Source organism: Podarcis erhardii (assembly GCF_964252035.2).
Source record: "Podarcis erhardii genome assembly, chromosome: 15".
NCBI lineage: Eukaryota > Metazoa > Chordata > Lepidosauria > Squamata > Lacertidae > Podarcis > Podarcis erhardii.
The window spans coordinates 43,776,977-43,845,221 of NC_138505.1; the positions used below are offsets into that span (position 1 = coordinate 43,776,977).

A 68,245-nucleotide genomic window follows, 5' to 3' on the forward strand; every position below is an offset into this window, starting at 1 on the left:
TCAAATCACTGCCCTGCCTGCCTGCCTCTCTGTCCACCCCCCACCCCGTTTTCCATAGTGTGGATTCCCAAAGACAATATCCCTGTGTGAAGATAGCATAATAGAAGAAAAATGTGTGTGCAACCTAGAACCTGTCTAGATCTTCAGGAAGAGCAGGTGCTATTCCTGAGTACATAGTCAAGCTGGAAGGGGTGGACTCTCCCTCAAGGAACATTTTTAGGCAGAGGCTGGAGGGTCATCTGTCAGGGACTCTCTTAACTATGTAAGGGGATGGACGAAATGACCCTTGGGAACACTTCCAACTCTACAATTATATAATTCTATGAACACATTTGGCAGCAATTATTAGCTAGGAAACTTTCTGGTGTTTATTTCATAAAATTTATATACCTCCTGATTGTAAAAAGAAAAATCTACAAAGTGTTGTTGAAAGGAGGATTATAAACCTGGCCAAATAAACCAAAATCTACTGGCTCATTTATAAATTATTCTAAACCCACAAGCCGGGCAAGTAAGAAGCATCAAAAGCCCACAAGGGGCTCCGTGGAGGGGTCGGGGGCCGCTTGCCTGCTCCTCCAGCTGGAGCCGTGGCTGCTTTGGCAAAGACTTCCTTCCCGGACACGCCTCTGGAACCCGCGTGTTGCCGACGCCACGTGTGAATGCGGGCTGCAAAAGTCTCGCCGCCAAGAGCCAAACCAAAGCGGGCTCCGAATTGGGGAGCGGGCGGGGCACACACAGTCTGGAAGGAAGGGCACTCTGCCCATGGGCAGGGCATCCTCTCCCCCCACCTTCCTTCCTTCCTTCCTTCCGAGAGTGCTCGGTCTTCCGCCGGGACCACCGAGTCCGAGGGAAGGAGGGGCCTTTTCCCTCCCGGCGCCCTTCCTTCCGCCTCTATGGTTCCTGGTTCCGGCGGAAGCGGCCGGTTGCGCATGCGCGTCTCCTTTGCCGCGGGCGACGGGCGGGCGAGGCGGTGAGTGAGGCGGGGGCCCGGAGCGGGAGGGCCCAGCAGGCGCGGCGCCTCCCGAGGAGTCCCGGGCAGACTGCCGCTGGGCCTGGAGGCTCCGCGAGGAGCGCCGCCCCATCTCCATACACTTTGGGTTTGGGGAGTTCTGTCCCTATAATTCCCAAAAGGAAGGCTTCTGGGATTTTTTTACAAGTTTGTCATTTTAAACATCTTGTTCAGTTCATTATATATTGTATCCCAGTAAGCTTCAGCCTTACTACAAGACAGCACATATGGTAAAAAGAACCTGCCTGGTCGCCATCTCTAGCCTTGCCACCCTCTGTGAGTTTGCCCAGTCCCCTCCGGAGGCCCTGCGAGTTAAGAGGCACCGCTGCCTCCTGCGGGAGGGAGTTCCGTCACTTAACAAGGTGCTTCCTTGGGTCTGTCCTGAATCTTCCAACGCGCAGCTCACTTGTCATCATTATTATATTTCTTTGTTGCATTTAGGCCCCACCTTTTCTTTCAAGAGCTCAAGCTGATTCTCCCCCTCCTGGGTCCCCACAACAGCCCTGTGAGGTAAGCTGAGGCAGTGACTCCCCCAAGGTCACCCAGTGAGCTTTATGGCTAGTTGGGGAATTCAAACCCTGATCTCCCAGGCCCTCATTTGACACTCTTAACACCAATGTCATGTGCTATGAGAGGGAGAAGAGCCTCTATTCACTTACTCCTATCTTGTCATACCTCTTGCTCACCTTTTCTCTTAATTAAAAAGTCCCAAAATCGGGGAGGCACACATACCCTTAATCATTTTATATTGGGGTAATTGTAGGAATAACCAGGAGGGAGAGTGGGCAGCAGCAAAGGTTAAGATTGTAGAGGAACCTGGGGCCAGGTTTAGGAGTAGAGGCAAGGTGGCTTGTGTGTGTGTGCCAGAAGACAGTATTTTGGGAGATGAGGGGCAGGCAGGGTATCACATATAGACACGGAGTGGGGAAAGGAATGGTCAGAGGGAGAGAGCTAGGTCAGGGAGCAGGTTGAGGGGTTGGGGAGTGTGCACAGGGAGCTTCCTGGGTTATTTCTTCATCTTCTGCTTCCTCTCCCCATACCTATGCCAGTTTCTTACTCCAACAAGGCATCATGTCGCTGTCCCATTTGTACGGCAAAAATGACGCTGCTGCTGATGACGATGTGGAGATGGAGAAATTTGAGATCACCGACTGGGACCTTCAGAATGAGTTCAATCCCAACCGGCAGCGCCACTGGCAGACCAAGGAGGAGGCCACCTATGGCATGTGGGCTGAGCACGATTCTGATGATGAGAGGCCCAGCTTTGGGGGCAAACGGTACTGGCCCCCCGAGGAAGTGATCGGGAATGTTGTGATTTGTGAGGCTGTTCTTGAAGGTTCTGCACCCCTGTTTCCAAACCCTTGATTAACACCTCCCTTGATTGTATATGTCAGCTTCTGATTTTGCGATATTAACTTGACAAGTAGCATAGATGTCTCTCAACAGTGAATTTAATCAGGAAAAAGCTATCTCATGTCTAAATGCATATCTGTAGACTACAGAAACATCTCTGAATAAATGTACTTTTCTTAACCCAGGTCTAAAGATTACTCGGCGCCTGTTAACTTTATCAGTGCTGGGCTAAAGAAGCCAGCAGCTGATGAGATAACAGATGAAGATTCTGATGAGGATGAGAAGCCTCTGAAGCAGGAAGAAATCCCCAAAGAGTTTGTGCCAAAGAAGTTAAAGACAGTGAGTACTTAGTTAATTGGGCCATAAATCACTGCATTTTTATTGTGGTTCTGGAGTGTCTTAAAGAACCTCAGGAAGCACAAACCGCAACAGGAAGAACCACACAATCTGGATTTTGTTGGTGTGGAATGTGCACAGTCTCAACTATAAACACCCCAAATAAATGTCTGGACTGAGACACACCAGTGCTTTAGTAATAGAGCTGTCAGTAGAGCCAGGCACTGAATGAACTAGGACATGGGGTCAGCAAACTTTTTCAGCAGGGGGCCGGTCCACTGTCCCTCAGACCTTGTGGGGGGGGAGTTTTTTTTTTTGGGGGGGGAATATTAATGAATTCCTATGCCCCACAAATAACCCAGAGATGCATTTTAAATAAAAACACACATTCTACTCATGTAAAAACACAAGGCAGGCCCTACAAATAACCCAGAGATGAATTTTAAATAAAAGGACACATTCTACTCATGTAAAAACACGCTGATTCTTGGACCGTCCGCCGGCCGGATTTAGAAGGCGATTGGGCCTGTAGTTTGGGCCTTAGTTTGCCTACCCATGAACTATGATATTTAATTCATCTTTTTGTGTGTGTTTTAACAGGGTGGCAATTTCAAACCGAGCCAGAAGGGCTTCATAGGAGGAACCAAATCTTTTATGGACTTTGGTAGCTGGGAGAGGCATACAAAAGGAATTGGGCAGAAACTTCTTCAAAAAATGGGCTATGTGCCTGGAAGGGGCCTTGGAAAGAATGCTCAAGGTATGGCCCAGCACCCCACTTGATTTGTTGTACAAGCTTTTAAGAAGACCCCAGGAAAACAAAAACCAAGTTGGTATCTGCCTTTCTTTCTCCTTCAAGCAGAATCAGCCTATCAGTTAATTTTGATCTGTATGTAAAACTGGCACAGAAATTGTAAACCAGCCTTGGCCAACCTGACCGTCAGCTGTGCTGGCAGAGGCTGATGGGACTTGTAGTTAACACATCTGGAAGCCACCAGGTTGGGGAAGGCGTTAGTGGCTACTTGCAAAGATTCTGGTTAACATGAAATGTCCAGATAGGAAAATTGCACTTCATCCAGGATGAACAGTAGGGGAAGCAGCAGCACTCCTTTCCCAGAGTGCCACAGGGCTAATTAACTGCCTGGCCCTTTAAGACCAAGAGATGCAACCCCAACAGCTCTTTTTGATGTGGGTGGGGAAATATATGGGGGGCAGGCTTTCTGAAAATAGAAGAGCCAACCAGGGCTCAAGCGCAGGGAATAGCAGAGCTGCTGCTGGGCTATTTTGCCTCCCTTTCCAGGCAGCTCTGATCGTTCTGTTTTCTTATATTCACTTCACTAACAGCTGTGAATTTTCTTAGGTATCATCAACCCTATTGAAGCTAAGCAGAGGAAAGGCAAGGCAGCCATAGGGGCGTATGGATCTGAGCGAACCACACAGTCCTTGCAGGACTTCCCTGTTGTTGACTCAGACGAAGAGGCAGAGGAGGTATTCCCGCCCCCCGCCCCCTTTCCTTCTCCTCATTTCTCCCCCTCCCCCAACTCTCCTCATTGCCACATTTGGGGACCTGTGTGGAAGAAATGTAGTGATTTCTTACAATGGTGTTTACATCCTAACAAAAACTGCCTTCTGCATTTGACTGTTGTATCTGGCTCTGTGCGTGAGAGCAGCTGTGATCCCTGCACTGCAGAGGGTTGTACTAGCTGATGCTTGGGGTCCCTTCCAACTCTACAATTCTGTGATTCTTTCTTCCCTTGGCAAACGTTTAAACGGGGTACAAAGCAGTTCTTGGAACCTGGGTTGGCAGTTCATTTCTGTACACATAACAAGTTATGTTGGCAGCTGGTAGGACTGAGAGAGTTAAAGCCTTGCTTTTTGCTTTCAGGCATGTCCTGTAGAAGACCATATTGTGGACCAGAGCTAGGGTTGGTTGGTGCCTGTTGGCGCAGACCTTTAAAAGAGTGAACCCCCCCTCCCCTCCCCTCCCCTGGACATAGTCCACTGGGAATATTCCCTGCTCAGCCCCAGACCAAGGAAAGGGTTGGGTGCTCTGCAGTCCCCAGTGGAGTGTTTCCTCCTCCATCTTGCACTTCTCCCATCTCTTCTTTCATCCCAGGAGTTCCAGAAGGAGCTCAGCCAGTGGCGGAAGGACCCAGGTGGGGGCAAGAAGAAGCCAAAGTACACCTACAAGACTGTGGAGGAACTGAAAGCCAAAGGCCGGGCCGGGAAGCAACTGTCAGCACCTCAGAAGGAGCTGGCACAAGTGAAGGTGAGGCTGATTGTCCAAAGCAAGATGGGGCAGGTTTCAGAAAAACTTAGAAAGAGCCTGCTGGATAAGGCCAAGGGGGCCCCATGTAGTTCATCATCTTCTGACAGTGGCCAACCAGCTGCATGTGGGAAATCCACAAGCAAGGTCCAAGCATGAGAGCCCTCGCTTCTGCGGTTTCCAGAAACTGGTCTTTGGGAGCATTGCTGCCTTCAACAGTGGAGACACAGCAGAGCCGTCCTGGCTAGTAACTACTCAGAGCGCTCTCCTCCTGGCTCTTTCTCTGACCTTTGTCCTCAGCGAGGGGGAGCTTTGACTGGCTTGTAACAGGTCCCTCTGCTGAGGGAAATACAGAAGATGATGACTACCTCCAGGATGAGCCAAGGAAGCTTTTCTCCCAGGTTCAAGAGTTAGCTGTCTTTCTTTTTTCTTAATATTCCTCCATGATTGAGGTTGTAAGCAAATGACTGGCATGACCTATTCTGATCTGTTAGCTCTTGTGCCCTTTCATGCTGGCAAGTCCAAACCTGCCTCTGTATGTAATGCTTGAAAAGCAACAGAGAGCTCTGCTGCATTCTGGAACAATTGCCTGGCTTGATTTAAACTGGAAAGGGAAGTCAAGAGCCCACGTGCTCCCTAGAAGCCCAAATCCTTGACATACAGAAGTACAGCTCTTAAAAATGGCCGGTTGGCATTGGGTGTCTGTGGTTAATTTCATTATTGGCTCATGAGCCCTAGTCCTGCCCTGTCCTCCGAAATAAATGGTAGTCAGCACTTGGGTTTCCCAGGAGAAGAGGGCAGTGGTGGAGCCAAGGTCACACTGGGGTAAGTGGGAGTGGAGAGACATGCCCTGACCCTTGTGAACCATTCCCTTGGAGCCTGCAGATGGTTCCATCACTGCAAATGGCAAAAAGTGTTGGGCTGTGCTGGGCTCATTAGAAGATGCAATGTAATTCTGCAGTGTACCAAACTTAGGTTTGCATCTGGAATACGCAAGCTTTGGAATTTGAATTGACTGGACTTTGAAAGGTCGCCCACTACTCCAGCAGCCCAAATTGGCCCTCTGAAAAGTATTGTTTTACCCTCTTTGTATAGATTCTGCTCACCAGGACACCATGAAGCAGTACCTGCTGTTGGTTGAAAGTGGTCTTGTAACTTGCTGGGGGGTTTTCTGTTTGTTTGCTTGTTTGGAAGGTGATTGACATGACCGGCCGGGAGCAGAAAGTCTATTACAGCTACAGCCAGATCAGCCAGAAGCACAACATCCCTGACGACAACCCCCAGCTGCCTCCACCGCTGGGCAAGGACTCCAAGGTGCAGGCCTTCAGTCTGCCTGAACTGGAGCACAACCTGCAGCTCCTCATTGACCTGACGGAGCAGGAGATCATCCAGAATGACCGGCAGCTGCAGTACGAGAGGGACATGGTGGTCAACCTGACCCATGAGATCGACAAGATGGCGGAGGTCCTGGAGCGGGAGGAGGCAGACACGCGCAACCTCAGCGAGGTCCTGGAGCTGGTGGAGGAGTGTGAGAGGCGGATGCAGCCCAACTGCAAGGACCCCCTGACCCTGCCTGAGTGCGCCAGGATCTTTGAGACCCTCCAGGACAAATACTACGAAGAGTACCGGATGTCTGACCGCGTGGACCTTGCTGTGGTCATTGTCTTCCCTCTTGTCAAGGACTACTTCAAAAACTGGGACCCTCTGAAGGTGGGTGGGTTCGGAGACCAGGAACAGCAAAAGGGCCATGCCAATTGGGTGGCCAAACACCCACATTTGCTGGCAAAGCTCAGCTTCCCAAACCCCAATTTTCCTTCTGCCTATAAAGGGTTTCTTAATTACTTTTTTTCTTGCTCTCCCTCCAATGAGTTTAGCAGGGGAGTGCAAACATTTTCATAGAATCCTAGAATCATAGAGTTGGAAGAGATCACAAGGGCCATCGAGTCCAACCCCCTGCCAAGCAGGAAACACCATCAGAGCACTGAAGCATTTTATTCTTTTTATCCTCACAACCAGTGGCGGAGGAAGGGTGCTTGGTGGGTGCGGGCCACCCCGGGTGTCATCACTGGGGGGGGGGGGACCAAAATGACAAAAATACGAGTTTTTTTTTATATATATATATAAAATAAATAAATTAAAATAGGGCTCACTAAAGCTTTTACTTCAGTCAACAAATGTAAAGAAATGCGGCTGACACTGGGTGCCACACTGCAGGGGCCGGCATTACCACAGGGCCTGCAGCGTGCCTGAGCCACGTGTATTTCCTGGGAGTGAGGTGGTGGCTTGAGCACCTGTAGGCTTGGCGCTGCCTGAAATGGCAGCGTGAGGCTTGCGTCTGCCCACTGCCTCTCCCTCAGCCTCCCTACAGCTGAAGGGGAGGCTGCGGAGAGGCTCCACGCAGCATGCCCTGCTCCCATGGGTGGCTCACCCCGCCCCCAGCTGCAGGATGCACGTGCCACACCGGGCACCTATGCCGCTGCTCACAACAACCCTGTGAGGTAGGCCAGGCTGAGAGAGAGTGACTGGCGCATGGTCACCCTGTGAACTTTGTAGGTGCATCTCCCTAGCCAAGAGTCCTACACTCTGGCCATCGCACCCCAAAAGCATCCAGGGTGAGGAAGAACACCTTACCAAATAGAAAGCCTTCCAAATAAACCCAATACGCCATGCCAGCCTTGGGGAAAGAGCTGTTCCCTTTCTCCAAATAGGAGCTCCCTTTTTTTCGTTTGGCTCTCAGTTGCCTTGTACACCTAACACACTGCCTCCTCTCCTCTCCAGGATCACATGTATGGCACTGATATCCTAGCCAAGTGGAAGAGCTTGCTGGAAAACGACCAGTTGCTGTCGCACGGTGGGCAGGACCTTGCCTCGGATGCTTTTCACAGGTGAACATCTTAGCGTCTGTGCAGGTTTGGCAGGGAAGTTTCTCTCCAAGGGAGGAGGAGGAGCCCTGTGCTGGTCAAACAGGCCTGGCTAATCCAATTCCTTCCTTAATGCTGCGGGGAGGATTTTCTTAATAATAATTATATATTGCACTTATTAGTTGCTTTTTTATAGATACAAAAGTAACTGAAAGTGCTTTACAAAAAAAGGGAGCACATAAATTTAAGCCAACACGCATTCATAATTATAAAAAGGCATTGAAGCAGGCCACATATATCAAAACCCTCCAAATCAAAGGCTGAAGGCCTAATGGAAAAAAAGGGTTTTTGCCTGGCACTTAAAAATACTGTAGATACAGGCAACTCCCACTATGTTGTCCAGTGCCAAACCTGGAAGTGACCCAAAAATGTCATAAAAGATGTCACTAACAGGGCAGGGTGGAGGGCTGCGGCGGCGGAACAGGATGTTTCAATTACAGTTTCATGCAAGCACACAATCATAGAATCATAGAGTTGGAAGAGACCACAAGGGCCAGAACTGGACACAGTACTCCAGGTGAGGTCTGACCAGAGCAGAATACAGTGGCACTATTACTTCCCTTGATCTAGATGCTATACTCCTATTGATGCAGCCCAGAATTGCATTGGCTTTTTTAGCTGCCGCGTCACACTGTTGGCTCATGTCAAGTTTGTGGTCAACCAAGACTCCTAGATCCTTTTCACATGTACTGCTCTCAAGCCAGGTGTCAACCCCCATGCAACTGGGGAGACAGTTCCATAAATGGGGAGCTACCACTGAGAATGGTACCCTTCATGCCTCCCTCAGAGGGAACACATGGAGAAGGGCCTCGGATGACTAACCCAGGCTCCAGGTTGGTTCATGCGGGGGGGGGGGGAGGTGGTGCTTGAGTTATTGGGGTCCTGAGCCACGAAAGGTTTCATAGGTGAAAGCCAGCACCTTGAATTGAGCCCAGAAGTGAATTGCAAGCCAGTTGTGCCAGAAGTGGTATTATGTGGTTCAGACTACCCCTGCATTGGTCAATAAAATTTTATTTCTCAATTTTTCAAATTTTATAAGCATCAGTTAAAAAGAAAAGCAAAACAATAAACTTATCCCCTTGGACTTCCCTTCCCCCCCCTTTTGTGGACCCTTATATTATAGTTTCTCCCTCTGCATCTCCTTAATAATTCCAATTTTTACTAAATCTTTACTGCGCTGGTCAGTAAGCCGGCTGTTGACTTCTGCACCAGCTGCAGTTTCCAAATTGTCTTCAAAGGCAGCTCCACACATCATGCATTGCAGCAATCTAACCTGAAGGTGACCATAGCATAGGCTTCATCCCTGACGTCAGCCTTGCAGGCTGGGTCTGATGGGAGCTGGGAGTCCAGCAAAAGCTTTGGAGCAGCCCATGCACCTCCTTTCTCTGGCTATATTGTAGTAACACGTAGGCTTGAAATGCAAAAGCTGATGACGTGGAAAAGCATTTTGCTGCCTAATACCCTTGAGTCCATCAAACTTGCTCAGGCATGTGTACCTCACGAGAGAGAGATTTCAGACTTGCCCTAAGCCCAAGAGAGAAGCTGGGAAAGGAGGTTTTGAAGACACAGTAGCTGCATTTGCATTGTCCATCAGAAAGAAATCTCTTAAAGCACCCCTAGTTCCTACTGAAGAAGCAAAGCGTGGTTTGGATCTGCCCCTGGCCCCGCTCAATTGAGATTTTTAATCCTTCAGGTTGATGTGGGAGACTTGGATGCCGTACGTGCGGAACGTGGTAGCACAGTGGCAGCCCCGGAACTGCATCCCGATGGTGGACTTCCTTGACAGCTGGGGGCACATCATTCCTGTTTGGATACTAGACAACATTCTGGACCAGCTGATCTGCCCCAAGTTGCAGAAAGAGGTAGACGGGCTCTTGGGGCTCCTCTCAGGCACACTGGGCATTGAAGTTTCAGCAGGGCTTGTTGCGTGGGGCAGGAGGCTTAACCAGAAAGCCCTTGTTGCGAAGGCAGCGTGGTGTAGAGGTTAGAGCAGGGGTCAGCAACCTTTTTCAGCCATGGGCGGACTGTCCCTCAGACAATGTGGTGGGCCGGACTATATTTTGGAGGGAAAAATATGAACGAATTCCTATGCCCCACAAATAACCCAGAGATGCATTTTAAATAAAAGCACACACTCTACTCATGTAAAAACACGCTGATTCCCAGACCGTCCGTGGGCTGGATTGAGAAGGCGATTGGGCCGCATCCGGCCCCCGAGCCCTAGGTTGCCTACCCTTGGGTTAGAGGAACAGACTAGAGCCTGGGAGACCCGGGTTCCAATCCCTATATGGCTGCAAAGCTCACTGGGTGACCTTGTACCAGTCACTGCCTCTCAGTCTGCCTTCCTCACAGGACTGGTGTGAGGGATTAAATGAGGGAGGAAAGAACTACATATGCCACCTTGAGCTCCTTGGAGAAAAAGGTGGGATAGAAAAGCAGTAAGTTAATGCCTCTGGGTGTCCCATAAGGCTTACTGCTGCTCTTGCTTCAAGGTGGAAAGCTGGAATCCCCTGACGGACACGGTCCCCATCCACTCGTGGATCCACCCCTGGCTGCCCTTAATGCACACCCGGCTCGAACCACTCTACTCGCCCATCCGCAACAAGCTGTCCAACGCCCTCCAGAAATGGCACCCCAGCGACTCCTCGGCCAAGCTGATCCTGCAGCCCTGGAAGGAGGTCTTCACCCCGGGGTCCTGGGAGGCCTTCATGATCAAGAACATTGTGCCCAAGCTGGGTGAGTCGGTCCCCCCAGGGCTGCCTTTGCAGCAGACCAGGAGGCGGGCGACTGGGGTTGGAGGCCTTGGGGAAGCAGCCTTCTTCTAAAACAGACCACAGGTCCATTTAGTTCCGCATTGCCTACACACACAGTGACTGGCTCTCCGGGATTTCTGGCAAGGCATGTTCCCTGTCCTGCGTAGAGACAGCGACACAGGTTGAACCGGGACCTTCTTGCATGCAGAATGGGTGCCCTGCCTCTCAAGAAACCCTTCTGGGGTTAAGGAAGCAGGACTGTCCCACAGAAGCACATGCAAGAGGGGCAGAGACCAAAGCGTGGGCATGCAGAATTTGCACGTGCCTTAAACTCACTTTAATTCTTGCTGATCCAATGATTTGGGTTTGTTTGTTTGGTAGGTAGGTAGGTAGGGTGTCGGTTTGAGGCAGGGTGGATAGTGGGGTCAGGCAGGTAGCAGCCTCCGGAGCTGATTTTGGCTCTGGAACACTTTTCCTATTGGCTTGCTGTCTTGCTGAGTTACAAATTAAAAAAAATCCTTCCAGTAGCACCTTAGAGACCAACTAAGTTTGTTCTTGGTATGAGCTTTCGTGTGCATGCACACTTCTTCAGATACACTGAAACAGAAGTCACCAGACCCTTATATATAGTGAGAGGCTGGGGAGGGTTCACCCATTCCCACCACCCTTCTGAGTAATACCCCTCCCCACCCTCTCACTATATATAAGGGTCTGGTGACTTCTGTTTCAGTGTATCTGAAGAAGTGTGCATGCATACGAAAGCTCATACCAAGAACAAACTTAGTTAGTCTCTAAGGTGCTACTGGAAGGAATTTTTAAAATTTGTTTCTATTGCTGAGTTACGTGAAACTGATATGGGGTAGGAAGTACAGGGTTGATGCTTTGCAGCTGCCAGCTATACTCCATCCCATTCTCCCTATTTGGGCTGCTCTTGGGGGCAGAAAATGTTTGGGGTTGGAGTCAGCGCAATGTTTTCTCCAGTGTAGGAATCTAGGGCAGCCACCTCCAATCTGGCACTTCCCATTGTCCTCAGTCACTACGATTGTATAGTAGTGGGGCAGATTGAAAGTGCTTGGCTGGGGAAGGCTGGTCCAGCTGATGATCCGTGGCAGAGCTCAGGGGGAAGTGTATCCAAGTGAGGAAGGAACAGGGAGTTCAGCAGTTGCTCTCTTACAGCTTGAAAGAGCTTTTGGGATCCTCACTAGAGAAAGTTGTTTCTGAAGTGAAGGACATGAGGCAGGAGTTGATAATGCAGGTGAGCTGCGCACAGGTGAGCTGCATGCAAGCTGCCGGCCAGCTCTGTGGAGGCTCCTTTTATTGACACAAATATGCAAACCCAGGCAGATACATTTTGGGCTGTGACCTTTATACTTCTTCCAGTCCCAAGTTCGTGGTGTGGTACAAAGTTATTTTGGCACCTGTTTCCACTGCATCATTTTCCCCTTGCACAGTGTATGACGAAGGAGACAAAGGTCTCAGAGACAAAGGTCACAGACAGGACACCGCAGACTACTGAGATCACAAAAGGTTAGACAGAGGGCATGATGTTCAGACAGCTGTGGCTTTGTCTGTGAGGGGGAGTGTGCTCCGCACCCCAAGGTCACGCGTGCAGGCAGGCTGAGGCTGCCTGCGGGTGGGGAGTGTGCTCCGGACCGAGCGATCATCCCTACAAAGTTTATCTTGGTTGCAGCTTGGCTGGTTTCCCTGAGGGGAGAACATCAACAATTTGGGGGGGGGGTGCACATGCAAAGAAGTCCCTCTGCTCTCTAGGCTGAGCTGGTTTAAGCTTGCTGTCGTCTCCACATTCCTCCACAGGCTTGTGTCTGAACGAGCTGATGATCAACCCCCACCAGCAGCACATGGACTCCTTCTTCTGGGTGATGGACTGGGAAGGGATGATCTCTGTCTCTAGCCTTGTGGGGATCCTGGAGAAGCACTTCTTCCCCAAGTGGTTGCAGGTGTGTGACTCCAGCATTGTCCGGCTGGGTTCAGCCACACTTTTCCTTAGGGACATCTGAGGTTGCCACAAACAGCAGTGTTGGGTTTTGTGAACTCACATTCAGTTCAGCTTTTGCTTAAGGGTGGCTCCAGGGAAGAGGCAGTAAGGAATCCCCACCCTGCCCCCGGTACCCCTGCTGAAATGGACTGGAGCCCTGCAGCTTGACAGGCTCACCTGATTTATCTGTTTGCCACAAAATTTTTATTATGGCTGTTTTTAGAACAACAACAACAAAAGTGCAAAGTCCTCTCTCAAAGGCAGATCTTCACCCATGTCTCATACAGAAGGGGGTGCCCCCTCAGCTCTCACCTGGAAGCTTCCTTTTCCTCTCCCAGCCTCCCACCCTGGGAGCTCTTCCTTTCCTTGCCTCTCACACAGGGTCTTTCACCAGCCAGCCATCACCTTCATGTACATACAGTCCAGAGTAGAGGACCAGAGAGATGTGATAACCAAGATTTACAACTCAGTTATCATTAATCACCACATAATTATCTCTGTCGAGGGACAGTTGACAAGAAACGTCTTGTGTGCCATCTTTCCTCCCTTTCCCTTCCTGCTCATCTGATCTCTCTGGACCTGCTTGGTTTTCTGGCTTCTCTGCTAGCAGGGGTGGATTGGTGTTGCTGGAACTTGTTTTTTTCCTTTTGACCAGTGCCCCTCTTTACAGTTCCATGTGAGCTGCCAGACTTCAGCAGGGGCTTTGCTGGCCCTCTCCTTTGGAAGTTGGGTGGCTTCTGGTTTTCCCTTGACATACTTGTCCCTGGATCAGAAATGCACCAGACGCTGCTTCCTCATGAGCCTGTCCCATCTGCAGCCCAAGTAAAGCCTTGAGTCCCTGATCTGTGAGCTCTGCCTTGGGGGGTGGGGTGGGTTGCTTGTGGTCTCCCTGCTGCTGACCCTCCTCCTCCTGCAGGTGTTGTGCTCCTGGCTCAGCAACAACCCCAATTACGAAGAGATCACCAAGTGGTACCTGGGCTGGAAGTCGATGTTCTCCGACCAGGTGCTGGCCCATCCCTCCATCAAGGAAAAATTCAACGAGGCTCTGGACATCATGAACAGAGCGGTCTCTTCCAGTGTTGGTGCGTGAGTGATGGTTGCCAACACAAATGTTGCATTGGCTGGGCAGTGAAGTAATTCAAGGATCATCATTGGAAACAGTCGCTCAAAACAATAGTGTCCCTTTTCATAGAGGAGGAAAATGGAAGAGACTGAGGCTGCAGAGCCCTGTAGAAGGGCCACAATTTTCACCAGCCTCAAGCGGCCATTGGGGAGGGTGGTAGTCCACATTTGGAGATCACCATTTGGGCTACCCTTGCTTTGCACACTTACTTGTGAGTAAATCCCACTGAATCCAAGGGGTTGTCCTTCTGAAGAGACACACATAGAATTGCACTATGAGCTCCCATGTTTCTTATAGTCCTTTCCAGCTCTCCAGAGCAGTTGGTTCTCCTCTTCCTCTTTGCCCCAGTTTCAGAAGGTCTGCTATTCCTTACCTCGTCACAATCAGCACAGTGGGAGAAGAAACAGGGACTGCACTGACAGCGTATAGTTTATTAAACTATGGAACTTGTTCCCCCAGGAGGCCCCCAACTTGGATGGCTTTCAAGGAGGATTAGGCAGGTTCATGGAGGAGGAAAGGGCTATCAAAGGCTACCAGCCAGGATGTCTGTGCTCAGTTTCCCCTGTCAAAGTCAGTGATGCTTCTGAATACCAGTTGCTAGAAGCCACAGGAGGGAGAGGGCTCTTGTGCACGGGTTCTGCTTGCGGGTTTCCCGCTGGGGCACCTGGTTGGCCACCGAGAACACAGGATGCTGGACCAGATGGGCCCCCTTGGGCCTGATCCAGCTGAGGGCTCCTCTTCTGCTTTTTGTCCCCTCGCTCCACCTTTCCAGCTCATTGGGCAGCCTTGCAGGCTGTGTGACCCCCTGTGCCCTCTTCCCTTGGGCTCTGGCTGTGTGCTAGGAGGGCCTGTGCAGAGCACAGGCTGCAAAAATTTGCCAGCTGCCATCTCATCTCTCTCCCTTTGCTCCTCTGCCAGGTGGCTACATGCAGCCTGGGGCCCGCGAGAACATTGCCTACCTCACACACACAGAGCGCCGGAAGGACTTCCAGTATGAGGCGATGCAGGAGCGCCGGGAGGCTGAGAACATGGCGCAGCGCGGGATCGGCATGGCCGCAGGCTCTGTGCCCATGAATTTCAAGGACCTCATCCAGACCAAGGCGGAGGAGCACAACATCGTCTTCATGCCAGTCATTGGAAAACGGCATGAAGGGAAGCAGCTCTACACTTTTGGCCGCATCGTCATCTACATTGACCGGGGTGTGGTCTTTGTGCAGGGGGAGAAGACCTGGGTCCCCACCTCCCTGCAGAGCCTCATCGACATGGCAAAGTGAGGACAAGGTGCTGGGACTCAGGGGGCACAGCACTGCCATGCAGGCTGCCTTGCCTCATTCACTGGGGACCGGGAGGTGCAGGAAGGCAGTCCCTGAGCGGGAGCTGCCCCAGTGCGTGTGGGTTGAGGGCTATGCTGAAACTCTCCTGCCAGGCTGCAGAAAGACCAGTGCAAACCAAGTGCATCTAATGTTGCGAGGTGTCTAGCCCCCTGTATCTAGGGCTGGGGGCCAAGTACCATAACCACTAAATCTGATTGGAAGCACCTCCACCCTTTGCTCAGCCTTAGTCCACCTGAGCTTCCAATCAGTGCATCTAGAAAATGCTGACGCCCTGAATAAAAATGTCAACTTTTTTTTTTTGAGCTCTGTATTGAGATGCAGCAGCTAGAGTGAGACAGTACTGTAGTTCCAAGTGTGAGATCACAGCACTGTTGGTGCATTTTGACCTGGCAGGAGTCAGGGCTTGCTCACAATGTTGAACAGGGGAGGAGGTAACTGGCAATAAGAAATGACCACAAAAGTTCAATGTGTGTTGCTTTTAATTAAAAACATTATTAGAAATACAAGGTTTGTGGAGAAATTTGGTTTTCTGAGAAGTTGCTGCCTTAATTGTGAAGCAGCAGCTGGGAATGTGAATGGCTCTCCCCCTTAATGAGGGAGCCCAGTCCTACTGGGCAGCTTGCCTAGCACCACCAGATCTCTGCCCCTTTTTCCATCCCATGAGGGAACTCTCATAGGAGGTACCAGACCAGAGTTGAACAGAGATGGTGGTGATGCTTGGGTTTGCCCCATTGATCCTCCCAAGCTCTGCCGCTCAGTGAACAAGCGAGAGAGAGACAAGGAGAGCTTTGGCATCTTGTGCATGCTGTGCATGCCTCATTTGTCCCATGGAGATGCCATAGAGCAACACACAAATAGACAGTGTGGCTAGTCATCTGCTTTAGGGTGGGGTGTGTGTGTGACATGAACATGAACATGAACTCTTTGCAACACCAGAAGTAACTCAAGCCCCTCTCCAAAGAAGGAAACCCAAACCCAGCCCTGCACCTCCAGTCCATAGCCTCTGGAAATGAATTTCATTTCTTGTTTCTGATGATCTCTGGCTGATCCTCATCTGGGTAAACTGGCTCCTCCTGAAGCTTCCAGATCTCTGGGGGAAGGTCCCTCAGTTTCTCCAGAGGAAAGCAGTGGACAGAGGTGTCGTTAAATATGTCCAAGTATTGAGGGTGAGAAGGAAGGGCTTCTTCATCTGTTGCTATTAAAACCTAGAAATGGTCAAGCACAGCAAAGAGGCAGTTAATGGGGGTGACTTGGCTGCTGAACTGGCCCTTGAGAAAGGAGGAGAGCAACAGGCTCAGATCCACAGCTAGCCACGTGCCACATTTATGAAAGCCCCTGCAGCAGATATTTTGACTCAGAATTCATCCCCTATGGCTGGGGAACCTGTGGTCCTCTGTTGCCATCACCTGACATATCCCTCCAGGATGGAAATTGGAAATCCAGTCTGAGGGGTGACAGGTCCTTAGCTTTTCCATTACCTATCTTAACCACTGATCTCAGTATTTGTGTGGCATGCTTTCAAGTTTAACAGTGCCAAATAAGACTAAAATGGATGTGCAGATTCCAAAGCCAGCTCACATCAAAGGCTACCCAAGCAATCCAGCAGGTTCCGTGTCTGCTGGGTGCAGAGCAGCTCCACTCTTGTGTAAGAGCTCTGCTGCGCCCTGACTCACCAGATGCCGGTTTTCCACTGAGTGGGGCTTGATAGAAGGGCAGCCTCAGTCAGCTTGTTTTATGAGGGAGTTAGAGAGTTGCCTTTGAAGCTGGGTGCTCAGCTCTTGGAAGACTTTTATAAGCCCAGCAAAAGCAAAGCTGCTTAGAACACAGCCAAGCAGGAATAAGGGAGAAGAGTTGGTAAGCGTGGATCCCACCCCCCCGTTAGGAGCTGACGCATTAAGGGCTTCTGCTGGATGGTAAACAGTCGCTGTTATTCAAGCAACAAAGCCGTACCTTTGCAATGTAACTGTAGTCCTTTTGGAATATCCTGCTCAGCACCCTAGGAGCAAAGGGCATTAGAAATCATTGGCAGTTGCAACAAAGGCAACACCACGGCCTATTAAGCAGAGGGTGCTGCTAAGCTAAGAACATCCAAAGGGTTTGTGGGTCTGGCCAACAGCTCATCTAATCCAGCATCCTGTTCCCACAGGGACCAGCCACATGTCTGTGGGAAACTTGCAAGCCAGTTGAGCATAAGAGCGCTCTCTTGTGGGGAGAAGCAGCCCTCCCTCCAACTGCGGAGGCAGAGCAAAGCCTTCCCCATTCTGTGTGTGGCTAAATGCCTTCAGAGACTACCATACTTGCAAAAATTCTTAGGAAATCACTGCAAAAAGGAGTTGAATTTTCAAAACCCAGATTTTCCTGGGAAGAAAAGTGGAAAATGCCAATTCTGTTCTTGTATAGACACTGGGCAGCAGCAGCAGCCAAGAGGCCCAGCCCTGCCTGCTCTTGGGCTGGGTGATGCAGAAGGGCTCCCTACCTGTCTTCAATGCCCTTGAAGCTGTTCCCTATGATGACCATTTTGGAAAGTGCCTCTATAGACCAGTTGCTCCAGAGCAGGTTGTTATAGAGAGCTTTTCCGCAGTGGACCATGTAGAAGATGGTAGGATTGTGGATGCAGCGTTTTCCCTCCTGGATGCAAGGAAGAGGGGTGTTATCCTGCAAGAACTGCAACCAGCCCCCACCCCACAAGAGCTAAAGGAGTTAAACAGCTGTGAACTTTGGGTATCAATCATTTTGAGAAAGGTCACAGTCCTCAGCTGTGTGTTTTGATCCCTGGGCACGTTTCTCCCTGAGTTCGTGCTCCTCTCTTCCTGGAGCTCACCTCATTCTCCAGGAGCACCGTGAGCCCAAGATGGGCAAGGACTTTGATTTCCAGCGTGGAAAAGACAGGGTCAAATATGTAACACAGATCTTCAGGGATCTGCAAGGGGAGAGAGGGAATGTTGCCTGTGTGCTTCTGGCGAGCTTTGCTCCCAAGTCCGCCACAGCTGTGACCCTCACCTTCAGCTCCTCAAGCAGCAGCAGGAGGAAGGCCAGCTGGTATCGCGCTTGAACGCAAGAGGAGAAGTTCCCAATGCCATAACACACACACTGCAAGTCCTGGGCTCTGCTGCGGCTGGGCTCCTCCTGCAGCTGGGAGCTGGGCTCAAGAACTGACTCAGCTGGTGGTGTGAGCTGCAGCTTCTCAAAGGCAGAGAGGGCTTTCTCCACGGAAGGTCTGGTTACCCCCTTTCCTGCTGCTGGGTGTTTGGGGAGGGATTTTAAGATGGTTCCTGAGCAATGAAAGAGGGTGCAATATAGACTAATGCCACTTCAGCCATGACTGCATCTAGCCTCCCCACCACCTTCACCCCTGGATAGATTTGCTTACAAACAGGCACAAATCCAAGGCTGTAGCTACAAAATAAAAATCCAAGGTCTCTCTTGAGATGCAAGACTTACCGAGGCTTGAATCCCAGAATTCTGAGCTCTGCAGTTCTGAACTGTCACAGAAAGGCAGAGAGAAGAGGAAGAAGTTATGTTACAGAAGGTGGGATTTAGGGCGGGAAGGATCTTGTGGGATCAGCTGGAAGGATCTTGTGGGAACCTCAGGCCCGCCTTGAAGCTGCATGTGGCCCTCTTGGCAAGCCGGGGCCGCCCCCTCCCCCGCGGGCGAAAATGCCCCGATTACCCTCCTGCTGGGCTCTCCGACTCTGGCTGGAGTGCCGTCTCGGAAGCCCCAAGTCACGCCCACTGGCCCCGCCCGCTCCAGGCATGTGGCCCCCGAAAGCTCGCCCACGACGCAGCGCGTCCCCTGCTCCCCCGAGAAGGGTTTCCTCCCGGCGGCCCGCGCGTGATTTGCCTCCCGCAGCTGCCCCTCGGGGTAGACTGCCCCTGCCCAAGGAGGATCCACGGCCCCTCACCACGCCTCCCGCAGCCGCCGCCTCTGCCTTTCTCCCGCGTCCTCGGGGCTCTCGGCCTCTCCGCCGCGCTCCTCTCTCCGCCGCCGGCGCCGCCGCCGCCTCCTGCTCGCTCCCGGGGCGTCCCAGCCTTCGCCCGCTCGGCAGCGCTCCATGCAAAGCCAGGGGCGGGCGCGATTCCACCAGGAGAGTCCCTCCGCGGCACCCGTAGAGACCATAGAGGAAAGGCGCGTGGCAGACACACCACTTCCGTTACCCACTCGGCAGCCGCCATATGCGGGGCAGTAGCGACGCAACAAACGGTGCACAATATTGGGCTGGGAGGGCTCAGAGTTGGAGCCCGGGCAGAGGCAGCCCTTGGAGTGTCTCCGAGGGCGCTTCTCTTTGGCCCGTTCATTCCCTTTCTCCTCCGATCCGGTTCGATCGCAAACCGGATGTGTTTATTGCGCATTTCGCCCTAGGCCTCGGTCCGCCCCCTTCTCTGCGCGTCACGTGCGGGTCGGGCCGGTCATGTGGCGGTGGAACCCGGAAGAGGCCGGGGCCCCTTGGCGGCTTCTCTCTGTCTCTCAGGTTCGGGAAGTGGGCAGGCCTGGCCTCTGAGCATGGACAGAGCGCCTCTTTCCCCGCGGGGTGGGGGCGCTTCTGCGTTCTGCCGCCTCACGCGCCGCCCTCTCCTCGCCGGACTTTAGCCCGAGAGCAGAGGGGCCTCGCTCTCTCCCCCGCGGCCCGGGGAGCCTCGTTCCTGTCCTTCTTCCCACCTCGGGTCGGGCTGCAGAGGCGCCGCGGCGAGAGAGCCCGAGCCGCGGTGGAGAGTTGGGCTCCCTGGGCTCACCCGTGGAATTGGGGCGCGGCCACTACACGCAAGCAGTTTCTTGGCTGGGTTTCTTTTCGTTTCCTTTTCAAAATCTTGCCCTTCCTTCAAGACACAGTGCCGTGTTCAAGGGGCAGGACCTCACAACAAACCTGCGAGGTAGGCTATCCTCGTCGGATCTTTAAGCCACCCTTGCCTAAGTCCTACTCGGACCCCCTTTAGCACTGCACCATCCTGGCTCTCTTGTTAAAATTGCATGCTGGGCACTTATCAGCTGCTGTGGGTCACATGACTTGGGCAGCAGACTTCATACGTTAATCCAGTTCTTAATTTTAGAGTGAAGGAAGCCACGCCTGGAGCAGGAATCACAAGACATTCCACAGAGAGAGAGAGAGAGAGCTTCAAAGAATCTTGGTTTGGAAGCTTCAGCTAAAACGTTCTTCAGTCCCCAAACTGGCATCCAAATGGCTGCTGAGATGCTAAATAAGGTCTCTGTTGTTTCTCTTGTCCTGTCTGACTGAGCATCCATATTTGGTGAATGTGCTTGGCATGAAAATGAGGCTAAGGGGGACCTGTTGGCATCAGCATCTGTAAGAAAGCCACCCATTGGGGGGATTTGGCCATCCCTATTCAGAACCCACTCAGGACCTAAGTATGTGATGGGTTCTTGGAGCAATCAACCACTGTCTGGAATATGAATCTAGTCCTCTTCTACCTTTTTCTGATGAGAAGCTCTTTGTGAAGATAATGAGATGTGGTGAAGAGAATCTGAGTTAAATGGCGGACTGTGTGCAGTCTGATCCAACCTCCAGGGCCTGGTAAGTACCATTACAGCATCCTAGGGGCTGCTTCCTACAATCTTTCTCTTTAAAAAACAAACAAACAAACAATTGAAACTCCAACGTTGAGCAAATGAGAGTGAGAGTTTCAAGAAGGACACAATTCCTGTGTTTCTTTACACAGTGCATCCTTAAACTGTGGAGTGTGCTACCACAAGATGTGATGGCCTCCAATATCAAATTCATGGAGGAGAAGGCTATTTGCAGCTACTTGCTGCAGTGATTCTTTGTTATCTCTGACAGCAGAGGGAACATACCCCTGAATACATGTCGGCAGGGAATGGCAGCAGGAGATGACTCTACTGCTCTCCTGTCCTTCTTGTGGGTTTCCCAGGGGCATTTGGCCAGCCACTATAAGAAACAGGATGCTGGACTGCATGGCTCTTGGGTTATGTTCTTATTTAAATAAGGGTGGGCTGGTTGGTTTCATTTGCTTCGTACTGGGGCAGTGCCCTTCCTTAGTTTCTGTGGCAGCTTCTTTTAGCCTTCTTCAGCCCCTGTGTGTTCCTTTGAGATGCAAGGAGCAGGGAAGTGAAGAGTCTCTGGCACACTTGAAACCTTTCTCTTAAGAAGCGTCAAGGTCACCTGGAAAGTCAGTAGCTGTACTTTGAATCTCTTCCCTTCTAAACATGCCTTCAAGAATTACGGAGTACAGTGGTACCTCAGGTTACATATGCTTCTGGTTATGCCTCAGGTTACAGACTCCGCTAACCCAGAAATAGTGCTTCAGGTTAAGAGCTTTGCTTCAGGATGAGAACAGAAATTGTGCTCCGGCAGTGCGGCGGCAGCAGGAGGCCCCATTAGCTAAAGTGGTGCTTCAGGTTAAGAACAGTTTCAGGTTAAGAACGGACCTCTGGAACACATTAAGTACTTAACCCAAGGTACCACTGTATAGCTTCCCCACATCACCATATACGGATCCCCCTTGCCTGGGGGAAAACTAGGTTGCCCTCTGGAGAATATTGACTGCTCCCATGAGGTGATGCATCCTGAGCGCCATGGCACTGATGTTTTCCAGGTGGAACTGCTTTTTCCTCTATGACGGCTCAAAGGTGAAGGAAGAAGGAGATCCTACGCAGGCTGGGATCTGCTATTTCAACCCCCGTCAGGTAGGGCTAGCTTATTTCCCCACAAAATCTGCATGCGGAGAATTTTATTTGTTCTCAGTTGGCCCCATAGCCCTCTCCTCCATCCCTGTGTGCTGGCAAACATTGTAGTATTTGCTCCTTGGGGCAGGGACCTAGTAATATCGGGGGTAGAGCTCTGTTCTGATGCAAACTTTTGTCACTCTGTGGTGGTTTTGGCCGTTCATGCTCCAAGCTCACGCAGATCTCCATAGCCTGGGATGTGACAAGGCTAATCCATAGCATAACCATTTTGTGGCTCTTCATCCCCCACATCTCAGACTCCTCTGGACCATCAAGAGCTTCTGTGTGGGCAGATAGCTGGCGTGGTTCGCTGCATGGAGGAGATTTCGGGCTCTCCACCTGGCCTCATACGGTTGAGGAAGCTCAAGCTCTCTGTGAAAGTGGATGGAAGCTACATCTGGGTGAGTCAGTGCAAGGCGACACAGGTTGTTGTTGCTCTTCTGGGCGCGGGAATAAAGCCCGAGGAAGGAATAAAGCTGGCGTTGGTGAAATCTTCATAGATGGGTGTGGGTGTGCAGGCAGGCTGCATGATGGCAACCGTTTATATGGGAAGAAGCTGCTAGCCATGCTAGCTGAATGGAACAGAGGCAGCCTACCTTGGAGTGCCAGTTGCCAGGAGCAGACATGGGAGAGGGCACTGGCCTGCCATCCCTGCTTCTGGGCTTCTTGGAGCTTCTGGGATGTAAGCAACATGTTCATCCAGGTGATTCTCCAGCTCTGTTCTTGTGCTCCTCTATATAACATTGGGAGAACTTTGCTCTGATAGCTGAATGGAAGGCCCATGTTCAGAGGCAGCCTTCCTCCTGAGGGCCACCGATTGCCCTCCCACCCTGCTTGTGGGCTTCTCAGAGGGATGTTCTTGGCTGTCATGGGGGATCTGAGTGCCCTGATTAGATAGGCCTGGCCTGGCTTGGTTCCATGGGACTCACCAAGAGTCTCCCTCCCTCCTCTCTGCTGCAGGTGCTGGGCTGCACTACTGACCTCCCTGACATCAGCTGCAGGCAGTTCCTGGAGCAGCTGATGGGACTCTTCTGCTTCTACAATGGGCCTGTTCGCCAGGCTTACATGGTGATTGCTGGTCCAAGGGGGCGGCGGGGCCTTGCTGAGCAGATGCTGCCTTGACTCCCAGCCATTTCCCTCCTGTTTCCTGTTGTGTTCTGACCCTCACATCAGCCTTGAGCCACACCTCTTAGTCTTGCCTTGGCTGACCTTCAGGCTGGCCTGCTCTCTGCAGCCTCCTTGCCCTGCAGAGGGGCTTCTGCAGCCTGCTGCACCCTTCCCTCACAGGTGGCTTTCTCTAAGCAAAGGCTTTTGTGTGGCTTGAAAGTTATGTGGGTCTCTCAAGGCAATCCAGACCCACCTCTCCTTCCTACCCCCCAAATCCAAGATGCTCAGAGGCTGGCCGTGGGGGGAAAGCCCTTTGCAAGGGCCTGGGCACATTTCCACCTTGACTGCTCCTTTTATTTGTCCTCCAGAACGGAGTCCTGATGTGCAGATCTGCTTCCCGGACTGAAATCTTGAGTCCTCTGGAATCTTAGGGACCTCTTCTCTTCTGTTTTGCTGCCCTGGCTTCTGTTGGACAGTTTCCTGCAGCCCACAAGCAGCCTGTAACTCGCCCACCAGGGATAAACTCTCCGCTGACATGGCCTCTTGTGTCCTTTCCCAGGAACGTGCCCAGGAGGAGCTGGACCAGGCATGGGATCGCTACGTGGAGCACCTGCAGCAAAACACCACTGACCTACACCGGATCTTCAACTCCCTCTGGGCCTTGGACAAAACCAAAGTAACTCCCTGCAGACCTTGCTGCTGCTGCTTCTTCTTCTTTTTTTTAATATTTATTGAAGTTTCGAAAAGGTTACAAAAATATAAAAGAAAAAAAGAGCAAAAAATACAAAGTACACACCAAAAAATAAAAATAATATAAAATTTTTTTTTAAAAAAAGTCATCCTTTTCATATCTTAACTTTCAGTCACTTGTTTCCCTGATCTCCTCACACCTCCCTTTTTTGTATTCTAGTTCAATTAGTAATTTCAGCAAATCCTTTCCATTTTTCCTTTTATCTTGATAATTCATCTTAATATATTATAACTTTGTATTTTCACCTAATAACATTCAATTTTCAATTAAATAATTTATCTTAAAAAACCTAACCTGTTAATTAAGTCAACAAATCCTTCCATCTTTCACTACTCTATTCTGTCATTCAATTTGCCTTAATTTATTTTAACCTTATCTTACCATAAAATACCTTAAAGCTTAAGACTTAATACTTATTTGTACATAACTCCTTATATTATTTCTACTAAAGCCAAATAATTTCCTTCCAACGTTTTTCCTAATATTCATTAATTTTACACTAATTTCCAAAATAAAACTTTAAAATTTTTCTTCCAATCTTCATCCAGCGTCTCTTTTTCCTGGTCTCGGGTTATGTCAGTCCTTTGTCCTTTTCTTCTGGTCCATCAACCTGGTAATCTTATGTCTGAGGCTCTTAAGTCTCTTCCATGTCCCTTCTGCAGATCATCTTCTTGTTTATAGTTGCACTTTACCTTATCTTTTGTTGATCTCTTTCTTAGTTTCTTTCCTTTCTCATTGAAGAGTAGATCTCGGGGATGTTCCAACTTGAAAATGTCTCCATCTCTCCTCAAAAAATCAGCCCATTCCTCATAGTTCCATTCCCCACAGTCAACAGCATAGTCCAGAGGATATTTAAAGACATACTTCAAGGACCCTCCAAACTTAAGGGCCCCCACAACTCCAGATCCCCGCTGGCCCGCTCCAGGTTCAACCTTCAATAACAACGGCTTATGCTCCTGTGGGGCCTCAGGCTTCTCCATTTGTATTGCTTGAAGTTCAACAACAACTTCCTCCCCTGTCTTCTCCATTTGCACTTGCTCTATCAAATCAGGTTCTTGGGTTGGCTCCTGAGTAATTCCTGTATAAATATTCACTGTTTGTCCAAAATTTTTAACTGCAACAGTCATCAAATCCATCTTCTCATGCAACTGTTCTAACAGGGCGCTTGTCTTGCAAAGAGCAAGCACCAAAGTTTCTTCCAGACACATTTTTGTTCAAGGTCACAGTCTGTTCCCAGGATCCTAATCACCGCAGCTGGAAAAACCCCAGATCCACTCCAGCAACAATTTAACAAACTCCCTCTAGAGGAGGCAGTTTCTATTTGTATCCATCTTAAAAGCAAATCCAACAAAAGAAAGTTACTTTCACTTTTCGAATTTTTAGTTCCTTTTAAATTCAAAGGGCAACATTGAAGATAATTTGTATCTCTTCTTTAGCTGTCTGTCAAAAGATGTTTCTTTCACGGTCAATGAACTTCGCCAAAAGTCACTGTCTCTGACACACCGTTCCCAGGTTTGAGACGGTGGAAATTTATCTTTCTTTACTCTCTCTCCTGCAGGTATAAACAGTCAAATTTCCCCTGCAGGTATAAACAGTCAAATTTACTCCTGCTTCAAAGAGGGGTTTGGATGGTTAAAACGAGGAGGAATTTTAGATCCTTATGAACAGCTTTTCAGGCTTTAGCTTGCACAATTTTTGCTTCGGATTATTTACAAAAATGGAAGGCGGACTTCCTGTTTAGAACCTTCCCGCTTGAGTGCCAAATTAAAATGTTTCTTAGCCCAATTTTCCGTTCTACTCACGGGTACTTGTTTTAGAGTCCAATTGTCCACAGGAAAAAGTCAGCGCTCTCTGGCAACGGCTGTGCGGCTTCACTCCGTAAAAATAGCGGTCGATTCAAGACACCGCACCACTCAACCCGACGTCGCTTCGGACCCCCCAAAAAGGGGTCTCCTTGCGTGTAGGGGGGGCGTTCCTGGTGTCAGCCGAATCCCACGTTCCCAGGCTTCCTCCGCCTGGGATTTTTAAGGGGTGTCCGCCTTCACCGCGGCGGCAAGACCCGATTTTCGTGGAGTGGGTTCCTCTGGATCAGAGGAATTCCGCCATTGCCAATGGCGCTAACCCGAAAGTCCCCCAGACCTTGCTACTTCTTTGAGGCTTCTCCCCTCCCCTCCCCACAGGGTGTCAGGAAGCCCTGACAGCCTCCTTTGTGCTCCTCTCTCCAGGTGGAGCCTTTGCTCCTGCTGAAAGCGGCTCTCATCCTGCAGACCTGCCAGCGCACCCTCCATGTCCGGGCGGGATGCATTTCTTACCAGGGGCTGTGAGTATCATGACTTGTTGTGTGGACTCTCCTGCACTCTCCCCATTGGAGAAAGGCTGGTGTAGCTCAGTGCTGGAGCACCTGCTCTGCATGTAGAAGGTCCCCAGTTCAGTCCCTATTGGCATCTCCAAGGTGGGCTGGAAAAGACAGTGCACAGCTGAATGGACTACGGACCTGACTTGCTCCAGGTTAAATGAGCCCTTTCAGAAAGCTGAGGACTGGAAGCTTGGCTTTTAAGAGAAGGACTGTAGCTCACTGCTGGAGCACCTGCTTTGCATCCCCAATAGCACCTGCTGGGAGAGAGACGCCCCTTGCCTAGAACCCTTGAGAGCCACTGCCAGCCAGTGTAGACAGTACTGAGGAAGGTGAACACAAATAGTCTGACTTTGTCTAAGGCAGCCTCCTGCACTCCAGAGCAAGTGTGTTTGGTGCACATGTCGTTCAGCCCTGCTACTTGCTCTGTACTGTCCTCACATTTGTCCACAGAGGCCATAATCCACATTTTCACCCACTATTTCCTATGTCTGCTTCTATAGACCCACCCCTTGGGCCTCCCAGATGGTGAGATTGACAGGGTGACCAAAGGACTTGCCCTGCATACAGGGATCTGTCTTGTGGCTGGACCCTGGGAAGGATTGGGCCACACAGCCCACTCCGGGTAAATCAAGCCACGACTGTCTGAATGTTTCTGAGCAGCATTTGCAGCTCTCCCTAGGTCACCGTGCTCAGCTGAGAGCCAGGAGGGAACACAGCATCCAACCTCAGGAAACCAGTGGGACATTCGTGTTAATACTTGCCATCTCTCCTTTCCCCATCCCTGCCCAGGGTTGTCAGCACTCAGCTGCCACCAGACCTCACTGCCCGAGTTCTGCTGCAGGAGGTGGACGTAGCCTCAGAGGTGAGCTTCAGCTCAGCCAAGGGAGGGAGAAGGGTGGTTCGGTGCTGGCGCAGCACCTGAGAAAAACATGTTGCATGGGTTCCTTACTGTACAAGGGTGGAATCTGAAAGCTAATGTTAAAAGTCAGGTTTCTGGTTCTCATGATTGCTGAAGAAAGTCTAAAAAGGCTTCACTAGATCTTTCTAACCTCTCATGGCCACTCCTTACCCACCACCTGCCTCAGATGTCCAGGTTTTCTCTCGAGGCAACCACAGCTCCAAACTCTTCCCGGAAGCAGAAGACACTTTCTAAGTAAAAATCTTACAAAAGGAATTGAGAATAAAACTGCCAGTGTAATGCCATCACCCCAATCTATGGTGCAGCCACATTTGAAGGACTGTGCAGTTTTGATCGCCTCACCTCAAAAACGATATTGTGGAGTTGGAGGAGGTTCAGAAAAGGGTGGCGAAGGAACCCCCACTGAGGAAAGGTTGCCACGTTTGGGACTTTTTCGTTTAGAGAAAAGGCGAGGAAGAGGTGACCTGACAGAAGTTTATAAAATGCCTAGTATGGAGAAAGTGGATGAAGTCAACTCCTCTTTCTCTCATAGCACTAGAACTTGTGGACGTTCAGTGAAGCTGAATGTTGGAAGATACAGGACTGTGGAATTTGCTCCATCAGGAGGCAGGAATGGCCACCAACTGGGATGGCTTTAAAAGAGAATCAGACAAGTTCATGGAGGAGGAGGAGGAGGAGGAAAGGGCTATCAATGGCTCCCAGCCACAGTGCTCAGCCTGCACAGTTGGAGGTGAATTCCATTTGCTGGAAGCCACAGGAGGGTAGAGTTGCTCTTGTGCTCAGGTCCTGCTTCCTGGTTTGCGGCTTGCCACAGGCATCTGGCTGGCCACTCTGAGAACTAGACGGGCCTCCTTTGGCCTGATCCAGCAGGCTTTTCTTCTGTCCTTATCTCCAGTCTGGAACCCTTGCCAGCATCGGCCTTGGCTGTTTTATTATCAAGCTCACCCAGTGCCACTCTCTGCCTTCCCTTTCAGGGCGAGGCAGGAAATGGGGCTGTGCTGCAGACTCAGGGTAAGTGTCGGGAGGGAGGGGAGAGGCATGCTGGGCTGGCAGAGGGGGAGACTGCCTTGGTGGGTGGCTGGGTCTGTCAGGGACTGCTTGCATGAGAGACCGCACGGAGCCCTCTTGCGTCTCTGGGTGCTGGGCCTTCATGCCCTTTCCTCTGCCCTGCCGCCTGTGTAGGAGTATAGAAGCTGGAGGTACAACACAGCAAGGGGGAAATGGGCCCCACATATGCTCAGAGGCTGAGCTCTGATGCCTACAACCCATTGCAGAACAGACTCCTGCCGAGGCTGGCCTACATCCAAAGGGTGCTCAGGTGGGGGGGTTCGGAGAGGGCTGCATCTTTAGGCAGCAGGCATTGCGCCTCCTCCCATCTTGCAGATTCCTTGGCGCTACTCGGAGAGCTTCCCTCATCCCAGTTCTTCCCAGTCCTGGAGACCTTTGCATTCTCACCCCTCCGCTTCCATGGAGGTCTTGACACATGGCTGGCTCCTAGACCTCCATGCTGCTCACCCTCCCCTCTCGCCAGAGTTTGTGGTTCACAAGGCCCTGCCTTGTTCACACAGTCTGGAGGCTGTTTCACGTAGGGTAGTGATCCCAAGAAAGGAATTTCAGGTGAGCTCAACTCCATTCCCTGGCAGGCTGTTTTGCAATATGCGGGTAAATGATCCTATGGAACAGCAAGGAAGCTTTGCTCTCCGGCCCCTGAGAGAACAGCTTGCTACTCTTTGTGGGATCTGCTTAAAAAAGAAAGCATCTCATCTGCAGGAGCATTGTTGATTGTTCCCCCAGTTGGCAAGGCTCACTGGATCGCAACCAGAAACGGATCCTTTAGTGCCATTGGCCCAGACTCTCTGCCACTAGAATTTCAGCGGGCACCTTTGGTGCCACTTTTAAACACCTGCTGAAAGCTTTTCTATTCTGGCAAGCTTATGCCAGCAATTAACACATATTTCCACAACTGCTACTTGATGTCCATTTTTAACTTTTTGTATGCTTTTACAGTGTTATTTTATGAAATAGTCTATAAATATGTATATAAATAAATATTAATAAAGTGACTCAACAAGATAAAATACCATGCATAAAACAATTAAATTCAGAAAATTTAAAACAATAAATGCGAAAATGCATTAAATGTGCACCCAGTAACATATTAATTGGGTTACCATCTATCCAGCTCTGCTAAAAGATGAGCAGTGCCTCACGGGGCGACTGAATTACCGAAGGCCTGAGTAAAAAAAATGGTCTCATCTTAGCCTGGCACCTAAAGCCTGATGGTGATGATGGCGCCCAGCAGGTTTCCCTAGGAAGAGCATTTCATAAATGGGGCCACCACTGAAAAGGCCCTGGTCACCCTTCACTTGCTTGATGAGGCTTCTCTGATGAAGAGAAGTGCAGGGTCTGGGCTGGTTCATATTGGAGACAGACAAAATGATCACTTTGTAGAATAGAATAACTTTTATTGCAGTAATATTTGGACCATAGCAGCACAAAGGAAGGTGACAAAATTTAAGCCAGAAAACAAAATTTAAATAAACTTATATTGAAAAAGAAAGAAAATAGTGCTCACTACTTAAAATTAGTAATTAGTAAAATTAGTGATTAGGAGTAATAAATTTGAAACAGATTCATAGTAAAGCATAAAATGTATTAAAAACATTTGTCTCATAATACACTTTACTCTTTTAATATGCGTCTCTCATGTTTTCCGCTCTCCAGGGCAGTTTGCGGCAGTGGCGGCTACATGCCTTCCTGCTATGCAGAGCAGCCTTCCTGCCAAGGAGACAACTGTGGCCTGAGCAGGAAACCCAGCTTCCTTTTAGCACCCCAAATTTCATTTTCTTTAAAAGAGGATCAAAATAACAGCCCCTAATATTGTCGTATAACCTGCATTCAAGGATATAATTCTCTAGAACTGCTTTCCCATAAACCCGCCCTTTCTTTTGACCCGCCTTACCATAGAATCTGCCTGATTTCATCATTGAATCCATTTTTTCAGTATGTAATTGTGTGCAAGCCCTTCGATGTTCCAACGTCATGGTTATCAGAAGGTACCCTTTGCACTGGGGCTGCGCTTTATAGGTCCAAACAGTCTACCCAAGACTCATTCTTCCTTTCCCTAAGAAGCGCTCTGACCCCTTTTGCAGAGCCCCCTTTACCTCCAGGGGTCCGGATCACCCCCGTTTACCTTTTGGATGATGAAGCAGCTGCCCTCCGGGACTTCCCTGTGGAGTGGATGATCAGGTAAGACAGGAGCAGCAGCCCCGCCAAGGGCCTCTCGCCAGCCCTGGCTTTGGTTCCTCCTTTCAGACTCTGCATATGTTCCTCCTTTGCACCCTGGATCTGCTATGTGTGATCTGTCAGACAGGGAAGCCGACAGGGAAACATTGGTGTTTAACACACTTCCATCTTTTTTTGCAAATCCCCTGAACCCCAACAGTATCCATCACTGGGGCTGTGAGTAAAGGCAGGGTATTTTTTGCAAGTTAAGTTTTCCTTGCTAAACTAGGGCTGCCCTGCAGGTCCTAACTTATTTATTTAAGAAAATGTTTATACTGCTTGATTGTAACTAAACCTCTAAATAGCACAAAGCAAACACACACATCCTCAGCTCCCTTGGAGGGCTTCCCTATTGAAAAGAGATTCAGAGGAGGAAGACCCTGTCTCTCTGATGAAGCCCTGAGTAGGGCTGTTCCACATCCATTCCTTTACAAAAGGAGCATGTAGGTGACTCTGGAATCACTCCAGAGTCCTTGGATCTGGCGAAGGAGCAGAGGGAGTAGAAGGGGGCTTTCCCTGTCCATAAGTGTGAAGAAGGGCTTCCTTTGGTCTGTCCCCAAATCTTCTGCAAGCCACTTTTACTGGGGGATCCTTAGTTGGAGAATTACAGGAGAGAGAAGTCTCCCTCTTTCTCTTTCTCTCAGGTCCCAGGGAGGCCCAGGCAGCTGCAAAGATGGCCCGATTTCTGCTGGAGCAACTGGTGGGTCAGGTGGCACCACTTCGGTAAGGATGGTCTTGTATGTCCACCATGTTCGAGGCTTGGTGCTCTCCCTCCTGGCTGAAGAGCACTTTGCACACACCAAAACCTCTGTTGAGGATGTGGTAAGAGACTCCTTTGTTCATCTTACTGCCAAAGGACCCCCGTCCCCGCCTTGAGCCTTGGTTGCCACCAAGCAAAGTGGCTCGGCCTCTGGGGAGTGGCAGCCTGCACCATGGCCTTCCTGCCAGCAGGGGTCCCTTGTCTCTTGCAGGATCCCTGGGGAGGAAGAGGTGGAGAAGCCAAGGGATTGCAAGTCCCATTTTCCATGGCTCTCTGGCAGGGCTGATGGGAGGAGCCTGCACCAAACTAGTGTGGAGCTGGAGAGGGAGGAAACGGGGGACCTTCCTTGCACCTAGTCAGACCACTGGACCATCTAGCTCAGTATCAACTGCTCTGTCAGCTGCTTGCCAGGATTTCAGGCCAGGACATTCCCAGCCGTGCCCCAGAGGTGCTGCCAGGGATTGACCCTGGGAGCTTTTGCATGCCAGGGGGATGTTCTGAGCTGCAGTCCTTAGCCAGAGTAGGAGCCTCCCTTCCCCCTGAAATGGCTTTCTTATCGCTGTGCTCAAATGGAAAGGGCGTGGTCAGAAGAGGTGCTTTCACTACCCCTGCGATGCTGTAGAGCGGCCAGAAGGGATGGAGCCCAGGGACTTTCTGTCCCTGAGCGTTGGCCCCCAGATGCCCAAGTGCAGTCGGGTGCGCTCTGCTCTGGGATTCCCAGGTCAGCCTTCTTAGGAGGGCTCTGCAGGGTCCTGGCAGCCACAAGCTGTGCCTTGATCCCAAGGGTGTGCAGGAGGATGTTTTGGGGAGACGAGGCCAATGGGCACGTGGCTGGGGAACCGTGTGGCCCTGCTGCGGCTCAGCAAGCGCTGTCCTGTGTGAGCTGGCCCTGGCCTGGTGTGGGACTGTTGTGCACATGGCAGGTGCCTTCTCCAGGCATAGTGAGCTAATTTTCTCCCTTGGCCTGCAGTATCACAGCAGCCTGGCCTCCCTGAACGGCCTGGAGGTCCACCTGAAGGAGACCCTCCCAAAGGACAGCCTCTCTGCAGCCAAGGTCACCTACGGCTTTGCGCACTATGACGCCGTGCAGAAGGTTCTGGCCAGTAAGTGCTGAGGGGGCAGGGGGGGCCTCAGAGAGAGCCTGCTCTGTGGGAGTCAGCGGCCAGGAGCCGTCGAGCTGCTCTTAGGGACTCTTAGGTCCTTCTTGGCTTCCAGTTATCGTGGCAGTATGGAAGGGACAGGGGCAGCAGACCTCTGAATGCTGGAAGCTGTTATTCAGCCCATTTCTGGTCTACATTGCATCGTGGTCCACCTAGCCCTATGCGGCCTAGGACCCACGTACCTACAGGACCACCTCTCCTAGTATGCCCCGTGGAGGACCTTAAGGTCCACAAATGACAACATTTTGGAGGTCCAAAAATGGTCTCAACTAGGGCCCACGGCCTTTTCAGTACTGGCCCCGACTTGGTGGAACGCTCTGTCACAAGAGACTAGGGCCCTGCGGGACTTGACATCTTTCCTCAGGGCCTGCAAGACAGAGCTGTTCCGCTTGGCCTTTGGTTTGGACTCAAGTCTGACCCTTATGTTTCCCTCCCCTTATGGTTTTTATCTATGGGCTATGTAATGGTTGTAAGGGGGTTACTTGTGCGTAAATTGCCTTCGGTTTAGTTAGATTGCTATCCCAACCATGCTTAGGCTCAGAGCTCGCCCTCCGTGACCTGTTAGTCACTTGCAGAATCCGTCAGTGGGCGTTTCTTGAACCTCTTCCAGCATAAAAGCTGTTTGACGCCAAGTCTCCTCCTATGTTCCCTGCGCGGAACTCGTCTGCGCAAGTGAGGGGAAGGCAGGGACGTGCCAGCGCTCTCTCCACTAGTTTCTGTTGAAGGGTCTTGGAGCCCTGTCCCCAATTCCTCCATCTCCCTCTCTCCTCTACTGGTGCTACGCTGAATTCCTTCCCCCCTGCTGGTCCCCTCTCCGGCATCGCTCTGGAGCCCTGCCTCCGCCTCTCGCTCTGATGTCAGTTCCCTGACAGGCTACTTTCAAAACGCGGCTGCATTTTAAATTGCATTTTAACCTGTATTTTAAATTGATTCCCAATTATGTTTTTACTGTAATTTTACTGGTGTTAGCTGCCCTGAGCCCAGCTCTGGCCGGGGAGGGCGGGGTATAAATAAAAATAATTATTATTATTGCCGAGGGTTGGATTTCCAGCTCTGCCGTCCTGAGATTCTATCACCTGGCTCCTCCTTCCTTCATGTTGCAGCCAACTTCCTGCCTGCTAATAGCCCCGCAGACCGTTCCTTCCTGAGGGCAGCCAGCCTGATCCATGCCAATTTCCACCAGCTGCCCACGGCTTCAGAAATAATGGTCAGGTAAGGTGGGGAGGCCCCTGTGCGCGTGCAGATGACAGACAGTGCTCCCTTTGAAAAAGCTCCCACCTGGCTTTTCCTCCTGCCTGCGAGCCTCATAAGCACGCAGGGCAGGAATAAGCCCGGGGTGCAGGTGGGCATGCAGAGGGAGCTGCCAGTTGTCTCTGGAGCCAGAATAGGATCTGGGCCTCAGAGTAAGGAGCAGCCCTTGGAAGGTTTAGAAGCAGCGTCTTTCTCTGGTGGCTGCTCAGGGGCTGTGAGAGCCGCTGGTTGGCTGAGCGCCAGCAGGGCTTATAATTGGCCAGGGAGGAAGGAGGTTTTGCTGTTGGGCCCTGATCACTCAGGCAGAAGCAAGCCGTGACGCTGGCAAGCAGATGGTGGCGTTCCAGCAGGCAGAGCGAGGCAGCTTCCCTCCTGGCTCGAGGGGCCAAGGCTGCATTGGCCGCTTATTTCCATTCCTCATCACCTGCTGCTCTGCACATGTGCTCACCCCCCCTTTCCTCTCAGCTGAGGGCATGATAACAGCACACCAAAGCCACACCCTGGTCTAACTAGGACAAATGCATTTATGCTGAAAGGAAAGACTGCAAGCTTTGAAAGATTAGCCATGCCCATTAACCAGCCCAATCCCTGCTTCTTCGTCACTTGCGTTGACCAAGCAAGTTGCTCGCTTTTTTCAGTTCTCCTTGAGGCTCCAGTTCATTATGTTTGTATATTTTCAGCAAAAAGTGGGGTTTTCATTTGCTTGTTGAAGAGGACCCCCCCTGCCCCTCCTCCTCTTGCATTCAGCACAGCTGTTAATGTGCCCAAGCCATGGCCAGGCTTGCCTCTGCCACTCCCGACACCCTGTGTTGGCTTTCAAGAAGGCCAGCTGAGGCTCTCTTGGAAATCGCCAGAGAAATTCATGAGACTTAGAGGCCTTTTGCCTTCCGGCTGTTGTGGGGCTCCCCCTGACCATTGGCCATGCTGGCATCCCCTGCAGAGCACCAGGTTGGGAAAGGCTGATGCCGGCTGCCTGTCCTTGGACTGAGCTTCCACCTGGCCGGGGGGATCCCTAGAAAACCGCCATTTACTGAGCAGTCTCCATATGCAGGTGCATGTCTATCTCTGCAGAGTTACTTCACACAATCTGCATAAAAGTGCTTCAATGGGGATCCCAAGTGAAGCAGACAAGGTGTAACTTCCTTGCCTGAAAGAATGCTGACCAAAAAACAGCTGTTCTTTTTTGTGTTTCCCCTGAAAATCTGCTTATACAGTGGTGCCTCGCAAGACGAAATTAATTTGTTCCGCGAGTTTTTTCGTATTGCGATTTTTTCGTCTTGCGAAGCACGGACTTTGGAAAAGCTTCAAAAATCACCAAAGTCTTCAAAAACCTCAAAAAAGGCTACCACACCGCGTGCTATGAGTTGCTCCTCGAAGTGAATGCACGGTTTTAAGAAAAAGGAAACAAACTTGCAAGACAAAGGAAACAAACTTGCAAGACGTTTCTGTCTTGCGAAGCAAGCCCATAGGGAAATCCGTCTTGCGAAGCAACTCAAAAAACGAAAAACTCTTTCGTTTTGTGAGTTTTTCATCTTTCGAGGCATTCGTCTTGCGAGGTACCACTGTAATTGAATAGTGTCCTTTAAGTGTGTTCCAGAAAATAGAGATGACCTTGTTGGCTTCTAGTTTCCTCCACGATATGTGATCTCATGAAGCTACATCTCCTCTCTCTTCCCACCACCTGTAAACTAAAAAGGCCCAGCAGATTTGGGCTTTCCTCGCAGAGAAGTTTCTCTCGTGGAGTAAAGGGCAGCCAATGGCTCCTTGCCACTGTGGCTCTGCTCTGCCTCCCAGTTGGAAGGAGGAATGCTTCTGCCTCCCAGTTGCTGGGGAAGAGGGCTCTGGGCTTGAATCCTTGTTGCAAGAAAGAGGCATCTGGCTGGCTGCTATGGGGATGCTGGGCTGGGGGGCGGGCATTGGCCTGATCTAGCAGGCTCTTCTCTAGATTTGATCCCTGTTCGCAGCAACAGAAGCACCGGCACGGGGTCAAGCTTGCGTCTCTCCTGCCTTCTGGTCACACCTGTGAAACATGGCTTTCTCACCCCACAGGAACGCCTCTACTGCTGTGTATGCGTGTCGGAGTGCCGTCCAGGAGACCTACTTCCAGCAGGTGGCCTCCCCTCTGCGCAACTCAGGAATGCCCAACCCTCACGACAGCGCCTTTGGCCTGGCCAGCAAGGCGAAGCAGAAGCTGCTCAAGCATGGAGTGAACCTTCTCTGAGACCCAGGAGGCTCCTCCTTGCATGGGCTGCGATCCTCTGGGACTTCTTACAGTGTTACCAGAGTCTTTGTTGTTCCATGAAATGGGTTGAGGGCTGTCAGGACTTCAGAGCCCCACCGTATGGCTGGAAGAAGCCCCCTCTTGGCTCAGTTCCAGCTGGGAGAGCACATGGATGCCCACCCCCAGCTACCCACTCCAAGGGGCAAGATCATAGCTCCCCTGCTTCCCCGGAGAGCTCCTCTGAGGGAACACGTCCCTCCCAAAAGCGCATCATTGGACACTCGTCGTCTATGGACTTTTGCCTGCCTTTGGAGAGCTAGCTTCCCTAGAAAGATCTTTTGCTCCTTGCCCTGCTCATTTTTCCTGTTGAGCTTAGTGGGGTGTAGCTTCAAAACCCTTTTTATTGGAGGGCTTTTTCTAAACCAGGCCACAGTCCCCTCTCCAAATTTGATGCCCTCCAGATGTTTCTGTCTTTGCTTTCTATTGAATGCTGTTTGATGCTTTAGATGAGCTCTGAAACCGTGGGGGGAGGCCTGGAGCTTCTCCCCCGGCAACTGACCAGACATTTTTGTTGCTCTGCAGCTAAGCCTCCTGCCATGTGCACCCCCCCACCTGCCGGATGCTCAGTGGCTGCCTTTCAGCCTCCTCCCTGGGGCCTGCCTGGCTCTTGCGCACGGGCACATCGACTCCTCCGCCAAAGATGGCCTGCTGCCAATGGCAGCGCACACTCCACTCGTGATGCTGGCCCACCCTCGTCACGGCTGACAGGGCTTGAGGAGACAGGGACATGGTGCTGATGGGGACCGGCGGGCCCATGCATTCCTCTCCCCCTGCCTTCTGAGGTGGTGGCACCTTTGTACTCCTTCAGGGCAAGTGGGAACAGGTGCACAGCTCTCAGCCAGTTCTGCTTTGCATCAAGTGCCTGGATCGTGTCACAGATGTTTGTGAAGGAAAAGCGACTGGCTGCCTTCCTTGAGGGGGCGTGTTGAGAAGGTCAGAGCTCCTACCCTCTGCTCTGTAAGTCCCCCAGCACAGCAATAAAGTTGCCGCCCAGAAAAGCCCCTCTTGTTCCTGCCCCACTGGCACCCCAGCCCCCCTCGCCTGCCAGAAGGCGAGTCGCGAGAGCGCAGGCCCTGGGAAGGCAGCTGGGCTGTGGGTGGCTTGGTCTTGCGCCAGGAAGGGGTGTTTGCAAGAGCAAGAAAGGCAGGGAACCAAAACAGCTTCTGCGCTGCTGCCTGCAGAGAAGGGCCACTTGCTGCCATCTGTGAGCGCCGTATGCTGGCAGCGGGTGGGGAAGGCTGCCCACACACACCGAGAGAGAGAGACTGGAAGGAGTACTTTGCAGAGGGAGCCTTGGGTCATGCTCCATCCTGGACCCACATGTTCACCCTACGCTTGCTCAAATGCACCACTTCTGAGACTGAATTCACAGTCCTGCCCTCCCTCCTGACAGTAAGTTCTTATGGGGGTAAAGCGTTGGAAGGAATCCCAAGGGCCTGCAATGCAAGAACCCAGCTATTAGCTGCAGTCCAACACATCTGGCAAAGGCAGACCAAGGGCACAGACGGGCTGCGGGGGGGGGGGCTGTAAACTCCCTGCCTCCCTCTGAAGGGGCACACGTGTGCCCCCAACCGCTTTTTAGAGGTGTTTGAGGCTGCTGCCATTCAGATCCCCTCCTTCCCAGGGTTCCTGCAACTACAAAAGAGAGTCGTGCCAGGCACAGCCCAGCCCCCAAGGGCAAGAGAGGTGGAGACCGTAAGGCAGCCTACCCTCTGTGCCCACTCCAGCTAGGAGGGGCTCCACAGCCTCCTCCCACAAACCAACTGCATCTTTAAGCAAAACTTCTTTTTATTGGATAGCCTTTGTGGTTTTTGCCGGCACAAATATCCCCAGCTATAACACACTGCGCTTTAAGTCTCCCTCCAGCCACTCTGATTGGGAGGGGAGCATCAAATAAATCCTCTTCTGCCCCCACTCTGCACCTCCCAGATACATGACAGGTTGCTCAGCCTCCCCTTGGCAGCTGGGGGGGGGGGAGTTACCAGGAGGCCAACCCACCCCCTCAACCTCTGCATCCGCCTCTTCCTTGCAGGAATGTGCAGCAAGTGCCCAAGGCCAGGACAGAAAGCAGCAGGGGCCAAAAGGAAGGAGAAGGCACAAAGCAAGCTGATGCAAAGCTTGAGAGAGAGGGGGGCTGGGGGTCCCACACCACTGCTCTATGCTAGGGGGAGGACAGAGTTTGTCCCCCCTACCTCTGCTCTCACCTGTTGCACATAGAGATGTTGGAGGGGGCCTGTTTTCTTACAGGTAGGGGGAAGAATGGACCCCAGGCCATCCAAGCCCTCATGAAAAGCTACAGCAAGAAGAGCCCCCTTCCCCCCCACCTCTGAGTTAGACCAATGGGGGGGTGCTTTTGTCTTTAAAGATGACAAGGTGACACTGACATGGCTACATTCATCAATAACATCAGGGTTGCCAGCTTCTAAAGTCAGGACACTGCAAAACACAGCAACGTTAACACACTACAGTGGCACGGTGCCCAACCACAGAGTAGAAAGGGGGGCAGGTGAGGAGTGGGAAGGAGGACTTGGGGAGCCTCTCCTCCACCCCCCCCCAAAGCAAAGAATAGGAAAGAGAAAACTGCAAGGTGGAAGTTTCCATGACCAAAAACCTGGTGCAAAGGAGCTACACATGGAGTTTGTTTGTGTGTGAGAGGCCCTCGCACAGGCAGGCCAACTGAGGAGGGGGCTCCAGGCTCAAGGCCACCCCGCATGGCACCCTCTGCCTGCCCTCCAGCCTGCTGCACCCAAGGAAGCTGCGTCATCGTCCAGGAGCAAAGATGAAGTCAAGTGCTTGGCGCTCTGCAGCAGCGACATTTGGGTGCCAGAGGTCCACCATGAATACGGCCCGGGGTCCTTCCTCGGGGGCACCTGGAGGAAGAAAGGGAAGGGCAAGCAGTTCAGCGGGTGAGTTTGGTCGCCAGGTCCCATCTCTCTTACTACCATACCTTTAGGGTACTACGATGCCACCATAAACGGTTCTGGCAGGGCCTCTTGACAACTCTCAGCCCCTTCACAAACTACAGTTCCCAGCCGTGGCAGTTTAATGAGGTCTCCTATGGCTGTGAATGTATGATTGAATGCCCCCTCTGTATCTCAGTGGAGGGGCAGGAGCAGCAGCCCCACTAAGGCCGGCTGGAACCATGATGTGTTTTCTGGGTCTTGCAGGACAAAGCCCCTCCCCAGCTCTGGTCAGAACACTGTTAGGATGCGCCCCCTTTGTGCTCGGCTGAAAAGAGTCCCCAGTATTCTGTGCACCCCATGGTTAATCAGCATGCAAGAGGGAACAGGACTAGGGAGCGCTTCACAGGACCATGCACTCAGGCCTGGTGTTATCTTTATTCTTTTAAAAAATCAAGCTGCTAGCCCTCAAGGCGGTGGGAAGAAACACTTGAAAGTGTCTCTCCCTGCCCTCCTCCATATTTCTCCCATGCTCATGCACACAAGTACCTTTTCCAACAACCTGAAATGTCATTTAGACGTGCCGAAGCTGACTGCAAGGGTCAGAAGTTGCATGGGACATACTGAGGCAGCTTTGCAAGGAGTCAGGCAGAGGGGGTTTTTCCTTCTCAGCGCTTGGGAATCACGTGGAGCTAGGGGGACACACACACCTGTTTCCAGCAAAGCCCTCCCCTCCCCCATCAGCCCCTTGGGAAAACACCTCAGGGCACACTCCAGCCTCTGGGTGTGTCAGGGCTTCAGACTTACCACCGTGGAATGCCGTGTGTAGGAAAGAGTCGTCAAAGAGCAGGCAGCGCCCTTCCGCCCAGCACTGGGGCTCCCCTCCCACAACAAGTTCACAATTGCTGGGGGTCTTCAGTCCTGCAGGAAGAAAGAAGATGCATGATGGGCAGAGCCAAGGAGGAACGGCAATGGGAGCAGCCCAACACCAGCCAGCCAAAACACCTGCGTTTCCTTGTTCCCTGAAGGTGGGTGGATTTTACAATCTTGCCCCCTACCTTTTGCAGTCCTGGGCTTTGCCAGGCTGGATCCAGAGCCCACCAGGTCCAGCGTACTCTTTCCGCTAGGAAGAGGTCTTGAGGGGCACCAAGGAGATGATCATCCCCCTATGCTATTATTATTATTAGCCACCTTTTTTCTTCCAAGGAGCTCATGTGGCCTATATGGCACTCTCCAGCTCATTTAATCCCCACAACAACCCAGTGAGGAAGGCTAGACTGGCCTAAGGTCACCCAGTGAGTTTCGTGGCTGACGGGGGTTTCAAACCCTGGTGTCCCCCAGGACCTAGTCCAGCTCTCCAACCACTACACCGCTCTGCCTCTCTGGCACCTGGGATGGCATTGGGACAGGGAGGCTTTGAATAGGCTGGCACGGCAACAGCCCTAGAGCTGTCCTTCACAAACATGTCCAATCCTTTTTTCAAAAAAGCTCATGACCCAAATACTTTGCAGTCGCCAGGCCAAGCTCCCTGCGAGACTGACCCCACTTGACGCCAGCCCTACCTGGCTGAACAAGACCAGCCGTTGTGGCACTTTTAATGGGAGGCAGGGAGGCATCCGCCAGGCTTCAGTCTCAGATTGGCCGGCTGGCAGGCTAGAAGCACGCAAGACCGCCTCAGGGGTTGCTATGGCAGCAGCCCAGCCTGGCAGCACGAGTTGCACCCAGCAAACAATGAGAGCTGCGTTTGCTATCTACTTGAAAGCAAGGCAGGAAATGCAGTCGGGTGCAGACTTTTGCATGGAAAAAAGGAAAGGAAAGCACAGAATCCTGACATTGTAGAGTTGTAGTAGACTCCAAGGGGCATCTGGTCCAATGAAGGAATCACAGCTAAAGACTCCTTGGCAGATGGCCACCCACAACCTCTCTGCCACCATCTCCAGCGCAGGAGACTCCAGCACCTTCAGAGGGAGCCCATTCCCAAGACTACTGTGGATTTTTGGCCCCCTTTGCATTCCCAGCGTTTTCTCATTTCATAATCCGCTGTTCTAACTCTTAGGGGGCTGCCCATCAATTGCTTGGGAAACAGAGGACTTGAAAAGGAACTCTGCACCCTGAACAATTTGCAGAGGGCCATGACGTCTGGAAGAAACCCACGTCAGTTTTAAAGGACCTATAGAATTTCTCCCTCCTTTAAGGAACAGATCCATGGACCACACCACCCTACAAAGTATGGAGTGGGGTGTGTGTGCTCTTTGCACCTGTAAGGTGTAGGGCTCACACACCTCAAGGGAAAAATTTCCCCGGAGGAGTAGCAAAGCTTCCTTTTCAGGCCTCAACTTCTACAAAGTCCACAGCAAGGCAGGGATGGGGGAGCTGTGGGGCCTCTCCAGATGCAGACTGCAACTCCTGCCCTCCCTGACCATTGGGCAGGCTGGCCGCTGGGAGCTAGAGTCCAGCAACAGATGGAGGGCCACAGGTCAGCCTTGCTTTCATGATGCTCCCCAGAGCTGCCCACCAGAATCTTTGCCACCCAGCAGGTAAGGGGGCTGAGCTGCCCTCCAAGCTGCTGTGCTTCCGTCCAGGACGGTTGCTCCGTCTGTGCCCAGAGCCCCTGACTGCTAAGGGCACAGTCAAGGGAGGCTCTCCTGAAAGGGAGGAGGCCAGAACTGAAGGTAAACCGAAGGTGCCTACCCAAGTGGCAGCGGATGCGGATGTTGGTTGGTCCGTAGTGCTCCGCGATAACGGCACCCGGCGTCAGGACGGAGATGCAGGCATTCCCAAAAACGTTGTTGCCAATGCAGGTGCGCAGACTGCCCAGCAGGCGATAGGTCCGGGGGCACTTGCGGCAGTTCCGGGGCACGCAGGTGCCCTGGTTGACCAGGTAGAAGGTCAGCCACTCGCCACTGGGCGTGCTGTTGGCCTTCCAGCCCTGGGGCAAGCTGCAGTTGGAGAAGGCCTTGTACAGGGCCTCAAACTCGCAGGCGATGGTCTGGAAGTTGCGCTCCAGCAGCTCCACGTCGTGCTTTTGGGCATCGCGGGGGAAGTAGGGCATGGTGGGCAGGTCGGGCAGGAAGAAGACCTCTGGCTTCTGGATGGAGGGGCGGCTGCTGAGGTAGCGGCCCTGCTCGCGGATGCCCTTGCGGATGCGGCCCATCCCAGACCACGAGTAGCGCTTGGCGTACTCCTGCAGGTTGTGGTAGAGTTTCTGGTTCAGGCCATCGCTGTGGGTGCAGCGGATGCACTCCGGGGAGTGACAGTGGGTGTAGCCATTCTGCAGGCCGTTGGTGTCCACCCCCTGCAGGAGAGAGTTCCCCAGGGCGTACGTCCGGGGCTGCTCCCGCCCAACGTGGTAGCAGTACCACACAAACATGGCCAGCAGGAAGGCCACGGTGCCCAGGGCGGTGGTGTCGCAGTCCCGCACAGACTGGATCCCACTGGCGATCAAGTCCCTCAGCCGGTCCAGAGACCCGCTCCATCCTGCCAGCCATTCCAGAGACATCTTGGGGCTGCGGAACGGGCGCCGGGTTCTAGCGCATGCAAGGGAGAGTCAGTTCTCGAGATCTCCACAGGCACCCGCACCACGCAGGCTGACAGGGGCAAGTGGGGAGAGGCCAGTCATGGGCAAGCAGTGCCAGGGGGTCCCGGAGGGGGACAGGCTGCATCTGTGGTGGCTCGCCAGCTCCTGCGTCAGGGCCGTAGACCTGGGAAAGCTTCAGGGGCAGCCATCCTGAAAGGCAGGTTCCAGAATTCAAGCAGCCAGGGGCACAGTGGAAAGCTGCTCAGCTCAGGCGCTGCCTTTCCACAGATGCTCCCACATCGCTTCCGAGCCAATGAGCGCCATGGAGCCCCATGAGATCCGGGATCTGTGGAACAACTTCACTCCTGCAAAGCTGCTGTCACCCGCAACAGAGTCCTCTGGTCTCTGGGGCCTCCTTCATTTGTTGCCCAGGTTAAACGGATGCACAAGGGGCGCATGCTCCCTCCACAAGCACCCGGTCCAGGTCCCAGTTTCTGTTCCCATTGAAGGATCTGCAAGAAAACAGGAAGGAGCCTTGAGAAAACGGGTCCCTCTTGCATCTGAGCCCCGTTGCCTGTCCAGCCTGTTTTCCACTTGTGTCAAAACAAAATAAAAAAATTCCTTCCAGTAGCACCTTAAAGACCAAGGAATTTTTTTTATTTTGTTTTGACTATGGCAGACCAACACGGCTACCTATCTGTAACTTCCACTTGTGTGTGGAGGTTGTAGAGGACTCCCAAAAGCAGGGAGGATGGCTGTCCGGGGCTCTGCAGACCCTGTGAGGCTCCAACTTCCAGCAGCTGGCATGGCCAGTGACTCTGGGGGAAGATGGCATTTGGAGGGCAGGAAAATCTGGACGGCCCCTGGAGGCTTCCCACCTTGGCCCTTGTGCAGAATTGTGACCCCCCCTCAAGTGGGATGCAGGCCAGAGTCTTCAAGGGAGGCCAACTGCACTGCATGGACACACCTCTCTTCTGATCTGCCATCACCTTCTGGCACGTAGACAAAGCTGAGATGAGCTCCCATGTGGCGCCAGAATCAGCAATACCCCTCTTCCCCATCACTCGGTTAAAATAACAACAACCCACCCTCACATCTCCCATGTCATTTTGCCACCAGGGTTGGGCTACTGCTGATTTATTTATTTTTTTTAAATTTACTGCATCCCACCTTTCTCTCCACGGAGCTCCAGGTGGTGCACAGGGTTCTACTCCTCCTCACAACTACCGTGTGGGCTGGGCTAGGCTGAGCGAGACTGTGAGCGGCTCAAGGTCACCCAGTGAGCTTCATGGCCAAGTGGGGATTTGAACACTGGTCTCCCTGACACTCTAACCACTAGACCACGCTGGCTCTCTAGGTGAGCGGAGTGCTCTAGCTGCACTGCTCCCAATCACTGGATGCCTCAAGCTGGTCCAGGAGCGAGGCGGGGGTGGTGGTGGAACAGGACAGGGCAGACCTGCAGGCTGGCTTTCCTCCCTCCCTCCCTCTGTGCAGCTCCCAGAGATGGTTCTGGAGTCCAGCAGCCCTGCCAGCTTCGCTTGCCTGACCTGTGCTCCATCTCTCTAGATTTGAATCAGCAGCGCCAGACTCAGTCCTCCCACCCTCTCAGCAGGGGCAGGAGGCACCTTCCCCACTCCCCCCCACGCACGCACATGTCAATCACCCTTGACAATGCGTCCCACCCACTCACCACAAATGTGGCAATTGGCACCTGAGTCACCCGCCTGCCAGCTGGCAGGTAGTGCCCCTTCTGGAGTGCTGCTGCAAACAGCATCACCTCCCAGAGTGGTTCCATTTACTCTGCTCTGCAAGGAAGGCCTGCTCCCCTGGTGGAACCAGGACTCCCCCAACCCAGGACCCTGTCCTGAGCAGAGGGCACAGCTGGCAGAGACCACCTGATGGAGAGACCTGGCCCTTGTTCTGCTGCTACCCTTCCACTGCCCCATTTAAACAGGGGGCTTTGGGAGCAGCCTCAATGAGAGCAAAACGCAGGACGTGAGAGCCCACCGCCACAGCATTTCTTCAACTCAAGCCCCAAACGATGGTCCCCAGACTTGGGAGAACCCCCAAAGACTACTTGCCTGACTGTGTTCTGGACACCCAGGCTCCAGGCACTTGGTGAAGTTCCAGAATGAGCCCCACAGCACCCCATGGGCGCTGCAAAAAGAACCCCAAGGAAATAAGGTAACTCACCCAATCCAACCAAGCAGGCAATAAAAAGCTTCCTCATTGCTGGGAGACACCCGCCCCCCAAATTTAATTAACTTGGTCTCCATCTCCGTGCTACAACAAACCCTGATGCCCTAAAGGAAAGTGAGTCAGAGCTGGGCTCACCTTCTGCTCAGGCTGAGATCTCTGCAGCCTCCTGAGTGTTGGGTCCTCTGGCAAGACCCAGAGCCCTTTCCTTCCTGCCTTCGGCTGGCCCACCTTGGAGCCCAGGCCTGGTACTGGTGCTGAAAGGTTCTGGGAGATGTGGACACCAACCAGGGGCCAGCACTGCCACATGGCAAATGGATTGGTGGGCAGGCAGCAAATACTGTGACACAGCAGCAAACCAGTTTATGATGGCATTTCCCATGCAGTAAGCAAACGCCGCCTGGATTTCCTTCCTCCGGTCTGGAGGTGCCCAGGACCTGCTCAGGCTGCTTCCAGCGTGTTTGCATGAACAGCCTTGTCACTTTGGAATTGGGGGCAACAGGGAAGGGTGGGGAGAGAGGAGGGGAGAGGATCCATTTCCAAACTGCACTTGTACTGCACACTCCAAAGTGGCAAGTGGAGAAACTCCTAGGCAGGAAAAGCTGTTATGTAAGGACTGAGGTGCAGAAGCAGCAGGAAGTGTCACGCACAGGAGGGGTGTGTGTGTGTGTGTGTGTGTGTGTGTGTCTCAACACTGTTCTGAAGCAAGAATATTGGGGGTGGGGGAGAGCCCTTCCCTGCTCTCAAGGAATCTCCTGGCAGGCAAGGAGGGAAACCTCCCAGGATGATAAGCCGGGGTGAAGCAGATGGTTCCTAGAGCATTGGAGAGCAGCCAAAGCCATCGCCTGGGGGAGCACCCAAGCCAAAGCCCGAGGATCCCAGTCAGGGGGCCTGGGCTGCCTGGAGCACTTGGGGGCAGGCGATGGGGCGCCTGGAGGTCCGTCCTCCTCCCCACTTCTCTTGTCCTGTGGAGCCTTGGAATGCCAGGAAGTACTCCTGAGCATGAGCAGAGGGGTTTGAGAGCAGCAACTCCGAGCACCTCCCCCAGGCCCTGTTCATATTCTCTGGAAGTCCAGGTTCAGTTGCAACGGCTGGCCAGCCCAGAACACGTTTAAAGAGGGCCTCCAGAGCATGTGCAGAGTACTTTCCTGCCCTGCCGGTGTAGTCCTGGAGGAGAGGTGCTCAGGAGGGGCTGGGCCGCGAGTCGCACGGCCGAGCCAGACGCCCCCGCAGCCTCCCCGGCGTCCCAGCTCCTTCGGGCGCCAAGGGCTCGGCCCGGGAGTCCTCCCCGCACTGGCTCCGCGGGGCTCTCTGGCTAGCAGAGCCGCCGGGTCGGCCGCTCGCCTGCCGAGGCCAGCCAGCCCGAGATGGCGCGAAAGGGGCCGCCTTCGAGCATGTGCAGAGCGCCGGCGGGCGGGATCGGGGCCACGCGCTCTTCGCGGAGGCGGCAGGCGACGCACTTGCTGGCTGCGCCCGCCGCCCGGACCGAGCGCCCGGCTCCGGCGCGGCCGAGGCGGCCACGGAGGAGACGCGCCTGCTCTCCGGCGCCCCCCTGCCCAGCGGCCCACCTACCTGCTGCTGCCGCCGCTGCCGCTGCCGCTGCCGCTGCTACCCGCGCTTCCCGCCGGCGCTCCCGGCCGCCCTCGGCGCTCCCGGCCCGGCGAGGCTCTCCGGCGGCGGCTCGGCAGCGCGGACCACAACTCCCAGCAGCCCGACGTCGGCGCCGCGCGGGAGGGGCCGGCGAGCCAGCGCCCGCCCCGGCGGGAGGACCGCGCCGCGCGGGGCCCGGAGCATGTGCAGAGGGTCGCCTGCTGCGGGCGGAGAGCGGCGCGGCTGAAAGCACCGCAGGCGGGGCGGCTTCCTTTGCTTTGCGAAAGGATCATCTTCACCATCATGTCATCCTACTTTTATGATTTGTACCCCAGCCATCTGTATGGGTTGCCCCAGCCGCTCTGCGCGGCTTCCAGCATCTACAAAAAGAGGTTTAAACGTTAAAAGCTTCCCGCTACAGGGCTGCCTTCTTCAGAAGCCTGTGCAAAGTCATTGCACAGGGCGGGGCCATCACGGAGAAGGCCCTGTGCCTGGTTCCCTGCAGCCTCACTCCTCCCAGGACACAGCCACCATAAGACCCTCCAGGTGGACCTCAGTGTCCGGCCAGCGTGAGCGGGTCATAGGAGCCAACTCTAATTTGCTTAGAACAATTTCGTACAATCAAGTCACACTCAGGACTAATCACTGAAGTCAGTGGGCTCAGAATAGGTCCTGGGGATCACAGGCCTACTGTTCGACAGTGGAATGGACTCTCTCAGAAGGTGATTGACTCTTCCTTACGGGAGATTTTTAAGCAAGATGTCACATAGCCACCTCTCATGGATTCTTCTGGTGTGGTTTCTGCATTGCTTGGGGTTGGACCAGATGACCCTTGGGTCCCTTCCAACTCTACAATTCTCAGGTAAAGGGGACAAACATTTCCAGGAGAGCAGACTGAACTCCATCCCCACTGGCACGAGCCACCTTCGGTCTCTTCCAAGACTCTACAAAGTATGAAGATGGAGTTACTCTTTCACGGGATGCTCTGAGCTGCTTCCAAGGTACAGTAGCTGCCAACTTCATGCTTCTGGCATGCTTGCCCTGTAATGGGGAACCCCACTGTAAGCCTGGCTCCTCCTTCTGCATGTTTCCAGGGCTGCCTGCTCTTCTGGGGTCAGCCACCTTTGCATCCCAAAGGCTTTTGGCTCCAGTCTGGTGAGCAATGAGTTAAGCCCTCTAGGAGATTAAACTTCCTGCTGCTTTTGTTTTATTTGCAGCCAAAGTGGGTCAGGCAGCTGAAATGCAGCAGGAATAAGATCCTTCTTGGCTACTGTTAGCTCTGCTAGTTGTGAGCTCTCCTCCTTGCAAGTTGAGTCAGGCCTCCCCAAAGATACCTGATTCCTCCCAAATGTGTGCATGAGATCAGCTCTGCCCCCATCTCCCTTTCCTAATATTTATTAAAAGGACTTTGGCTTTGAGCTGCTACCTGCCTTCCCTGGAACGGACTACGATGCCTTGCTAAATGCTGCTTAATGTCATATGCAAGAGGTACTAGGGGAAAGTGTGGTGTAGTGGTTACAGTGTTGGAGTAGGACCCAGGAGACCAGGGTTCAAATCCCCAGTCGGGCATGAACCTTGAATGCCAGTCACTGCCTCTCAACACAGGGTTATTGTGGGGAGGGAAAGAACCGTGTTCGCCACCTTGAGCTCTTCGGAGAAGAAGGTGGGATAGAAATCCAATAAATGATGGAATGAATGAACAGAAGCTGCAATATGTAATACTGGGTGTTATGAGTCACAGGACCTTGCTCTTTGTGGTAAGACCAGGGCCACAGGCAACAGAATAGACATTTTGCAGGGGATGCAAGAACGCAGAGGAATAAAGTTGTGTGGCATGATTTTGAGAGAGACTATTGTTGTGAAGGCCTGCTATTTCCTGAGATTCTCAGTTTTAGCAGATGACACAGTGAGTATTTCGGTCATATAACAACTGTCTCTAGGTGCAAGATTCATGGAAGTAAGGGATGAGAATGTGGAATACCCTTCTGCACACAAAGAGTTGCTTGGGTTTGTTTCCATCTCAGGCCAAACTGTAGCACACTTTTACCTGCTTGTTCTGATTTTGGACCAGATCTCAATAATGTTAGTTGGATAGGCATAGGATGGTTGTTTAACTATGGCCAGAAAATCATAGAAATCAGAGAACTATAGAGTTGGAAGGGTAAAGGAGGGTAAAGGAGAATCTAACACCTTCCGAGGAAGACTGTTCCACTGTCAAGCAGCTTCCTTCACCCTGCAGAGGAAAAAGGTGGCATAGAAATGCAATAAAATGAATAAACTATGAACTCCCAAGTTATGAGGTCTTAAGAGGCCACTGCAGCTCCTGGGAAATGCACTGGAACCGAGGTCTATATGAGCACCAATTGCACATGATCATCAAGAGACACATGCAGCGGTTGCCCATCAATAGCTCTAGAAGGAGGGTTATCTTGTGGCATGATCCAGCTTCCTGGCATCGTTTTAGCGGCGGGGGAAGAGATGTATGTGTGGGAGATCAGGGAGAGGAAACAGCAGCTGCCCTTTGGAGGAGCAGGTCTACCTCTGGGGATTGAGAAATGGGGCTTATGAGGAAGCAACCAGCCATAGGATGACTGGCATGGCTGTGAAGGACCCTCTTATGCGAAGCAAATCAAAAAGTGCTTGTGTTAAGTTGTGGGTGAACATATCAGACGACACAGTGATTCTTCAAACAGCTCTTGTTTATTCAGAGGCCAGAACAGAACTGAACTGAAGGGTTCAGCCAGCCTGCTTATATAGAGCTCCAGTACAATGTAACTGTAACAACTTTCTGTAACTATCCAATCACTGAACGTCACTTTCGATCCCTTATTTGCATATGTGGACCTGAACTATCTACAGTATCCCCCTGCTGGCCCAGGGTGAGAACTTCAGTACATAACAGCTTAGAAACCCCATCTAGCCCAAAGAGCTGCGGCCAGACTGTGGACTGGGGCTGGTTTTAGGAGCAGATGACTCCCTTGGCTGCTGGTCTGTTTCCAGGCACAATTCAGAGGGCTGGTTATGACTTATAAAGCCCTCGGTCCAGGCCGTCTGAAAGACCGTGTTCCCCCGTACAAAGCTGCCTGGGCTCTGAGATCCGTGGGGGAGACACGGGCAGGCTTGGTGGGGATGACAAAGGAGAGGGCCTTTTCAGTGGCGGCGGCTGCCAGGCAGCTTTGGAACTCCCTCCTGAGATTAGCTGGACTGGCTTCTTCCTTCAGTGCTCCAAGGCTTTTGGAACTGATCGCTTTGAATGAAAGGGCTGGGGCAATGCTTTTTTTTTGGAGTTTTTTAAAGCTGATCTTTATTGGTTTTTTATAATTACATACTATACATACACATATTATATTACATTTTACATTTATTCTTGCTCTCAAGAGCTGACTTCCCTCCTTCCTTCTTCTGGCTTTTTTGTGTCGTCTTTTTGCATTGTCTTTATCCATTTTGTATATACAGTAGTTGTTCTTCTTCAATTTTTGTCCATGAAATGTCCATAAACAAATAAATCTTTCTATATATACAGTTCTTGTTGTCTGTCTATATTCATTTACAAATACTGTTCAACCTTGGTCATAGTATACATTTTTAATTCATTTTGATATTATTGTCCAATAAATTTCTTTGTATTTTCCCATTATGAGGTTTATTTCAGTTCTATTCCACATCATCTTCTCGATATATAACATAAATTTCCCCCATTCTTTTTGATATGTTTCATCACCCTGATGTTGAATTTTGCTGTTAGTTTGGCTATTTCTGCATACTCCTTATAATGCCACTTTTCTACTGTTGGCATTTGTTGCTGTTTCCACACCTGGGCCAGCAAAAGCCTCACCACTGTTGTTGTGTATAAAAACAGTTTCTGGTTATTCTTATCGATATCCTTTCCCGCCATTCCCAACAGGAATGACTGTTTTTTTCAAAAACGTATACCTAAAGATCTCAATAAGTTCAGGGAAGCTTTTAATGTTTGATCTATTATAGTATTTTAATATTTTTTTGGAAGCCGCCCAGAGTGGCTGGGGAAGCCCAGCCAGATGGGTGGGTTATAAATAATAAATTATTATTGTTATACGTTTTCACTTTGTCACATGTCCACCACGTGTGAAAGATGTCATGTGACAAAGACACATGAGAGCAGAAGCAGCAAAGCAGGCTGGGAAGTGCTGGGACTGCACAATCATTTGGGGCCTACTAAAGTTATCCAGGCCCAACTGCTAACTGCTGAGTCATTCTGACATGTGACTTAGTAGCCAGTTTTCTCTTTTGTGTTCTCTGTAAGATGTCAGTGAGAGTCAGTCTGTTTCAGCTGTGAACAGAATCAGTATGTAATCTCAGTCAAACTGTTTGGAACCATGTTGTTTATGAAGAAGTTTATTTTAACTCAGTAAAGCTTTTATTCTTTAAGACTCTGCATTATTAATTTACGCTGCGCGTCAGATTATGGGCCCAGTGTTTTATGGATGGCGAATTGCTAAAGCTGGAGAATCAGGGTGCTGTTGGTGAGGACCTCGAAGGGACTGAAGGTCCAGTGGTGAGGCCGCGTACCAAAGAAGCAGACCCGGAGCAGCAAGGAGCAGAAGCCACGTCAGCTCAGCAACCTGCGCAGTTTATTAATCTTGGCAACACTGCCCAGATGGAACGTCTGAATGGTAAGAACTACCTGACTTGGGAGGGACGCGGGTGGCGCTGTGGGTAAAACCTCAGCGCCTAGGACTTGCCGATCACATGGTCGGTGGTTCGAATCCCCGCGGCGGGGTGAGCTCCCGTCGTTTGGTCCGAGCGCCTGCCAACCTAGCAGTTCGAAAGCACCTCCGGGTGCAAGTAGATAAATAGGAACCGCTTACCTAGCAGGAAGGTAAACGGCAGGGGGTTGGACTCGATGGCCCTTGTGGTCTCTTCCAACTCTAGGATTCTATGATTCCTTTCATGTTTAATCTTTTCAATGAAGAAGAGAGAAGAGTTTTGCATTTGATATCTCGCTTTATCACTACCCAAAGGAGTCTCAAAGCGGCTCACATTCTCCTTTCCCTTCCTCCCCCACAACAAACACTCTGCGAGGTGAGTGGGGCTGAGAGACTTCAAGGAAGTGTGACTGGCCCAAGGTCACCCAGCAGCTGCATGGGGAGGAGCGGAGACGCGAACCCGGTTCCCCAGATTATGAGTCTACCATAATCTGAAAATGCCTCTTGGGGTGACAGCTGCCATGGAGTCTTCCTTTCAAACCACTCTTTATATCTTATCCAAACTACATAAAGTGGTCTTTTTATGACGTGATTTTAAAAGTCCTTATGTACTCCAACCTTGTCATACCAAAGGTATGCATGCCACCCGTATCTATTTCTGAACCCTTCCAGATCTAATATATCCGTATTTTCCAAGCTGAACCATTCTTTTAACCATGTTATACATGCAGCTTCATAATATATCTTAAGATCCGTTAGTAATAAGCCTCCTCTTTCCTTTTTATCCGTCAAAAGTATGAATTTTATTCTAGGCATCTAGCTCTGCCATACAAACCTCAACATCATTTTTTGCCAGTCGTTGAATTGGCCTTGTCCAGTTACAATTGGGATAGGTAAAGGTAAAGGGACCCCTGAGCATTAGGTCCAGTCGTGGCTGACTCTGGGGTTGCGGCGCTCATCTCACTTTATTGGCCAAGGGAGCCAGCGTACAGCTTCCGGGTCATGTGGCCAGCAGGACTAAGCTGCTTCTGGTGAACCAGAGCAGCATACGGAAACGCTGTTTACCTTCCTGCCAGAGCGGCACCTACTGTATTTTTCGCTCTATAAGACGCACCTTTCCCCTCCTGAAAAGTAAGGGGAAATGTGTGTGCGTCTTATGGAACAAATGCAGGCGGGAGGCTCTGCTCAGCACTCCCTTTAAAGAGCCATGTGGAGCATGTGTGTGGCTCTTGGGTGCCCCAAGAGCTGCACACACGCTCCACGCACTCTTTAAAGGGAGTGCGGCTCTTGGGGGAGCCTTAGCCGTGCGCAGTCTCTCCTGGGCAGGGGGAGAATTCATGCCGCTGCCAGGGAGAGGCTGTATGCGGCTATCCCATAAGGCAGGACAGCAAGCAGGATCACTGAGCTGTGATCCCGCTTGCTGTCCTGGCTTCTTTCTTAGCCACGTTCAGCCTCTCCCGGGCAAGGGGAGCCTTCATCCCGCTGCCTGGGAGTGGCTGCGCGCGGCTATCCCATAAGCTAGGACAGCAAACGGGATGCCTGAGCTGCGATCCCTCTTGCTGTCCTGGCTTCTGGAATTCAGAATATTTTTTTTCTTGTTTTCCTCCTCCAAAAACTAGATGCGTCTTATGGTTTGGTGTGTCTTATAGAGCGAAAAATACGGTATTTATCTACTTGCACTTTTGACATGCTTTAGAACTGCTAGGTTGGCAGGAGCAGGGACCGAGCAACGGGAGCTCACCCCGTCATTGCGGGCATCCGAACTGCCGACCTTCTGATCGGCAAGTCCTAGGCTCTGTGGTTTAACCACTGTAATTCGCTCTGTTTCAATATTTTAATGTTGTATTTTAATTTTGTTTTTAAGTTGTAATCATTCAACTTGTTTTTATTATTGCTTGTAAGCCGTCCTGAGCCCGGCCTTGGCTTGGGAGGACAGGGTATAAATAAAAATTATTATTATTATTATTATTATTTATAAGTTTCACATTCTGGTCTTTATAAATTACATCTATACTTCTTAAAAACTTTGTCCCCAGACCCATCATTTCTAAATTATTTTTCATAAAAAATCAGGACACCTTATCAAACTCCTTTTCCGTGTCTATAAAGATTAATACAGCTTGCTTATTTTTGTTTCTAAATATTCAATTATATTTACTATGTTTCTGGAAGCTCGCCTTGCACAGCTGGAAAAAGAGAGGAATGATTTATTGGAATTAAGAATTTATTTGGAAGAAGCCAGGGCCAGATCTGAAGGAGCTTCTGGAGGGGGCTTACTGAACCGGTCTTTGACGCTGGTAAGCAAATTCAATGGGGACCCCAGATTATACACAGGCTTCAAACTTGACATGCAGTATGCCCTGGAACTACAAGGAGCTGCTTTTGCTGGGGATGCTGACAAGGTGGGGTACCTTATAGGCCATTTGACGGGGGCAGCGCGAGATTGGGTACGCCCACTGCTTGCTAGCCACAATGCTGCGCTCAGCGATCTCAAACAATTCTGGGAAGCCATGGACATTATGTTTTCATTTGGATCTGAGGAGGATGTGACTCAGCAGCAGCTATTGGATCTCCGGCAGGGGAACTCAACTGTGAGGGAGTACTGGTCCCAATTTGCGATGCTGATGCACAAGCTTGATTGGAGCTTAGACTCTAAAACTGTGCAAGCTCTGTTTAAGGCCGGACTGAATTCTCAGGTGAAAGATGAGAGCAAAGGCCGGCATTCCCATGGTGATCGCATTCCTGGCATACCAAGTGAGGGAGAGCAAGGTCACTCTCGCTCGGAGCCGATGGAAATTGACTCTGCCCGTGCACGGGAAGATTCAAAAGCTCAACGGCCAACTCACAAGGCGGCAGAAAACGGGCAGGCTGCCAAGAAATGCTTTATCTGCCAGAAACCAGGGCACTTTGCCAGAGTGTGTCCTGAACGCCGCAACTGGCAGGGAATGGTGGGGGCTTCCTCCCAGATGGGAGAGGGGGAAGTCCAAAAGCAGGGAAATGCCAGTGCCTGGCTGGGAATGGGGCGGGGCAGCAGTCAGGCAGGAAGGGAACTGAACCAGAGCCCCGACCAGGACGTCCCCAACCAGGCATAATTGTGAGGGTGTTGCTGGATCTCCCCAGTGGACAGGCTATGGAAGTCCATGCCCTGTTGGACTCAGGAGCGAGTGCCAATTTCTTCAGCAGGGACTTCGCTGCGCAGCACCAATTGAATTTACTACCTTTGGACTTTCCGCTACAAGTGACCACCATTGGTGGGAGGGAACTCTTGGGAGGGGAAGTGACCCATCAGACCCCCCCATGAGAATGAGGATTTCAACGCATTCCGAAATGATTGCTTTCCATGTGGCCACGCTGGCGGGCCCACCCATCATTTTGGGCATGAGTTAGTTGGCCATACACGATCCGGTGGTCTCCTAGCATCAGCGTAACCTGACGTTTGGATCGGCGCATTGCTTGGAGAACTGTTTGGGAGTAAAGGAGCTGCGAGTTGGTAGTGCCAGAGTGGCGGCTACGTGTGCAGGAGAGAAAGGCAGCATTCCTCCAGAATATATGGACTTGGCAGAGGTTTTCAGCGAAAGAGAGTCAGACATGCTGCCGCCGCACAGGCCTTACGATTGTCAGATCAACTTGATCCCGGGGGCCAAGTTACCGGCAGGAAAACTGTACTCTATGTCCGATCAGGAGATGGAGGACTTAAGAGCCTTTATAGACAAGAACTTAAGGAGAGGTTTCATTAGGGAGTCTAGGGCAGTAGGCGGAAGCCCCGTGTTCTTTGTGGACAAAAAGGCCACGCGAGAGAAACGTCTCGTCATAGACTTCAGGCGAATCAACGCCCAGATGCTTCCCATGGCCTTCCCAATGCCAAGAATTGATGACGTATTGGCGAGGGTGTGAAAGGGGAAAATTTTCACCAAAGTGGATTTGAGAGGAGACTACAATCTCATCAGGGTGCGAGAGGGAGACGAGTGGAAGACAACCATGTTCACACCACTAGGGGCATTTGAATATCTTGTTATGCCCTTTGGTTTACAGTGTGGTAGTCTGTGCTTCCAAGCCTTCATGCACCACGTCTTGGGACCTTTGCTCTACAAAAACTGCACTGCATTTTTGGATGACATACTTATTTACTCTCCAGACGAAGAACAGCACGTTAAGGACATGCGGGAAGTTCTAGCTAGGCTCAAGGAGCATCGCCTATGGGTGAAACTGGAGAAGTGTCAGTTTCACACGAGAGAGGTCGAGTTCCTGGGCTATAGGCTGTCGGACAGGGGTCTGGCAATGGACCCGGAGAAGGTCAAAGCAGTGGTGGAGTGGAAAAGCCCAAAAACGAAAACCAAGGATTTAGGAAAAAATTTAACACCAATTGAAAGAGATAGGTTTCAGAAAGAGACAGATTTGACTGTGGTTAAGAAAGTGAAATATTTGGGGGTTAACATGACAGCAAAAAATGTGAACCTATTTAAAGATAACTATGAAAAATGGTGAACGGAAGTGAAAAAAGATCTAGAAATATGGTCAAATTTGAAGCTTTCCTTGTTGGGTCGAATTGCAGTCATAAAGATGAATGTATTGCCTAGAATGTTGTTTTTGTTTCAAACATTGCAAATTGTGGACAAGATGGACTGTTTCAAGAAGTGGCAGAAAGATATCTCTAAATTTGTCTGGCAGAGCAAGAAGCCTAGAATAAAATTTAAGATATTAACTGATGTAAAGGAAAGGGGTGGATTTGCCCTGCCAGACCTCAAACTCTATTATGAATCAACAGCATTCTGCTGGTTGAAAGACTGGCTGCTTCTTGAGAACACAGACATTTTGGACTTAGAAGGATTTAATAATGCTTTTGGGTGGCATGCATATTTGTGGTACGACAAGGTTAAAGTACATAAAGCATTTAAAAACCATATTGTCAGGAAAGCATTGTTTAATGTCTGGATAAGATACAAAGACTTATTGGAAAATAAAACCCCAAGGTCGTTGTCACCAATGGAAGCGAAAGCTTTCAAAAGACTCAATATGGAGTCCAAATGGCCAAAATATTGGGAAATTTTGGAGCAAGAGGGAGACAAATTGAAATTGCAGAGTTTTGAGAAACTAAAGGGCAAAGTGCGAGACTGGCTTCATTATTATCAGATAATGGAGGCTTACAAATTGGACAAGAAAGTTGGATTCCAGGTGGAAAAGTCGAAATTAGAAACAGAATTGTTAGAACCCAAAACTAAGATTTTGTCAAAGATGTATAACTTGCTGCTGAAATGGAATACCCAGAATGAAACGGTGAAGTCTGTTATGATTAAATGGGCACAGGATGTTGGACATAATATTATGTTTGCTGACTGGGAACAGTTATGGACCACCGGTATGAAATTTACGGCATGTAATGCCTTAAGAGAAAACTTAATGAAAATGATTTACAGGTGGTACATGACCCCAGTCAAGCTTGCAAAAATTTATCACTTGCCCGATAACAAATGTTGGAAATGTAAAGAGACTGAAGGTACATTCTTTCACCTTTGGTGGACGTGCCCAAGGATTAAGGCTTTCTGGGAAATGATCTATAATGAAATGAAAAAGGTATTTAAATATACCTTCCTGAAGAAACCAGAGGCCTTTCTCCTGGGCATGGTTGGTCAATTGGTGCCAAAGAAGGATAGAACTTTTTTTATGTACGCGACAACAGCAGCAAGAATACTTATCGCAAAATATTGGAAGACACAAGATCTACCCACTCTGGAAGAATGGCAATGAAGATGATGGACTATATGGGACTGGCAGAAATGACCGGCAGAATCCGAGACCAGGGAAAAGAGTCGGCGGAAGAAGATTGGAAGAAATTTAAAGACTATTTACAAAAATATTGCAAAATTAATGAATGTTAGAATGATGTTGGACAGAAATTAAGTGGTTTCCAGCTGTAATGCTTAAGAGATATGAAAAATAAGTTTTAGAAATAAGTAAAAACTAATGGGGAGAATTTGCGAAATTAACAATATGAAATGGAATACAAGAAAGGGAGGTATGAGGAGGTCTGGAAAATAAGTTAAGAGAAAATAAGTAATGGAAATTTCATGTGTTTTTCTTTTATTTGTTTTTGTATTTTTGTATTTTTGTTGTTTTTATTTTCTTCCTTTTGTTTTACAATGTATCATTTTTGAAAAACTTCAATAAATATCTTATAAAAAAAAAAGGAAAAGCCGAAAAACGAGGAAGGATGTTCAGCGGTTCCTGGGCTTCAGTAACTTCTACCGGAAGTTCATCAAGAACTTCGCACGGCTGGCGACCCCCATAACGGATTGCCTCAGTGGCAAGAAGTTTGAGTGGACGGATGTGACGCAGAGGGCCTTTGAGAGTCTAAAGAGAGTCTTCGCCTCCGAGGAACAACTGCTGCATGTCAACCCTGAACTACCACTGTGGGTGGAGACAGATGCGTCTGATCGAGCGATTGGAGCAGTTCTCATGCAGCAAGATGGGGAGGGGGAGTGGCGTCTGTGTGCCTTTTTCCCCCGGAAGCTCAATAAATCGGAAGTGAACTATAGTATCTATAATAAGGAATTGCTTGCTATTGTGTCTGCGTTTAAGCAGTGGCGACATTTTTTTGATTGGAGCGAAGCATCAGATACAGGTGTGCACGGATCACAAGAATTTGGAGTACTGGTGGACGGCGAGAGTGATGTGCCAGAGGCAAATACGCTGGGCACAGTTCTTTGCCAACTTCAACTTCAGGATTCAGTACGTACCGGATGAGCAGAACGTGAGGGCGGACGCTTTATCCCGTAAACCCAAGTATTTGGCAGAGGAAGGACCGCCGATAGCCCGGTTCATGTTCCCCGAGCAGAGGTGGGCTTGCGGGGCAACATTGGTGAAGGACGATGAACTGCTACGCTTGATGCGGGACGATGCTTTTGCCAGAGGAAAGTTGGATGAACTTGGGCAAGGGAGAGGGGCTGAGGGAGGTTTCGAGGAAAAAGGGGGGCTACTGTTTTATCGAGGGGCTTTGTATGTACCAGGGGAAGCTCTCCGGGCCCAAATCCTCTGACAACTTCATGACAGCTCGACGGCAGGACACTTTGGGCAACATAAGACCATGTTGTTGGTCACCAGGGAATTTTGGTGGCCTAAGGTGCGGGAAGATGTGAAGGAATATGTGCGAGGGTGTGAGACCTGTCAGAGAGCCAAAGGGGAGAGGGCAGCTCCGGCAGGGTTATTAGAGCCTCTGCCAACACCAGGGAGGCCATGGGAGGTGGTATCAGTGGACTTCATCACTGACCTGCCCCGGTCCAGGGGGGGAAAGGCAGTGTTGGTGGTGGTGGATCTACTCACCAAAATGTGCCATTTTGTGGCGTGTTCTCATGCGGTAACTGCAGAGGAGACAGCCAAATTGTTTGTGGAGCACGTGTTTAAGTTGCATGGGGTCCCTTTGAGGGTCATTTCGGATAGGGGCGCAAACTCATGAGTTTGTTGCAAGTTGAGGTAAGTTTCACCACCGCCAGACATCCCGAAAGCAATGGGCAGGCGGAAAGGGTCAATGCAGTATTACAGCAGTACCTGCGTTGTTATGTGGGGGAGAGGCAGAACGATTGGGTGGACAAATTAGCACTGGTGGAGTTTGCATACAACAACTCCGAGAATGTGTCCACAGGGATGACTCCGTTTTTTGCAAATCACGGGTGCCATCCTAGGGCTTTCCCGGGGAGGGGGGAGGAATTGTGGAGTGTGCCGGCTGCTGAACAGTTTGCGGAGGAAATGGAGGCAATTCAACAACAACTGAAGTTGAACTTGGAAAGGGCCAAGGAGGTATACAAGAGGCAAGCAGACAAGCATCGGAGGGAAGGGGAAACCCTCTGGGTGGGGGATAAGGTGTGGTTATCAACGCAAGGCTTGCCTTGGAAAGGGGGTTGTAAGAAACTCAAACCCAGGAGGGTGGGTCCCTTTGAAATCATACAGCAAGTCAACCCGGTGGCCTTTAGGTTGAGGCTGCCAGAGAGCATGAAAATTCATCCCGTGTTCCACCGGTCGCTATTGTCGGCTTACCGGCTGGGCAGAAGGGAAGGGGAGGTGCCACTGCCAGAAGTCGAGGAAAGGGAGCGGGGACACCAGATAGAGGAAATATTGGACTTGCGTTAGAAGGGTAATCAGCTGGAGTATCTTGTAGCTTGGGAGGGGGCTCCCAGTTCGGATAACACATGGGTGCGGTCAGATTGGGTCACGGAGGAGGGTTTAGTGGAGGACTTCCACGAGCTATTTCCCCATAAGGCACAGCCCGCAGGGAGGTTCGCTGAGAGGGCGTTTGGGCCGACGGACGATGAAGAGGATTTTGAAGGGTTCTCAGCCTCGGACCAAGAGGAAACACAGTGGGGGGAAGGAGTGAGTGAAGAGCCTCCGGGTCCATCAGGTGTTAAAGGTTGGGGTAACATTTTTGATGATACCGAAGAGGAGGAGGAGGAGATTTTCCTAGGATTTACCCCCGAGAAGCATGAGGAGAATGCATCGGGGGAGGCTTCTTCTCAGGAAAGGGAGGTGAGGGGGGGCTTTGAGGAGGGGGTGGATGTCAGGGAACTGCAGGCAGCGAGGGAGGAAAGAATTAGAGGATACAGGGAACGATCTCCACTGCTCAGTACTGAGTCCTCCTCAGAAGACAGAGAAGAGGATAGTGAGTCTGGGGAGGAAGGGGTGCTTCAGAGAGAGGGGGATCCACCTCACAGGGGAAAACGGAAGGGGCTGAGCCGTTGGCTCTGTTGGTCTCGAGGGAGAGGGAGAAGAGAAAGTAGTTAGAGCAACGCGTCATGAAGAAGAAGAAGAAGAAGAGTTTGGATTTGATATCCCGCCTTTCACTCCCTTTAAGGAGTCTCAAAGCGGCTAACATTCTCCTTTCCCTTCCTCCCCCACAACAAACACTCTGTGAGGTGAGTGGGGCTGAGAGACTTCACAGAAGTGTGACTGGCCCAAGGTCACCCAGCAGCTGCATGTGGAGGAGCGGAGACGTGAACCCGGTTCCCCAGATTAGGAGACTACCGCTCTTAACCACTACACCACACTGGCTCCCAGTCGCTTTGTTTATTCTGCATGTAATCTTGTCAGAAGGAAAGAAAGAAAGGAATTTATGGCTGGCTGCCAGGAGTGTTTCTCTGCTAAGTGCAGCAACGCGTGCAGCTGGCCAGCTGACAATACCTGAGGCCTTAGTCAGACCAGCATTTGTCAGTATTGCCTACACTGATAGGTAGCAATGGCTCTTTGGGATTTCTGGCCGGAGTCTCTCTCCCCCAGCCCTCCCCGGAGATGCTGCCAGGGATTGGCACCTTCTGCAGGCCAAGCGGATGCTCTTCCCCTGAGCTGCAGCTCTTCCCCAACTCCAGTCCAGGAGAACTTCCCAGTGGAAGCCCCACTTCAGGACCACAGGGTTGCCATATGTGCCTGGATGTGTTCCTGTGTGTGTGCCAGGGAAGAAAAGCAAGGGTCTCCTGTGATGCCACCATCAAATTCACTGCCATTGTTTATTTTGCTGAAACTGTTATAAGAATTCTAAGGTCCTAAATATAAAATAAATGTTCATAAATGTACAAGGCAAACACATACATAAGTATATAAACCATGTGTCTAAAACAGTACAGGAGAACAATCCTGAAGCCATTTTGACTTCCCTAGTGATCTCAGTTATTCCTCTGCAGTAAGGGAGGCAAATGGGGGAAACCTCCCCATTGTCTCTTTGCTCACAAACCCTGTCTTAAGGGGTTATTTGTGTATGAATAGGGTGAGTCTATGACCTGACCGAACCCAAAGGGTGCTCATCAATGGTTCCTCTTCATCCTGGAGAAGAGTGACTAGTGGGGTGCCACAGGGTTCTGTCTTGGGCCCGGTCTTATTCAACATCTTTATCAACGACTTGGATGATGGACTCAAGGGCATCCTGATCAAATTTGCAGATGACACCAAACTGGGAGGGGTGGCTAACACCCCAGAGGACAGGATCACACTTCAAAACGACCTTGACAGATTAGAGAACTGGGCCAAAACAAACAAGATGAATTTTAATAGGGAGAAATGTAAAGTATTGCACTTGGGCCAAAAAAATGAGAGGCACAAATACAAGATGGGTGATACGTGGCTTGAGAGCAGTACATGTGAAAAGGATCTAGGAGTCTTGGTTGACCACAAACTTGACATGAGCCAACAGTGTGACGCGGCAGCTAAAAAAGCCAATGCAATTCTGGGCTGCATCAATAGGAGTATAGCATCTAGATCAAGGGAAGTAATAGTGCCACTGTATTCTGCTCTGGTCAGACCTCACCTGGAGTACTGTGTCCAGTTCTGGGCACCACAGTTCAAGAAGGACACTGACAAACTGGAACGGGTCCAGAGGAGGGCAACCAAAATGGTCAAAGGCCTGGAAACGATGCCTTATGAAGAGCGGCTAAGGGAGCTGGGCATGTTTAGCCTGGAGAAGAGGAGGTTAAGGGGTGATATGATAGCCATGTTCAAATATATAAAAGGATGTCACATAGAGGAGGGAGAAAGGTTGTTTTCTGCTGCTCCAGAGAAGCGGACACGGAGCAATGGTTCCAAACTACAAGAAAAAAGATTCCACCTAAACATTAGGAAGAACTTCCTGACAGTAAGAGCTGTTCGACAGTGGAATTTGCTGCCAAGGAGTGTGGTGGAGTCTCCTTCTTTGGAGGTCTTTAAGCAGAGGCTTGACAACCATATGTCAGGAGTGCTCTGATGGTGTTTCCTTTTTTTAAAAAAAAATATTTTTTTATTAATTTTCCAATTTTTAACACTAAACAACAACAACACACAAACATCAACAAATACGAACACACACAAAAAATATCATTTCTTAACCTCATTTTCATACGCCTCGTTTCTCGGACTTCCCCATACCTCACCCTTTTTGCATCCTTATTTTACAGTTTTTCAACAACCCTTTTTGCCAATTAAATTTAAACTCATTGTCATTCTCAATTTCACCTTAAATCATCAAACAGTTTTAGCTGCAATTCTGCATCTTCCTTCCCCTTGACATTTTATCACTCCTCTATTTTACAACAGTTCTTAAGATATAGTTTAAACTTTTTCCAATCTTCCTCCACTGTCTCTTTCTCTTGGTCGCGGATTCTGCCGGTCATTTCTGCCAGTCCCATAAAGTCAATCACTTTCGTCTGCCATTATTCCAGTGTGGGTAATTCTTGTGTCTTCCAATACTTTGCTAGAAGGATCCTTGCTGCTGTAGTGGCGTACATAAAGAAAATCTTATCCCTCTTTGAAACCAATTGGCCAACCATGCCCAGGAGAAATGCCTCCGGTTTCTTTTGAAAAGTACATTTAAGTACCTTCTTAATTTCATTATAAATCATTTCCCAGAAGGCCTTAATCCTTGGGCAGGTCCACCAAAGGTGAAAGAAGGTACCTTCGGCTTCATTACATTTCCAACATTTATTATTGGGCAAATGGGAAATCTTCGCGAGCTTGACTGGGGTCATGTACCACCTGTAAATCATTTTCATAATATTTTCTTTTAAGGCATTACATGCCGTAAATTTAGTACTGGTGGTCCATAACTGTTCCCAGTCCGCAAGCATAATGTCATGACCTATGTCCTGTGCCCATTTAATCATAGCTGACTTAACAGTTTCATCTATTGTATTCCACTTCAGCAATAGGTTATACATTCTTGATATATTCTTAGTATTGGGTTCTAACAATTCTGTCTCTAGTTTCGATTTCTCCACCTGGAAACCAATTTTCCTGTCTTGTTTAAAAGTCTCCATTATTTGATAATAATGGAGCCAATCTCGTACTTTAGACTTTATTTTCTCATAGCTCTGTAGTTTAAATTTACCACTTTCTTGTTCTAAAATTTCAAAATATTTTGGCCATTTAGGTTCCATGTTAAGTTTCTTCACCTCCTTAGCTTCCATAGGTTATAGCCACCTAGGAGTTTTATTTTCCAGCAAATCCTTATATCAAATCCAAACGTTATATAATGCTTTTCTGACAATATGGTTTTTAAAACCCTTATGAACTTTAACCTTGTCATACCATATATATGCATGCCAACCAAACCTATTGTCAAATCCTTCCAAATCCAACGTGTCTGCATTCTCAAGAAGTAGCCAGTCTTTCAGCCAGCAGAAAGCTGCCGATTCATAGTACAGTCTGTTAGGCCGAATTGCAGTGATCAAAATGAATGTATTGCCTAGAATGTTATTTTTGTTTCAGACACTACAAATTGTGGATAAACTAGATTGCTTCAAGAAGTGGCAGAAAGATATATCTAAATTTGTCTGGCAGGGCAAACCCCCCTCTTTCTTTTGCATCAGTAAGTATCTTAAATTTTATTCTGGGCTTTTTGCCCTGCCAGACAAATTTAGATATATCTTTCTGCCACTTCTTGAAGCAATCTAGTTTATCCACAATTTGTAGTGTCTGAAACAAAAATAACATTCTAGGCAATACATTCATTTTGATCACTGCAATTCGGCCTAACAAGGAAAGCTTCAAGTTCGACCATATTTCTAGATCTTTCTTTACCTCTGTCCAACATTTGTCATAGTTGTCTTTAAATAAATTCACGTTTTTGGATGTCATATTAATCCCCAAATATTTTACTTTCTTTGCCACCGTTAATCCAGTTTCATTTTGAAAGCTCTCTCTTTCAGCATTTGTTAATTTTTTTTCCAGAACTTTAGTTTTTTGTTTATTCAACTTAAATCCTGCCACCTGACCAAAGACTTGAATTAACTCTAAAACTCTCTTTGTACTAGTGTCCGGCTCTTGCAAAGTCAATACTAAGTCATCTGCGAATGCCTTCAGTTTGTACTGTCTGGCTCCGACCTGAACTCCTTTTACCAGCTGGTCCCCCCTAATCATATTCAACAAAACCTCCAGGACAGATATAAAAAGTAATGGGGATATTGGGCACCCTTGCCGTGTCCCTTTTTCTATGGAAAGTTCATCAGTTACCACATTATTTACAATTAACTTTGCCTTTTGTTCAGAATATATTGCACCTATACCATTTTCGAACTTTTGGCCTACCCCCATCCCGTGGAGATTCTTTTTCATAAAGTTCCAAGAAATATTGTCAAAGGCTTTCTCCGCGTCCACAAAAATCAACACCGCTTTTGTATTAATATTTACAGTTAACAGCTCCATAATGTCAATTATATTCCTTACGTTCTCTGATAAATGTCTTCCTGGGAGAAAGCCTGCCTGATCTTTATGAATCTCCTCCACTAACACTCTCTTCAGTCTTTTTGCCAAAATATCAGCAAATATTTTGTAATCCACATTTAGTAATGATATAGGGCGGTAGTTCTTAATCTGATTTTTTTCAGTTTCAGTCTTTGGTGTTAATGTGATAAAAGCTTCTTTCCACGATTCAGGTGCCTTTTTCCCCTCTAGTATTTCATTACAAACCTCCTTAAGCGGCTGTATTAACCAGTCCTTCAATGTTTTATAGTATCTGGAGGTTAGTCCATCTGGCCCTGGAGATTTCCCTAATTGCATATTTTGAATGGCACCCTCTATTTCTTTATCTGTTATTTTCTCGTTTAAAATCAACATACTTTGCTGCGAAATTTTTTGTAATCCATATTTCTTAAGAAGCTCTGATGGTGTTTCCTGCTTGGCAGGGGGTTGGACTCGATGGCCCTTGTGGTCTCTTCCAACTCTATGATTCTATGATTCTATGATTCTAACTGAGTATTTACCATCACAAAAGAATGGCCAGGCTGCCCAGGTAGAACAATCAGTGGCCATTATAAGGTATCCTGACAAACAGGATTTCTGCGGGGGACCACCTCTTTCTGTGACGTATGTATGATGTTTTGGGAGGTGGTCTTGAGCTACAGGGTGGGCAATTTCAGAATTCTATATACCGTATTTTTTGCTCTATAAGACTCACTTTTTCCCTCCTAAACAGTAAGGGAAATGTGTGTGCGTCTTATGGAGTGAATGCCAGCTGCGCAGCTATCACAGAAGCCAGAACAGCAAGAGGGATTGCTGCTTTCACTGCACAGCGATCCCTCTTGCTATTCTGGCTTCTGAGATTCAGAATATTTTTTTTCTTGTTTTCTTCCTCCAAAAACTTGGTGCGTCTTATGGTCTGGTGTGTCTTATAGAGCGAAAAATACGGTAAGGGCTTGCACACCATTGTTCGGGGTTTCTCTCCTCCCTCCCTGTGTGGGGGGAGTGGGGGACCCTTTTGCAACAGAGTTGGCCTCTGTTATTTTCTCCTATGGATAGGGAATCTACTTAAGGACTCTATACGGGCTCTTGGATACCCCATAAGGAAAAATGAAACTGTTTGGGGGCTGCCACAGCAAATCACAGCACAACCAAACACAATCAAACAAAACCATCGTCAAAGGAAAAGAAGAGGCAGCCAAAGCCACAGAACGTAAACTGACCAGCAGAAACAGTTTAAAATGCCTAGTGCCCCAAAGATGCCCAGGAAGGGTCCAGTGGTTACAGCTAAAGAGGGGTCCACTTCCACCTCCTTGCCAGCAGAGCATGGGAGCTTCTACTGAATGCCTGAAGGAGCAAGAGATGCTCCTTCTTCAGGTCTTTGGGTCCCCAGCTGTTGAGGCCTATAAGCTGAGGCCTCATGCCCTCAGGTGGCTTCTGGAAAGAGGGGAGACAAATCCATAGCTGAGAGATCTTGCTGTAGCTAAATGAGAGCCCTCTCCCAACCCAGGTGGCCTTCAGATCTTTTGCACTACAACCCAGCACAGACCCGCATCCCAGGGGGGGAAGGCTGGGACACGGGGTTCCAGATGTAGGAGACACAGCACTGCACCAGCCACCTGCCTTTGGGCTTTGCTTGCCAGCCCCTTACAGCATCGTCCAGCGGACTGTGAGCCGTTTTCTGTAGCCCAGAAGGCAGATCCAATAATCTGATGAATTCAGGGTATGACCACAGGCCACAGAGAAATAGCCACAGAGAAAATGTTGGGCCCAACATGCAGGGGCAAGATGCCTTTGAGCCCCAGATTTCTTGTGGGTCTGGGCAGGGGTGGGACAAACAGCGGGTAATGGCTGCTGCCTCTGGTGTCCTGCTGGGGGTCTCCACAGAGACATAGGGGGATTCGAAAGACTGGACCCAATGGAGCCTCAGCCTAAATCACTTGAGTTCTGAGACACTTGTCATTAAGAACATGAGAAGAGTGGCCCATCTAGTCCAGCCTCCTGCTCTCACAGTGGCCAACCAGGTGATCATTGTGGGAAACCTGCAAGCAGGATTCGAGAGCCTTCTCCTGCCCAGCGCTTTCCAGCAACTGGGATTTAGAAGTGTCATTGCCTCTGACTGCAGAGGCAGAGCATGGCCCTCGTGGCCAAGAGCTATTGATAGCCTTAGCCTACAATCATAGATTTCCCCAGTCCTTTTTTAAAGCCATCCCAGTTGGTGGGCATCGCTGCCTCCTCAGTGCGTTTCCTGATTTGACTCTGCACCGCATGAAGAGGGACTTTGCTTTCCGTGTCCAAATCTTCCAGAAGTCTGCTTCCTTGGATGCCCACGTCATGGGCAGCAGAGAGGGTGTGCATGCGCTCAAGACAGCAAGAGAGAGAGATTTCAACCTGGCAGGCACAGCTCCCTATGCTTCTGGTGGGGGGGGGGGGCAGGGAAAGAGAGAGACTGAGAGAGGAAAAATGCAATTTATTTCCTCTTATCCCCTGGGAGGTAGGAAGAGGATTAAGAGTAATTAGAAAAGGGACTTGTTTGGGAAGGCCTTTTTCTTTCCCTCTGGCAACATTGAATCCCGGCAAAAAAGCCACACAGCTTCCAGATGCCTTTGCCTTCCCCAAGGTGGGGAAGCTTCTAGTGGGGGAGATGGGTGTGGGGCCTGAAGCCCACTGGGGAATGGTGTCATCTGCCACATTTCCTGCTTCTAGGTCTGTAGAGGTTGTATATAGTTATTCAGTGGTAGGTGGGAAGGGTCTTTCTGCACATGCTAAGAGAAGCTCTCTCTGGGACTATTGGTGTACTTCTACTATTCAGGCAGCCCTGAATGTTGGCAACTGTGCGACAGGCAGAAATTCATTAGGTGTAGCAAATCTCCCCCCCCGCCCCAGCAAAATCAGAGGAGTCTGATGCTAGGGAAAGAAGGGAAGCAACAGCTTCCACCAGTCGGGATTCCCTACCCCGCAAGAAGATGCCCTGGCTGAAGATGAGACAAGTTGGTGTCCAGAGAAAAGGGATCTTCTAAATTTTCTCCACAGCTCCTGATAAGAGTCCTCCATTCACACTCAAAGGGTCAAGTGGATTAATTGTGGCATGCTGGCAACCTGTAGCCTGTGCTGTCTTAGTTTATCACAACTGGGGCAAGAGCTCTGACTATGTCCACTTCCGGGGGGTGGGGGTGGGGGTGTGCTGGGCTGCGGTGACAGCATGGGGATTGGGACCCCCCTCAGGCAGCAATTGACATGCTCCAAAACCGAGTGCCTGATGCCATCTGGTGGATGTGGAGGGGTGCAGCCACCAAGAATATCTCACCCCTTACAATCTAGATTTGGGGGTAAAGGAGTGAAATATCATTTGATATTTAAAACAACAACAACAACAACAACAACAACAACATTATTATACCTGCCATCATAGGAGCAGCCTCTGAATAGCAGTTGCTGGAAAACGCAGGCGGGGAGAAGGCTCTTAGGCCCTGATCCTGCTTGCAAGCATCCCATGGAGGCATCTGGTGGGCCAGGCTGAGGATTCAGGACCAGACGGGGCCACTGGCCTGAGCCTGCAAGCTTGCCTTACCTTTTCATGACTGAGGGAGGGTATTCACAGGATGAATACTCACTAAATCCCCCTGGTGGCATCAGTGGGGGGGGGGGGAAGAGTCATAAACATTTATTTGAAATTGCCAGGGAGGAAACTTGGTTGAATGGAACTTACTTGTGTGTAGACATTATAGAAGGATCTTGGCCATGGGGAAGGATGTCTCTAGGTAACACAGGCACACAGAACCTCTGCTTCCATGCTAGCTGGGCTAAAGGGATGTGTGGCAATTGAGAAATGAGCCATTTAGCCTGTGAATGTGGTACAGCCTTGGAGGTTTATGGCCTCTTTGGCAGAGTTTGATGGCAAGGCAGCATCTAGCCACCACCCCCGCCTCCCCAGCACATCAGGCACAACTGCACCAGTGGAGACGTGCTCCAGTACACAACCCCTGGTCCATGGGGGTTGCTCTCCATGGCAGGGAGGTGATGGCCCAAGCAATGGGGTGGTCAGCAGCCCCCAGATTTCAGGCCAAAAAGAAGATGAGTCAAACAGATTTCAGTACAGCAGCCAGTGATCCTCCCTGCAGAGTCCTGCAGGAAGTGACAGATAATAGAAGCCCAGAATTGTAGAGCTAGAAGGGACCCCAAGAGTCATCTAGACCAACCTCCTGCGATGCAGGAATCTCAGCTAAGGCATCCATGGCAGCTGACCACCCAACCTCAGTTTAAAAATCACCAGGGAAGGAAAGTCCATGATCAAATGAATTAATTCTGAATTAATTAGGTCTAACTAAGTGAAAAACTGTGGTTTATTTGAGTAAACGGGGGTTGTTATTATTTTCCTAGACACAGAAGTTGTATTCTGAAAAACATGACATATGATTCTATGTTCTGGCACAGAGCAACTGAAGGGCAGGGAGCTGCTGCCACAGAGATGGCAAGACTTGCAACGTTTCAGCAGCCCCTGGAGTTCCCAGAGGTATCTC

At 50.5% G+C, this 68,245-nt stretch overlaps 4 protein-coding genes across 10 annotated transcripts; 2 read left to right on the forward strand and 2 right to left on the reverse strand.

Annotated features, from left to right (window-relative positions):
• Positions 1-893: 893 nt before the first annotated feature.
• On the forward strand, positions 894-15,594 carry TFIP11 (tuftelin interacting protein 11; the record flags this gene model as incomplete). 2 transcript variants are annotated; one of them, XM_081842601.1, is made up of 14 exons in its annotated part: positions 894-970; positions 1,451-1,519; positions 2,059-2,286; positions 2,548-2,701; positions 3,299-3,455; positions 4,056-4,183; positions 4,812-4,964; positions 6,156-6,671; positions 7,740-7,846; positions 9,576-9,744; positions 10,375-10,618; positions 12,451-12,593; positions 13,548-13,713; positions 14,673-15,594. In XM_081842601.1, the coding sequence occupies 14 exons, from the start codon at positions 894-896 to the stop codon at positions 15,026-15,028; spliced, it is 2,667 nt and encodes an 888-aa protein (XP_081698727.1). In that variant the 3' UTR covers positions 15,029-15,594. The 2 variants fall into 2 exon arrangements, with proteins under 2 accessions (XP_081698727.1, XP_081698728.1); XM_081842602.1 differs by lacking the exon at positions 894-970 and having other exon boundaries at positions 2,076-2,286.
• Positions 15,550-19,276, reverse strand: SRRD (SRR1 domain containing). Of its 2 annotated transcripts, XM_081842614.1 has the most exons (7): positions 18,991-19,276; positions 18,530-18,565; positions 18,089-18,360; positions 17,910-18,008; positions 17,565-17,716; positions 17,039-17,084; positions 15,550-16,293 (listed from the first exon to the last, which is right to left on the reverse strand). In XM_081842614.1, exons 1-7 carry the CDS (start codon positions 19,259-19,261, stop codon positions 16,105-16,107), a joined length of 1,065 nt encoding a protein of 354 aa, XP_081698740.1. In that variant the 5' UTR covers positions 19,262-19,276; the 3' UTR covers positions 15,550-16,104. The 2 variants fall into 2 exon arrangements, with proteins under 2 accessions (XP_081698740.1, XP_081698741.1); XM_081842615.1 differs by lacking the exon at positions 18,530-18,565.
• A 212-nt stretch (positions 19,277-19,488) lies between these two features.
• On the forward strand, positions 19,489-36,653 carry HPS4 (HPS4 biogenesis of lysosomal organelles complex 3 subunit 2). 3 transcript variants are annotated; one of them, XM_081842609.1, is made up of 14 exons: positions 19,490-19,957; positions 20,135-20,616; positions 21,656-21,746; positions 22,043-22,186; positions 22,746-22,853; positions 23,452-23,568; positions 25,869-25,963; positions 26,789-26,861; positions 27,893-27,929; positions 30,071-30,167; positions 30,848-31,025; positions 31,934-32,066; positions 33,227-33,335; positions 35,424-36,653. In XM_081842609.1, exons 2-14 carry the CDS (start codon positions 20,576-20,578, stop codon positions 35,593-35,595), a joined length of 1,395 nt encoding a protein of 464 aa, XP_081698735.1. In that variant the 5' UTR covers positions 19,490-19,957; positions 20,135-20,575; the 3' UTR covers positions 35,596-36,653. The 3 variants fall into 3 exon arrangements, with proteins under 3 accessions (XP_081698736.1, XP_081698737.1, XP_081698735.1); XM_081842610.1 differs by having other exon boundaries at positions 19,489-20,616; positions 30,848-30,926; XM_081842611.1 differs by lacking the exon at positions 22,746-22,853 and having other exon boundaries at positions 19,489-20,616.
• Positions 36,654-37,425: 772 nt separating this feature from the next.
• ASPHD2 (aspartate beta-hydroxylase domain containing 2) lies at positions 37,426-45,525 on the reverse strand. Of its 3 annotated transcripts, none has more exons than XM_081842616.1 (4): positions 44,407-45,525; positions 41,247-42,584; positions 39,363-39,476; positions 37,426-38,525 (listed from the first exon to the last, which is right to left on the reverse strand). In XM_081842616.1, exons 2-4 carry the CDS (start codon positions 42,052-42,054, stop codon positions 38,416-38,418), a joined length of 1,032 nt encoding a protein of 343 aa, XP_081698742.1. In that variant the 5' UTR covers positions 42,055-42,584; positions 44,407-45,525; the 3' UTR covers positions 37,426-38,415. The 3 variants fall into 3 exon arrangements, with proteins under 3 accessions (XP_081698742.1, XP_081698744.1, XP_081698743.1); XM_081842618.1 differs by lacking the exon at positions 44,407-45,525 and adding an exon at positions 44,266-44,352; XM_081842617.1 differs by lacking the exon at positions 44,407-45,525 and adding an exon at positions 42,951-43,310.
• Positions 45,526-68,245: the final 22,720 nt, after the last annotated feature.

Coding starts and splice junctions, on each gene's coding strand:
- ASPHD2 (XM_081842616.1), bottom strand. CDS start 42,054: ATGTCTCTGGAATGGCTGGCAGGATGGAGCGGGTCTCTGGACCGGCTG. Junction 39,477..41,246: donor CCGCATCCGCTGCCACTTGG/GTAGGCACCTTC, acceptor TTCTTCCTGCAG/GACTGAAGACCCCCAGCAAT. Junction 38,526..39,362: donor ACACACGGCATTCCACGGTG/GTAAGTCTGAAG, acceptor TTCTTCCTCCAG/GTGCCCCCGAGGAAGGACCC.
- SRRD (XM_081842614.1), bottom strand. CDS start 19,261: ATGGCGGCTGCCGAGTGGGTAACGGAAGTGGTGTGTCTGCCACGCGCC. Junction 18,361..18,529: donor ATTCTGGGATTCAAGCCTCG/GTAAGTCTTGCA, acceptor TTCATTGCTCAG/GAACCATCTTAAAATCCCTC. Junction 16,294..17,038: donor ACTACAGTTACATTGCAAAG/GTACGGCTTTGT, acceptor GACCATTTCTAG/GTTTTAATAGCAACAGATGA.
- HPS4 (XM_081842609.1), top strand. CDS start 20,576: ATGGCGGACTGTGTGCAGTCTGATCCAACCTCCAGGGCCTG. Junction 20,617..21,655: donor GATCCAACCTCCAGGGCCTG/GTAAGTACCATT, acceptor GATGTTTTCCAG/GTGGAACTGCTTTTTCCTCT. Junction 33,336..35,423: donor GCTTCAGAAATAATGGTCAG/GTAAGGTGGGGA, acceptor CTCACCCCACAG/GAACGCCTCTACTGCTGTGT.